The 72,089-nt window shown below is 37.7% G+C and overlaps 1 protein-coding gene, 1 long non-coding RNA gene and 2 pseudogenes across 2 annotated transcripts; 2 read left to right on the top strand and 2 right to left on the bottom strand.

Moving 5' to 3' along the window:
• The first annotated feature begins 29,838 nt into the window (after positions 1–29,838).
• Positions 29,839–30,621, top strand: LOC112322475 (small ribosomal subunit protein eS1-like; annotated as a pseudogene).
• A 6,521-nt stretch (positions 30,622–37,142) lies between these two features.
• Positions 37,143–37,292, bottom strand: LOC112322526 (U4 spliceosomal RNA; annotated as a pseudogene).
• Positions 37,293–38,556: 1,264 nt separating this feature from the next.
• LOC112322466 (small ribosomal subunit protein eS27-like) lies at positions 38,557–38,805 on the bottom strand. The gene has a single exon (XM_024580056.1). The coding sequence runs from the start codon at positions 38,803–38,805 to the stop codon at positions 38,557–38,559; it is 249 nt and encodes an 82-aa protein (XP_024435824.1).
• Positions 38,806–41,615: 2,810 nt separating this feature from the next.
• On the top strand, positions 41,616–67,754 carry LOC128780022 (uncharacterized). Its single transcript, XR_008426024.1, has 3 exons — positions 41,616–41,820; positions 56,523–56,700; positions 59,206–67,754. It is a non-coding gene; the product is annotated as an uncharacterized lncRNA (long non-coding RNA).
• The last annotated feature ends 4,335 nt before the right edge of the window (positions 67,755–72,089 follow it).

The following is a 72,089-nucleotide window of genomic DNA, read 5'->3' as shown; positions in this document are numbered from 1 at the left end:
GAGAAATTTCCTACTGTTGCTTCAGCCTCTTGGAACCCCACTGCGCATGGATAGTTGCCTGACCAGTTAGAAATTCAGTATTCAGGAAATGTAACTTTTATCACCACTCATAGACCAACATAAGATGGCAAATTTGATATGGAGAATGTGCATAAATTATGAGGATTCCTAGTTTTGAGTTGGTCACTTATCAGAAAGAACTCAGTCTAAACATTATTTGGTTGTTCCTGATAAACATGAGGTTGATATATGAAACTCTCCTGTGCAGTCAGAGGATGGGCATAATTTTTCGAAGGGAAAATTAATGCGGAGCCATCCTCCTTAAGTTTTTACTTTTGTGTGTGTCTATTCATTAACAAGTGGAAATAGCTATGAAACAATCAGTATTATAGACATTATGATGTAAATTCCTTAACTCTGAGTACTGGCAGATAGAAAACAAAAATTTCACACAATTCACCTACCAGTTGGAATATTATAGTGTAATAATTTCTATTATAAAAATAGAAATCTGAATGGATGGAGACTGGGAGGAGACCAGTGCAACAGGGCTCAGCTTGGGTTGAGACAAGAATTGGCCACCGTGTTCAATCAGTGGAAAAAAAAGTTTAAAATACAGAATAGGTACATTTACTTTAACAAGATCTGGCCAAGGGCTTTAGTGAGGAGAAATTGAAGGTAAACAACAGAACTCCTCTGTAATTTAGGTGAGACATTTACATATTTTAGTAAACATACTATTAAGAAAAGTCTTTTTATATATGATGAGTTTTATCATTTGTGATACAGAAGTGTAAAAAGTCTTACTTCAGAAGGAGGTCAGTGTCAGTTTGCTGCCAGTTGTCTAGAAATCTCTTATTTTTAACAGTTGGCAGCATAACAAACACCATCCAACAACTTCATTAACCAAATGAAAAATGACTGTGCTCAGAAAGCAAACACTCTCTCCAGAAAACATTTTATGGATTATTATTATTTGTAACTTAAAGTACCACCTAATGAAGAGAAATTTGTACCAAACATTTTCATCAGCAATACAGAAATTCAATTTATTCAACACACTTTATTTGAAAATTTACTGTGTGGCAGACACTGGGCTAAAGTCTGGGGAAAAAATACTTGTCATAGAATTTTGCTGTGAAGAATTAGAAAATCAGATCAGGAATCTTTCACAAAAGCCTGACAATTAGAAGTTATACCAAGCTTCTCCAAAGGCAAGATAAAGTGGATAGTCATGGTTGGATGATAACATCCAAATTAAAAAAAAAATTATTGATTGATTTTAGAGAAAGAGGAAAGGAGAGGGAGAAACAAGCATTTGTTGTTACACTTAGTTATGCATTCATCGTTTAATTCTTGTATGTGCCCTGACAGGGGGTCAAACCTGCCACCTTGGTGTATGGGGACAATGCTCTAGCCAACTGAGAAACATCCAAGTTTTAACTACAAATTCAGAAGCTAAAAGAAAGAGGTACTGCATCTGGTTTCTTTGACAGTTTCTCTGTGGCAAACAAATCATATGATTCACATTACAAGGCAGTACATGGTAACCACAGGGTTCTAAAAGCTAGGTATTGATGGCTTCCGGAAACAGGGCTGTGGTAGGCAGATTAACGACCCCCTAAAGCGACCCCCTAAAGATGTTCACATTCTAAACATTCTAATCCTCAGAACCCGTGAATGTGTTAGTTTACATGGCAAAAAGAACTTTGTAGATGCAAATAAATTAAGACTTGAGTTGAGATGAGATTATCTTGGATTATCCAGGTGGGAAGCAGATGGCAAGGGGGTGGGGGCCAGGGGTGCCTTTGAAGGCAAACTGCTGCTGTCCTTGATGATAAGGAAGGAGTGACAAAACAAGGAGCATGGGGCGACCACTAGAAACACAAAGGAATGTATTCTCCCCTTGAGATTCCAGAAGCAAAACAGTTCTGCCAGTGGATGCCTTGACTTTTTGACTTTAGTTCTCTAAGACCCATTTTGCACTTTTGATCTCCAGAATTGTAAGATAATAAATTTGTATCGTTTTAAGCCCCCACTAAGTTCAAAACTAATTTAATGGCTAACTGAGGAATGTCCATGGGAAATAACAATGAACTCACCTCTGCAGAAATCTGAATGGGTGGAGACTGGCAGACACAGCAGGCAGAAAGGAAGCAGAGGCACAAGTGTCAATAATGCAGTGTGACAATTGTAAAAAACAGACACTAATTCTTTTTTTAACCCCCAATATTTCAGTGTTTATTTCCTAGTAAACAGGGACATTTTCTTACAGAACTACAGTAATTCTCAAAATCAGAAAACTTAACATAATGCAGTGCTATTATCTAATGTAGAATCCATATTCACATTTTGCTAATTTTCACAATAATGACTCTATAGCTAGTTTAATGTTCCAGTTGCATTTAGCTGTCATATTTCTTTATTCTCCTCTAATTCAAAAGTCTCTTAGTCTTTGTTATTCATGACTTTGACATTTTTGAAGCATGAAGACCATTTGTTTATCTCTTGTGAATTTTTTTTACAAAGCTAAGTTTTAGCACCTATTTTCTTTCAGTGGCTTGACAACAGAATATTACTTTAACCTACATGAATTTATATTCTTTAAGAAGAAAAAGTTGTGGGCTGACATAATTTTAAAATTATAATCACATGTCTTCATCTTTTTAAATTTAAGTTTTATTTTTTCAATTACAGTTTACATGTAGTAATATTTTGTATTAATTTCAGGTGTACAGCATGGCCCTAATTCTTTGACAGACCTCGCTTTAAGATGTAGGGTTTATATCTCCTACACTGGGTCACCTTTGGATCCACCTTGACAACACAAGGTGGAAATGCTGACATATGACTTTTGAGGCTAGGTCACAGAAAGTCATAAAGTTTGTAGTGAGAAATATGCCTATTTTAATATTCTTTTCCTACTCTGTGAAATTATAAATATAAATTATAACATCTTTTAAAGAAAATACCAGCAAGAATAAACACATTTCGTCAAAGAAAGAAATTAAGCTTCAATGAGTTTAAGACTACAATTCAAACAAATTATGAGCAATTTTCCTCTGTTTTTTTTTTTTTTTTTTTTTTAAGACAATGTACCAGTCTTTGGGCTCATTTTCTCACCAGGTTTAGCAGACATATTCTGCCACCCTGTGTTTTGCCATTTTTGTGTAACAAAAATTATTTTGAGCGCCACTTCCTTCATTTGCTACACCAAATTAAAAAAAAAACAAAACAGTTTCTTCTCTTAAATCCAGAACCTAAGACTCAGGGCTGGCTCCAGTAATAATGATGATGATAATGATGATGATTTCCATGTGTTCCCTTCTTCCAGCCTTTACATGACCCTTTTTAGACTTTCCTTTTGTACTCTATCACCTTTCAAATATTGATAAAATTAAAGATTCATCCTCTAACAAAACTTATTTGAACAAGAATGTTCTACCTCATCCATTCTTCTCATTTCTTTCTAGCTTAGAGAAACAACAAATTTTCCTGGGGACATTTGGCCATATAAACAGGCAACTCCAGAATTATTTCTGATAAAATGCTTGTTCGACTTTGCTTAATTAAAGAGATGAGCTTTGCTTGGAGCTTCAGTGAGTATAATGGCTTCCTTGTGAAGACATAATAGGTAGTGGCTTTACATTTGAAAAATCACTTGAAACCTCAAATGTAGAGTCAGTTCAAGTGAGAAACCACCACAATGTGTTTTTTACAGGTAGTTTACATCAGTGACTATAAAAGGTATATGATTTAGACAGACTTTTTTTGAATTTCAAAAATTTTATATAATTTCAAGCTTAAGGATCTGTCATATATCTTTTACCCAGATTCACTAATAGTTTACATTTTGCCCCATTTGCTTTACAATAATCTCTGTGTGCATGTATATGAGTGTGTATGTATTTTTTTCTGAACCATTTTATAGTAAGTTGATGATCTCATGTCCTTTTATTCCTAAATTCTTCAAAGTGTATTTCCAAAAAGGAAGACATTCTCTTACATGACAGCTATACTGCTGTCAATGGTGTAGACAGACTTTTAATATCCATTTCCTCTTAAAATTCTGAGTGTCTTTTAAAAGACATCTCAGAACTCATTGCTGTAATCAGGTCAAACCTGTAGGTGCTACATGTTTTTTATACTGGTTAACACTTGAGGGTAGGAAAGTCCTCTCTCTCCTGTTTCATACGTACAGATTTTGTCCTACGTTTCTTTTGTCCCTGAAAGTCCTGGGTCAGGGGTGAAGGGAGGGGTGAGGGCTTCTGAATTCAAGACTAAAAGGAAGCCAAAAATGTATCACATTTTGCCATGTATAATGCGTACTTTTTTGGCCAAATTTTTGAGGGAAAAATAAGGATACACATTATACATGGATAAAATGATTACATACCATGAGTATAACAATGGGTATAATAATCATGTGTATAATGCACACAGAAACATGGGTGCTCATTGCACATGACAAAATACAGTATAAATCCACTCTGGGCATGCTTCGCCACAATTTGGTCTGATTAGGTTTACTAAATCTTTCTAGATTTTTCTGCAAGTATCATCTCAAATGGTCCCAAACTGGATTTAGATTTTTATTGTATCTGCACAAAAAATTGGGAGACTGTCACTTTTGTTTAGTGATGCAGTTTTCACTTTAGGCAAATCTCTCTACAAGATGTATTTATTTATTTATTTATTTATTGACTTTGGAAAAGTATACTTCATGCTTGTCCAAGCTTTTGAGAAGAAGATCTTACTATCACCTTCCACTGAATGTCTTCTTTGTAATTTCTTACATTGTCTCTACTTTCAGCTCAACTCCCTAATATGTTATTTCACTTGCTTTCACATCTATCAGGACATATAAAATTCATTCTAATATCATTTACCTATTTTTTACCTCCTCTTGAATAACCTAGCCATCAAAATTAGTAGAAGTAACTGTTTGTAGTGCCAAGTTTTGGCTATTTAAGAATTTAATGCACTCTATGTCCCCCAAAACCATAATTTTAAACTAATTATTTTAAATGACAAAATATAGTTTTAAATGTTCAATAAAGTAAAATGGACTATTACTGAATAAATTTCATTTCACTTTGTACAAGAAAGATGTAAATTGTGTGGTTAGTTAAAGGCATTTGATAGATAAGAAAAGTGCAATTACAAGCATGGAATAGATAGGAAATTACTGGGTTGGAGCACCTATTTTATTAGTGGAATTATTGAAATTTATAGAACACTAAATTGGTGGTATGCGCCATCCATAGACTGAGATTTATTTCTAAAAACAAAATTAATGAATAATATCACTACATTGTCATGATATTATTTACTTTCATTTTCCAACTGTCTATTGTATGTATTACACTTTATTTTTCTATACTGACTTAGTACCCTACATTCTTGCCAAACTTAATTATTCTACTAGATTTTTTTGTAGATTCCTTAGTAGGTTATTTTTTGTTTTGTTCTTTTTAATTATTTTTATTTATTAATTAGAGAAAGAGAAACATTGATTTGTTGTTTCACTTATTGATGTACTTATTGGTTGCTCTTTGTATGTGCCCTGGCCAGGGATGGAACCCACAACCTTGGCATACAGGGACGCTCTGACCAACCTGGCTACCCAGCCAGGGGCCTAGATTCCTTAATGTTTTCTATGTAAACAATCATCTCATCTGTAAATAACGACAGCTTTATTTTTCACTTCTAATTTTTATGCCTTTTCTCTCTCCTTATTTCATTGGGTAGGAATTCTTAAACAATGTTGAATCAAAGTGATAAGAACAGGTATCTTTCTCTTGCTCCTAATCTTAGGAAGAAAGTGTTAAGTATTTCACCATAAGCATGATATTAGCTGTAGATATCTCATAAATGTTCTTCATCAGGTTGCAGAAGTTTCCTTCTATTTTTAGTTTGCTTAGAAAACCCTTCATCTCACACATGGTTAACAAGTAGCAAAAAAAAAAAAAAAATCAAGACTACCTTGGAAACATTTGGAGCATGTGAGGTTGCTATATCTTTTACCTTTTTAAAAAAGATTTTTTTTAATTTATTTTTAGAGCAAGGAGAAGAGAGGAAGAGTAACATTGGTCGATTGCTTCTCTCTTGCAACTTGGCATGTGCCCTGACCAGGAATCCAAACAGTGACATTTCAGTTTTCCAGATGACATCCAACCCACTGAGTCACACCAGCCAGGGCTCTTTATCTTCTACCTTTGAGTCTTACACAAACCCTTATCCTGTGGAACTAAAGACATATCCTAATGAGAAAGTAATCTACAGTACTGAATGCACTTCCAAGCAAAAAGTTTCCACAGACAGTTAAAATCCCAGAAAAATACCACCAAAGTCCAAAAGGCCTTCCAGCTCTTAGAATCCACTTAATCTCCCTATCAAAGTCCTACCTTTAATCTAGTGAATGAAAGGAGAATGGGAAAAGCAAACAGAATTAGGTTTCTCAGCTGTTCTGGTCTTTTAAATGTGAAGGGCACCGCATGGGTCCATGAACATGTGGTGAGAATGTAGGTAAAGTGGTGAAAAGAGCCTGGACTGGCAATAAGGAGACCTGTGTTCTGTTCTGTATTCCATTCCTTTATAACCATTTGACCTTGGAGAAAGCTCCCTGGCCCCAGTGTCGTCATTTATAAAATACATGGATTGAGTCAACATATGAACTCCAAGTGCCCTCTGATATTCAGGACTACTTGATTCTAGATTAGAACAATGAAATATACAGAAAGACTGATGGTTACAAAATGACGAATCTGCTAGATAACAAATGCAAATACTCTGTGCAACTATTTACTAGATAACTGGAGCCACATTCACCACAAGGTTATCAACCTAGGTTGTGACCTTAGATATGCACTTTTCTGCTCCACATTTATCTCCTCTGCTGGATCACAGCTTCCCAGCTAGTAAGAAATTAATAACATAAGGCTTACAATTCTCCCACAGAAAATAGAAAATGTTCCCCTGCAGCTTTTACAGGGAAGTAGGTAGAAAAATCTCATTATAGTACTGCCCAGGCAGGGGTGAGGTAGCAAGGTAGGGGAAACTGGTATGGGAAAGGGTCCCTCACTATAATGAGGGAAAAAGCAAAGGTAACTCATCTGCCTTAATGGGAGTGCTTAACTTAGCTAATTTCCTGGAGACCCAAGATGTCCCATGAATACAAAATAAAAATAGTTAGCACCAGGCTATTACAGTTAATAATTCCAAATCAAGAGTTTCAAGTTGCATCATTGCTCTGTCGAAACTGACAGACAGGGTCCTGGCTTTCTTGGGACACTGCATATTTTAGGAATTTGCAACTGAATGCATGGATGGTGAAAATATAGGCAAAGGGCCAATTTGCTTACAGAAGGGCACAGAACACACTAGTCTAGCTCTAGGCAGTATGACATAATATTTACAAGAACAGGTCACAGAGTCCAACCATCTGGGATTTGAAGCCTCAGATTGGAAATAGGATTCAGACCCCTCCCTTCCAGCTGGGTGACCTCAAGGAAACTATTTACCCTCTTTGTACTCAATTTTCTCATCCATAAAAATGGCCATATCAATAGTACCTCTTCATAGGGTATTTATGAAGATTAAATGAGATAATGCAGATAAAGCATTAGAAGTGTCTGGCACATAGTAGGCGCTCAATAAAATTAGGTATCATTATTATAAGAGTATTGAGAGGATGCTTAAGGCATACTCCACAAAGGTAAGTGCAAACTACAGCAAAGTTTCACTAAAAACCCATTTAAACAATCCAGGGACTCAAGGCTTAAGGAGTGCCCCATAAGCACAGGACTGCATGCTAGAATGTGAGTGAAAATCCTGTTTTCTTCATTTGTTTCTCCAGTCACCGACTTCCTCTGACCCACCCTTCTCACATGGCTGTGTGTATGATGAAAGGGCTTGAAATTTGGAGTCAGATAGTTGATAAGTCCTAACTCTGATACTTACTATTGTGACCTTGGGCAAATTAGCTAGCATTCCTCAGTTCCTGCACCTGTAAACTGGAGAAAACAATATCTACATTTAGAAAGTGTGAGGATAAAATAAGTTAGGTGGTGAAAGAGCAATACCATATGATCTCACCTAGAAGTGGAACCTAATGAACAAAACAAACAAGCAAGCAAAATACAACCAGAGACATTGAAATAAAGAACACACTTTAGAGAGAGGAGAGGGGAGAGGATAATGGGGGTAAATAGGGGAAGGTCCATCAAGGAACATGTATAAAGGACACATGGACAAAGCCACAGGGGATAGGTTTGAGGGTGGGAGGTGGGGATGGGTGGGGCGTGTGGGCGAGGTAGGGTGAAAATGGAGACAACAGTACTTGAACAACAATAAAAAAGTGTGAGGATGAAAGTGATAAAAAAGAAACCTAGTGCATAATGGGCATTTCATAATAATATTTTTCATAATGGGGTAGAGGGTAAGAGGTTAGGGAAGATGCCTCAACTACATTTTAATGAATGTTTGTTTATACACAATTCTTATTACCCTGTCATCAGAACAGCCTTGTAAAGCAGTTGCCGTATCACACAGGTGGGATTTATTATGTCCTAAATACAGCGCTGTTCACCTTTAGTGCGCTAGGATCTGTAAATACATATTACTTTCTCAGGGCACACAGAATCTTGACATTCAAGCTCTGAGGACTGAGAACTTCTTATAGCTCAGAAAAAGAAAAAAAAAACTTTTTTTAACTTTAGTGTATTTAAAAGTTACCCCGAAGCAGCAATGAGAAAGAGTTACATGCAGCAATGTATATGAAACTCACATAGTGTTCAGCGAGGGGAAAAAAACAGACACTAAAAGAGTACACGCTGTATGATTCCACTTACATAACATTTAGGAAAAGGCAAGACCACTCTATGAATTGAGAGTAGAATTGTGATCACCTTTGTTGGGATACTGCATAGGAGAGAGAATGAGGAAGGCTTCAGGGATTTTGGAAATGTTCTAAACCTTGATCTGGGTTGTAATGCAGGTGAGCACATGTCTCAAAATTATATCAAGCTGTATGCTTAAGATTTATGCAATTTACTGCATGTGTGTTACACCTCATTAAAAAATGTCCTGGGAAGATGCTGCCATTACTATTTCCCTTTAATTTACCAGTGCTGGGAATGAGGAAGAGGAGGGTAGTGTGGGGGGATCTTACGTATGTTTCTGGTTGCAGACCAAAGCCTTCATTTGGATAATTACTTTTAATTTAGCAGAAAAGACCTGATGCAGCAACAACAGTGTGATTCAGCTCCCTGCTTTCCCACAGCACTCTATGAAATGAAGGCCCAGCAGGGGTATATATGTATTTCTTTTCTTCATATATAAAGGGCTTATAAATAGCAATACCAACCTCAGTGCCAGGCATTTCCTGTAGAATTAATAGCCAGCTGGGGTTAACGGTCCTTGATTTGACTTTGGGCCATCAACTCTTCTTGCTGCTCATTAATTCCCAGAAAGTACTCTGTGCCTTGATGGTTATTGCTTAAATACATTAAAATCAAGTTAAGGGTCTGACTTAATGTTTAGCTGTGATAATGTAAAACACAAGGAAGTGCTCCCAACAGAGACACATTCACTGTTATATGTTTTCATTTAACTAATTGTCTAATTTTCTTCTACATTTTTGAATAGCACAATGGAATGATGTACGTGCAAATTTTTGCAGATGTTGTTTCTTGTGTGTGTGTGTGTGTGTGTGTGTTTAATGCTCATAACTAATCAAACAGGACCTGCATAGAAACCTCAATAAAACACTATACTATGGGTTCATCATTTCAGTGAAAGTTTTCTATTTGGATAGAAGTGTTACCGGAGAAAATAGTTTCTTAAAATGTAAGTTAAGTATCCATTCTGCATAAATTTAGCATTCATTCACAAAAACAAGAGTTTGTGGTTGGGGTGGGCCCAAGGGAGGTCTGGAATACAGGGAGCAGCCCTTTAAAATAGTATTTTCTATGTGCCTCTTTGGAGGATAGAAAGAGCCCTTCCTAGAGCTTTCTGCTTACTGCTGCCTAGTACATGAGAATCATCTTAAGGCAATTTGAAGCAGTTCTTAGAATACAAAAGCATACACATTTCTAATTTTCAGAATCCTGTTCTTAATTCAATAAAATTAGTATTTGTTGTAAACTTCTTTGCAAGAAGAAGTAAACTGCCTTTGTGCAAGGCAGGGCAGGGGAGAGATTGTTAACTATGAAGCCCGTGCCTTTGGTAGCTCACCATCAAGGGAGACAGACAGATGGAGATCCAGACCAGAATACAGGGCAGAATATGTTCATTTCTATAATCAAGGGAAATAGCACATACTTTAAGAAAACAATTTATTTGAACAGAGCAAGATTCATAAAGATCACCCACATTATGAGAAGTCGAAGCATTGGAGCATTTCTCAATTTCTTCTATGAATCAGGTTCCAAAGAATGGATGTGACTTGATGTGCAAGGCTCACAAGTAAAGGACACTTTGTTGGAAAACATTTTGAGGGCTAATTGAGTCCCTCGAAATTTATCTGAATGCCTGGGGTTGTGGGGTGAGTTGTCAAAAATTCAAATTTGCTAACCCTACTCAAGAAATTAAATTGGAATATCTGGGGGTGGGGCCCAGGCACCTTGTTTTAAACAAGATCCTCCGGTGATTTTTTAGTTCAGTGAAGTGTGAAATCACTGGGGTCTTTCAAATCTACAACAATTGTGTTGCCCTATACCAATTAAGAAAAATTAAAAATCACAAATAAACCACCATCATCACTACCAACACAGCACCTTGTCTTGGGAGGAGCTAAATCCTTACCTGCCAAAATTGGGGAAAGTAATTTCCCCAATAACTTTCCAAATGGTTGTATAATTTGTGGTTTGTGTTTGGCTTCTTAAAGGCCAGGACTATTTCTAATTTACTCATAACTTCCTGTGGCCTATACAGTGTGTGGCACACCAGCAATATGTTCAATAGTTCTTTGATATTTGATAAGTAGAATCAAGTATCAAATATTTGATGAATTAGTGAAGAAAAGTTCATATTTCAACAGCTAGCACCCTTCTTTTAAAGTTTCCCCATAATCAAAACACTCATTCAAAACAGACATTAACCTGGAAATGGTCTGATTTCTATAAGATTGGGAATTACTGGGACATGTATGCATGTGCAAGATCTCTGGGGTGAATACCATACCTGGCAGTGGTAAAACCTGGTAACTTGACACATAGGATGGAAGAGATTAATGTGCAACATGTATATTAGCAAAATTGAAAACAATTGTCTGTGCAATTAGGAAGGATAAAACTGGGGTTTACATTAATGTGAAATGTGTCTACATGGACAATTAAAAGTGAAATCCTATTATTCTGTTTCTCCCTCTCCTCTTTCTCCTCCTCTTCTTTCTTCTTCTTCTTCTTTTCTCCTTCTCCTTCTCCTTCTTTGACTGGGGATCAAACTCTCAACCTTTTGGTGTATGGCCAACACTCCAACCAACTAAGCCATCCAAACAGGACCACTTCTATTTTCTATGGGTAAATATTTCTTTGGTGAATATTTCACTTGATGTGGGTCTTCCCCATTCGTAGTACACCTTGAGGAGCTTATACCCCTCACCACCAGACTGAGGTATACCCCTTTGGCAAAATAAAATGCTTTAAAAATTTTTATTGTTATTCAGTTACAGTTGTATGCCTTTTCTCCCAACCCATCCACCCCACCCCAGCCGAGCCCATCTCCCTCCTCCACCTCCACCCTCCCCCTTGATTTTGCCCATGAGTCCTTTATAGCAGTTCCTGTAATCCCCTCTCCTCACTGTCCCCTCCCATCTCCCCCCTGGCTATTGTTAGATTGTTCTTAACTTCAATGTCTCTGGCTATATTTTGTTTGCTTTTTTCTTCTGTTGATTATGTTCCAGTTAAAGGTGAGATCATATGGTATTTGTCCCTCACCACCTGGCTTATTTCACTTAGCATAATGCTCTCCAGTTCCATCCATGCTGCTGCAAAGGGTATAAGCTCCTTCTTTCACTCTGCTGCGTAGAATTCCATTGGGTAAATATACCATAGTTTTTGGATCCACTCGTTTTCTGATGGGCACTTCGGTTGCTTCCAGTACTTGGCTATTGTAAATTGTGCTGCTATGAACATTGGGGTGCATAGGTTCTTTTGTATTGGTGTTTCAGGATTCTTAGGGTATAATCCCAGCAGCAGAATTGCTGGGTCAAAGGGCAGTTCCATTTCTAGTTTTCTGAGGAAATTCCATACTGTTTTCCACAGTGGCCTCACCACTCTGCATTCCCACCAAGAGTGCACTAGGGTTCCCTTTTCTCCGCATCCTATCCAACATTTGTTTGTGGATTTGTTTATGTTGGCCACTCTGACTGGTGTGAGATGGTACCTTATTGTGGTTTTCATTTACATCTCTCTCATGGCTAGTGATGCTGAGCATCTTTTCATATGTCCCTGGGCCCTCTGTATGTCTTCCTTGGAGAAGTGTCTGTTCAAGTCCTTTGCCCATTTTTTAATTGGGTTGTTTGTCTTCCTGGAGTGGAGTCGTGTGAGTTCTTTATATATTTTGGAGATCAGGCCCTTGTCTGAGGTATCATTGGCAAATATGTTTTCCCATACTGTTGGTTCTCTTTGTATTTTAATGCTGTTTTCTGGAGCCCTGCAGAAGCTTTTTATTTTGATGAGGTCCCATTTGTTTATTCTTTCCTTCATGTCCCTTGCTTTAGAGGACATGTCTGTGAGGATGTTCCTGCGTGGAATGTCTGAGATTTTCCTGCCAATGTTTTCCTCTAGAACTTTTATGGTGTTACGACTTATATTTAAGTCTTTTATCCACCTTGAATTTGTTTCTGTGTATGGTGTAAGTTGGTGATCGAGTTCCATTGTTTTGCACGTAGCTGTCCAGATCTCCCAACACCATCTGTTGAAGAGGCTCTTTTTGCTCCATTTTATGCTCCTGCCTCCTTTGTCAAATATTAATGGACCGTAAAGACTTGCGTTTATTTCTGGGCTCTCTGTTCTGTTCCATTGGTCTATGTGCCTGTTTTATGCCAGTACCAGGCTGTTTTGATTACACTGGCCTGGTAATACAGTTTGATATCAAGTATTGTGATCCCTCCTGCTTTGTTCTTCTTTCTCAAAATTGCTGCAGCTATTCGGGGTCGTTTATGGTTCCATATAAATTTCTGAAATGTTTGTTCTATATCTGTGAAATATGTCATGGGTACTCTAATAGGGATTGCATTGAATCTATAAATTGCTTTGGGTAATATGGCCATTTTGATGATGTTAATTCTTCCAATCCATGAACATGGTACATGCTTCCATTTGTTTGTGTCTTCCTTAATTTCTTTCTTCAGTGTTGTGTAGTTTTCTGAGTACAGGTCTTTTACCTCCTTGGTTAGGTTAATTCCTAGGTACTTTATTTTCCTTGTTGCTATATCAAATGGGATTTTTTTTTTCCTGATTTCTGTTTCTGCTGTTTCATTGTTGGTATACAGGAATGCCTTTGATTTCTGAGTATTGACTTTGTATCCAGCTGTTTTGCCAAATTCATTTATTAGGTCAAGTAGTTTTTTGGTGGAAAACAAAATGATTTTAATAGTTATTTAAGAAAAACGCAGAAGCAAGGTAAATGCTAAATGAAAAAGAATTTTTAAATAATTTAAAATATTATGTTTTGGTTTATTTATGTACTTCATCTTCTTAAATGTTCAGGAGTTAACTGCCAACATACACTGTGGTAATTTTACCATGAAAACTTGGAGACATATTTATACCAAGACGATAAAGTGCCATTTAACTGGTATAAATGACTCTTCCCCATTTCCCAAGTGTTTTTTTTTTTTTTTTTCCCAGCTGGCCAAGTTATTTTCATCACATTCTTTTTTATCTTAAGTTCACATAACCCCTAAAACCTGAATCTAGGGCAAAAGAGAAGAGAGCAGACCATCGATTCATTGATGTCTCACTGTTGGTTTTGATTTTAGAAGGTCAATGCCCTGTGGGCCAAATTTGTTCAAAGGACAAACACACAATAATGAGATAGTGCTTCCTCCTTTTAAAAAATCCAACCACCGCTATTTTAATACAGCTAAGTAACAGTGGGAAATTGTAGCATATATTTTTAAAAGTAAGCCTTTGTGTAGTTTAGAGTCATTCTATAATTATGTTTCAAATAAATGATGACCTTTAAAAATATGCAATAATAATATTGTTGATACTTTGGATAAATGGCTCCTGTTTCACTTTTAATATGTCACTAACTTTCCATTACTAAAAATTTAATCATGCTTTAAAAAATTCCCAAATAGAAATGAAATAATATTAGTAACTTACAATAGAGCAATGCATTTCTGTTAGGCTTATTTAATAGAGCATTTATATCATGAAAATTCTTTTGAATGTAAAATTATAATCTGGTTCTACTGGCTAAGAAATGAGAAAAAACCCAAATAGCAGATTTTTGGTAAGGTAACAAATATGAAAAGCAGAGTGTTTTTCTTGTAGGCAGGGCAGTACCTTGAGGAAGAAGTTTAAAAATGCATTTTGGAAAGAAGAGGGAACTAAAGGAACTTTGTGTGTGTGTGTCTTTAAAATAAAAACAATTCCTAATAGCCTAAACTTATCCCTTAGTGTTCAGAATATTTAATTATAAAAAGAATCACTCAGAGCTATTACATTTATTGATTAGCTAAATTCATTTTGATGCCATTCTTTACAAGTACATAATGCTTTGGGAGTTTATAGTATACAAAAGATGTCACCTACAGCTCTCACCAATAATAGTTGTATATGTTGCTATATATGTCATCAGGTAGATGATGCTGTGTCTCTATTTTCAGTGTTGATTAACAACCAACTTTATAAGTGTGTGGACATCTGAATGTGTTCTGAATCTCCTATGTCTTCCAAATCTCCCTACCTGCTATATGATCTCTTGTAATCTTTTAGTATTCATGCTGATTACCTAGTTGCCAATTTCACTTGGGAAATGGGGAAGTTATTTTTGTCTCCTTAAGTTGTTCCTTGAAACCATTTTATCACTTGATTTATGACAAGAAGTGGACCACCAGTACATTTATCATAGAAGTTATCAATCCTGTAAAGCTTCAAGCATCATCAACTCCCAGAAGTTGTGTATTCAATTTGAACATCTGTGCCCTATTCTAGGGAGAGGATTCCTACCTTTGGTCAGAGCCTAGGAGATTATAAAAACAAAAGGTTTGGCCCTGGCTGGTGTGGTTCAATGGATTGAACGCCCGCCTGCAAACCAAAGGGTCACTGGTTGGAATCCCAGTCAGGGCATATGCCTGGGTTGCTGACCTGGTCCCCAGTAGGGGGTGTGCAAGAAGCAACCACACATTGATGTTTCTCTCCCTCTCTCTCCCTCCCTTCCCCTCTCTCTATAAATAAATAAATAAATAAAATCTTTAAAAAACAAAACAAAAACGGTTTTCAGATCTATTGCATGATGGAGCCAATTATAGGGCCAAAGGCAGAGTGGGGAAAAAGGATAAACTATGAGTGGCAAAAGAAGCAGGAAGGACAAGAGAAAAACAAGAAAGGAAAGGCAGAAGAAAGGAGAGGCAAAAGAAGGAATTGAAGAAGAGAGGACAAGAAGTTAAGAGCAAAGGAGAATAAAGGTGAATCAGAGAAGAGAGAGAAGAGGGGAAGAAAGAAAAGGAAAAGAAGGCTTATCACACATGTTTCCCTGGGACTCAGGACACCAAGAAATTTCGCCTTCCCTCAGCCAGGTGCCTCTTAACAGGTCCAGCTTTTGTCAGACTATGGCACACAGCCCTTATTCTTTCCTGTTTCAAGCCGTGACTATTGATTCAAGCACAGGTTTTTACTTGGGCAAAGGTCCCATAACAATTAGTTGAGTGGTAGTTCGAAAAGTGCATCAGAAAGATGAGGATTATTTTGCCTCACATTTGGGTACAATCAAATAAGCTAAGCTAAACAAACAGTCTTGAGCAGCAACTTGGGCTCTAATGAACCTGGAAAATTCTACTGACACAGACCTAGTGAGAAAAAAAATCTGCTGTCTAGAGTGAAAAACACATAAGTGAAGAAAGGCAGGTTCTTTACAGGTATCAAAACCTCCAGGTTCTCAAAAAAACCCATTTATTTTAATAATTAAGTTAGGAAGAAAGTATAGATGACCTGGGTTTACATCAAAATAATGTTTAACATCTTTAGGTTTCAGGAATAGACTTTTGGAACAGAACTTGAAAAACTAAGAGATTGGATGATTTAAGATCAAGTACAGAAATTCCCAATAAAAGAACCTCCTTTTCAGAGGTTTACCTTTGCACCCAGAAACACCTGTGACAGAATTCAAATCTGGTCTCAGGAAAACACCCAGGAACCCAAAGAAACTGTTTAATATTTATTTACACATGAGACTAAATTAACATTAATCTGTAAAACAAAACAAAACAGACAAGCAAAACCAAAATAAGAACCAAGAGTGATTATTAAAATTGCAATGAAATCTGGTTCCAAATGGAACCCAAAAGAATTAAGGAATTTCAGTTACTAAAACTCACCCTGCTTGTGGCTATTGGTTAGCCTTGTGTAGAATAAGGCATAAGACATCTGAATACTGCCTCTCTGCATAAATGGAAGATCCCAACCAACATGTAATTTAAGTATTGACAGGAAGGAACCTCCTGGTTACTGACCACGGTAACTTTCCAGGAGTAGGTGCAGACTGAGGGAGCAGAGTTGGAAGCTAGGGGGGAAGAGGACCAACCAAATGGTGGTGTATCAAGAAGTCAATCCCAAGTTTGGGGCAAACTTTTTATTAAAATTTATAATCTCTCTTAATGAAGAGGAGTTTGCCAGATTGTATTTGATGACTCTCTCTTTTCTATCTGTCCTTTCTTTTACTGTTCTGATGAGTCTAAAAAGTCATGGGTTCTCCTACCTAAAAGAGATAGAAACACTTCAAATAAACAACCTAAGGTTACATCTACAAGAATTGGAAGAACAACAACAAACAAAGCCCAGAGCGAGTAGAAGGAAGGAAGTAACCAAGATCAGAGCAGAATTAAATGACATAGAGATTGAAAGAACAATTCAAAGGATCCATAAATCCAGGAGCTACTTCTTTGAAAAGATTAATAAAATTGACAAGACTTTAAGCAGACTCATCAAGAAAAAAAAGAGAGATGACCCAAATAAACAAAATCAGAAATGAAAGAGGGGAGATTACAACTGATACCACACAAATACAAAGGATTGTAAGAAATACCTACGAACAACTACATGCCAAGGAATTTGAAAACCTGGGTGAAATGGAAAAATTCCTAGAAACATATAATTTTCCAAAAATGAATGAAGAAGCAGAAAGCCTGAACAGACTGATAACAGCTGGTAAAATTAAAGCAGTAATCAAAAAACTCCTGGCACACAAAAGCCCCAGACCAGTTGGTTTCACAGGAAAATTTTACAAAATATTTAACGAAGAGCTAACCTCTATCTTTCACAGATTATTCCAAAAAATCCAGGAAGAGGGAAGACTCCCAAACTCATTTTATGAAGCTAGCATCATCCTAATCCCCAAATCAGATGAAGACACAACAAAGAAAGAAAACTACAGGCCAATATTATTAATGAACATAGATGCTAAAATCCTAAACAAAGTACTGGCAAACTGCATCAACCAATACATTAAAAAGATTATACACCATGATCAAGTGGGATTCATCCCAGGGATGCAAGGATGGTACAATACTCGCAAATCAGTAAATGTAATACATCACATAAACAAAAGGAAAGACAAAAATCACATGATCACATTAATAGATGCAGAAAAAGCATTTAATGAGGTACAGCAACCATTTATGATAAAAACACTCAGCAAAGTGAGAGTAGAGGGAATATGCCTTGTATAATAAATGCCATATATGAGAAACCTACAGTCAACATCATACTCAATGGGCAAAAACTAAAAGCGTTCCCAGTAAGATCAGGAACAAGACAAGGATGTCCGCTTTCACCACTGCTATTCAACATAGTACTGGAAGTCCTAGCCACAGCAATCAGTCAAGAAAAATAAAAGGCATCCAAATTGGAAAGGAGGAAGGAAAACTCTCATTGTTTGCAGATGACATGATAGTTTACATAGAAAATCCTATAGACTCCACCAAAAAACTACTCTACTTAATAAGTGAATTTGGAAAACAGCTGGATACAAAGTCAATATTCAGAAATTGAAGGCATTTTTGTACACCAACAATGAAATATCAGAAACAGAAATCAGAAAAAAGTCCCATTTGCTATAGCAACAGGAAAAATAAATTACCTAGGAATAAACCTAACCAAGGAGGTAAAAGATCTATACTCAGGAAACTATACAACACTGAAGAAAGAAATTAAGGAAGACAGAAACAGATAGAAGCATGTACCATGCTCATGGATTGGAAAATTAACATCATCAAAATGGCCATACTACCCAAAGCAATGTATATATTCAATGCAATCTCTATTAAAATACCAGTGACGTATTTCACAGATATAGAACAAACATTTCAAAAATGTATATGGAACCATAAATGTCCCCGAATAACCTCAGCAATCTTGAGAAAGAAGAAGAAATTAGGAGGGGTCACGTAATATCAAACTGTACCTGATATCAAACTGTATTACAAGGCCACTTTAATCAAAACAGTCTGGTACTGTAAATTGTGCTGCTATGAACATTAGGGTGCATAGGTTCTTTTGGATTGGTGTTTCAGGGTTCTTAGGATATAATCCCAGCAGCAGAATTGCTGGGTCAAAGGGCAATTCCATATTTAGTTTTCTGAGGAAATTCCATACTGTTTTCCACAGTGGCCTCACCAGTCTGCATTCCCACCAACTATATACTAGGGTTCCCTTAGTAATCAACAAAAGAAAAAACAAACAAAATATAACCAGAGACATTGAAGTTAAGAACAATCTAACAATGGTCAGGGGGGAGTGGGGAGGGGACTATGGGGAGAGGGGATTACAGGAGCTACTATAAAGGACACAAGGACAAAATCAAGGGGGAGGGTAGAGATGGGGGAAGGAGGTGGGTTTGGCTGGGGTGGGGTGGAGGGATGGGGAGAAAAGGCATACAACTGTAATTGAATAACAATAAATTTTTTTTAAAAAAAACAGTCTGGTACTGGCAAAAGAACAGACACATTGATTAATGGAACACAATAGAGAGTCTAGGCCCTAGCTGGTGCAGCTCAGCGTACTAAGCATGGACCGGCGAACCAAAGGGTCACAGGTTCGATTCCCAGTCAGGGCACATGCCTGGGTTGCAGGCCAGGTCCCCAGTAGGGGATGCATGAGAGGCAGCCACACATTGATGTTTCTCTCCCTCTCTTTCTCCTTCCCTTCCCCCTCTCTAAATATAAATAAATAAATAAAATCTTAGAAAAAAAGAATAGAAAGCCCAGAAATAAACCCAAGCCTCTATGATCAATTAATATTTGACAAAGTGGGCAGAAACATAAAATGGGGTAAAAACAGCCTCTTCAACAAATGGTATTGGGAGATCTGGACAACTACATACAAAAAAGTGAAACTCAACCACCAACTTACATCACACACCAAAATAAACTCAAGATTGATAAAAGACTTAAATATAAGTTGTTACGCCATAAATGTCCTAAAGGAGCACATAGGCAGGAAAATCTCAGATATTCCAGGCAGCAATATTTTCACTGATATGTCCCTTAGAGCAAGGGACATAAAGGAAAGAATATACAAATGAGACTTCACCAAAATATAAATCTTCTGCATGGCTAAAAAAAAATCATTAAATGAAAAGGGAATCAACCATATGGGAAAATATATTTTCAAATGGCACTTCGGACAAGGGTTTGATCTCCAGAATATATAAAGAACTCACATGACTCCATTTCAGGAAGACACACAACCCAATTAAAAAATGGGCAAATGACCTGAACAGACACTTTTCCAAGAAGGACATACAGAGGGCCCAGAGACATATGAAAGGATGCTCAGCATCACTAGCCATCAGAGAGATACAAATTAAATCCACAATGAGATACCACTTCACACGAGTGAGAATGGCCATCATAAACAAATCAACAAACAAGTGCTGGAGAGGTTGTGGAGAAAAGGGAACCCTAGTACACTCTTTGTGGGAATTCAGACTGATACTGCCACTATGGAAAACAGTATGGAATTTCCTCAGAAAACTAAAAATGGAACTGCCCTTTGACCCAGCAATTCCATTGCTGGGATTTTACCCTAAGAATCCTGAAACACCAATTCAAAAGAATCTATGCACCCCAATGTTCATAGCAGCACAATTTACAATAGCCAAGTGTTGGAAGCAACTTAAGTGAGCATCAGTAAATGAGTGGATCAAAAAACTATGGTACATTTTCACAATGGAATACCACACAGCAGAAAGAACAAAGGAGCTCATACCCTTCACAACAGCATGGATGGATCTGGAGAGCATTATGCTAAGTGAAATAAGCCAGGCAGTGAAAGACAAATACCATATGATCTCACCTATAAGTGGAACCTAATCAACAAAAGAAACAAGTATCCAAAATATAACCAGAGACATTGAAATATAAAACAAACTGAGAGTAACCAGAGGAGAGGGGGGCGGTGGATAATGGGGGGAAAAGGAGGATAGTCAAGGAACATGTTTAAAGGACACATGGAGGATGCCAAAGAGGGTAGAATCGAGCGTGTCAGGTAGGGATGGGTAAGGTGGGGGGCAGTGGTGGGTGCAAAATGGAGACAGCCATACTTGAACATTAAAATAAATAAATAAATAAATAAATAAAAATCTGATCATAAATTCTCAAGGCTTTCCAGAGGGTGAAGAGACAGAAACAGAAATAAGGGATTTTTATCCATCTTCTGCATCATTACAACATTATTATTAAAATATAAAGAAGTACATTCATACATACATAAAAATACTTCCTTCATTCTAATTTATTTCTGAACTGACAGAAGGGTAATTTAGACATACTGGTTTTTGAGCAGGGGTTGGAAGCTCTCCCAGAATATCTCCTAGAAAGTGGGTACCACTTACTTGAGGGATAATCTTACTGATGTGGTTAATGTATAGCAACTTGATTCAGCCACAAGGCTGCCCTGACATTTGATTAAATATTATTCTTGGTTGTCTGTGAGTGTGTTTCTGGATGAGATTAACCTTTGAGTCCACAGACTGATTTACTCCCTCCCTAATGTGGGTGGGCTTCATCTAATCAACTGAAGAACTGAATGGAACAAAATACTGGGTAAGAGGCAACTTGGCCTGTCTGACCACTTCAGCTCTGAAATCAGCCTTCTTCTTTCCTCACAGTGGAATTTACACCATTGGCTTTCTTGATTCTCAGGTCTTAAGACTCCAACTGGAAAAATACTACCAGCTCTAGTGGGTCTTTAACTTGCCAACCACAGATCTTGGGACTTCTCAGTTTCCATAATTATGTGAGCCAATTCTTAATGATAAATCAATCTCTTTCAGTCTCTTTCTATCTATATCTATATCTAGTCTCCTATTGGTTCTGTTTCTCTGGAGAACCCTGACTAACACACCTACTTTGGAGCAATCTACATTCAACATTGTGTTATGATACAGAAAAGAATAGGTGTGTGACCCATGAGAAGTTAACAAAATGTCTCACAGTGCACAGACCATGGAGGATAATCAGAAGAGGCACTGACCTGGTCCAGCTCTGGTCACAGCTGTAACCATGAAGCAGTGGGGGTGGGGGAGGGGCAAAACCAATGGGTCCCATGACCTTCGAGTCACCGTTCTGTTTTGGAAGGTGGAAGGCACCTGATACTGGTGTTCCCGGCATTGTGTCGGTTGTTTAGTAATCTTCATGTTTAGAGTACAACCCTCAGGAACAAATCCAGAATGAAGATGGACTCTGAAGCCTAAGGCTATCTGCATGGGGGAGGCCACAAGAATGGTTAAGATGCTAAGTGGAAAACTTCTTCCGATATAGTCTTACTAAGCATTCAGAGAAAAAGCAGTAAGTGATGAAACAAAGAAGGAATGTGGGTAAGAGCTACCCTACTCTAAAGATCAGGGCTCTAAATGGAAAGTAAGAGATAGAGAGAAGACCAAATGCTCAAATACTGCTACTCTTGCCCCCATGATCCTTGGGCCCAGTTATTTTTGCTTCTATTGGGACCAGAAGGTTGGTCCACATAGAACTTGGGCCTTCTTGGATAGATACCTCAGGGGCATTACACATTAATTCTCAGTTCTAATTTATAGGTATTCTATCTCCATGATTTTGTCTTATTTTCACCCTTAGATGCATCAATGAAATTTTATATCAATTGGACAAATCTTCCCTGTGTACAGACAATCAGAGCCCATAATTCTTAACCATTTATTGTAAAGATGAAAGCATTTTTCCCGATCTAAATTCTTGTTAATTTCTTAGGTTAAAAAGGCATCTGTAAATTTTGTCTGATAAATCTTCCATTTATTCTTCTCTTCTCCTTCAATATGCCAATCAAAGTGTCAGCTTGCTTTCTCTGCAGATTCATAACACTTCACCTTCAGTCTCATTAACTGATTTGCCTTTTGTTTCACGTGAAGAAAACTCATCTCAACACTTAAAACCCTGGGAGTTACAATTCAGAACTTCTTCAGCTGTCATTTGGAATTTCAGCTCCCACTGCTTGTTCTTTCTTTCTGCCTTTCAGATAGAAAATTCTCCGTTTTCTTTTAACCACCTTTTGTTGACTCCATCTTGAAATATGAATTAAGATTTATACTCATATTTTAGCTTTTATATGTGTCAACTTTTTAAAAAATAGTTTATTTTTATTCTATTTTTTCCATTAAACTTCTTTCCATTGGACCCTATTTGGATTTTGTGAAAATTAGCATAAAAGTCTAGATAATTTGCTTAAGTATACTCTTCCTTTTCCCCATTAGGGTAATAAACATCATCCCATTAATATTTTATACATTCACAATTGAAAATGTAATCTGTATCTTGGAGTACTGTTGAACACAGACTACCTTAAAGTAGGACTGGCAAATCAAAAGCAGAGTGAGTGCAAATCATTCTGAGAGAATTCATGTATGTAGATGACCTTTGGTGTCATACTTGGTGAGCTCAGTTTAAGTTAATATAGCAATTGTATTACTAAAAACAAAACTATGTTTCTAAAACTTAACACTAGGTTGTGGTTAAGAAGGCAATTTTAGAGTCAGATGGTCTAGTTCAGAATCCTGGCTTTACCATTAACTTACTGTATAATCTAGGGCCAGTTACTTCTCAGGGTCTCAATTTCTTATCTGTAAGACAGGAGAAAAGACAAATACCTCCCAAAGTTCTCTTGAAGATTAATTGAGATGAGGCATGTCAAATACTTAACATATTGCCAGAAAGATGGCACTCACTTATAGGAAGGAAGCTGACTGAATTTGTGTTCTCCCTAAAGCAGATGCTGAGACAAAATTTTGAGTTCAAATACTTTACCTGGGAGACAATCCCAGGAAGCACTGGCAAGAGAGTGCAAGTAATACAGGGAAGGAAAAGCATCCAATAAATGGTGTAGTATCAAGTATGTTATCACTTTGGACAACTGTGGCTCAGTCCCACTGTGGACGTCTGGGAGACTGTCGAGCACACATCTCAGAGCTTTGCCCATGTCTCCTGTCGACTGGGTTTTTTATAGGTGAATTGCTGATGACTGTGCCAAGAGTACTTCCCAGGAGGAGGGAGACACTGGCTCTGCCTTTTAGACCTTGCATTAAATAGCACTAGGTTGAAGATCTTGAAATTCTTACAGTATACATTTAATAAAATTATCTGGGTCCTGTGAGTGAGTCTGTGATCAATCAAGGGGCAGCCATGCTGGTGGATACAGTGTCAAAGTAGGAGGACTAGACACTCCTACTCTGTAGAGAATTAGAGATACTCAAAAGGGTCAGTTTGTAGCCAAGTTGTCAACACTGCATGTCAAATCCATGGAGCAAAGCAAGCCAGAGTAGGGAAATGAGGAAGACAGGGTGAGAGCAAGAAAGTGGGCCAAGGCAGGTAGATCAGTGCAGGTCCTTGCACAGTAAGGTCTAAATGGGACTCACAGCAAGCCAAGCTGACCCAAAAACTTGTGCTTTGTAAAAAATAATGTAAATCCATAGAATTTAGAGGAGTTTTCTTTTAGTCTACAGAAGAAATATGGGGGAAATACTTTTATATGTAAAAACATAAATCTTCTGAATATGGGGGGCATGCCAGGTCTTTGGGAAACCCAACCTGCATTTCAAGGTTCAACTCAACTGTCACTCCTTCAAGAAAGCCTTCTGAAAATACTTGTTGCTCCTTATACATTATCATGCCACCATATGAATCTTTTTTTGTGGTACTTATCTCCAAACCTTGATTATAATTAAATGATCAGCTCTGTCATTAGTCATTTGATGGCCACCTTCCTGACATTTCTGTTATCACCACCTTATCCCACAGCCTTGCATAGGGAAAGCCACAGTTGGTATTAATTATTTGTTGAATGAAAGAGTAAGTTTTTCTGTGTGAGGATTACAAAATATCATGTATGTTATACATAGTGGCCAAATAAATCCAAAACAACCTCTCCTGGATGATTTTTCCAATGTTTTTCTCAACAGTGCCTGCAACTTTATATAATACTTGGAATAGTCACAGATCCTTCTGTTGCCCGGCAGTGCACAGTTCCTTTCTCAGCAATATCCATAGTGGGCAGCTGCCCAGGAAGTCCCCTTGGCTGGTGAATGTAATGCTTAAAAAAAATTCAAATTTGAGACAGTGACTGAGCTCTACCTGTCTTCCCAGGGATCTTGTGCAGGTCAGTTACCACCAGATTCTTGCCTCATGTGAGCCCTCATACTTCCACCACAATCCTTCCAGATAGGCATTGAATCTGATATTTTCCTCTTCTTTACAAGTCTTTAGTCCCAGGTACCTAAGAATCTTGGTTATAACCCCAAGACATCTTCTCTTCTGTGTGGCATGGAGGAGCACTTGTATAAAAGTTATAGGGACATTTTGGGTCATCCGATGATTGCCAAGTGCCTTGTGCAAATTAAATTCTGATACTAATCCTGGGAAAACACTCATTTACTCAGAGTTGTGAAATAGATGCTATAGGATCTCATGGTTTTGCTATACAGGCTGTCCTTGCTTTGCATGGTTTTGATATACACACATTTTAGATACCACAGTTTAATTAATAACAAGAGTCCCCCAACAACTGATTCAGTTACCATGGTATATTAACGCTGAGTAATTGCATAAAATACAGACTTCACTGCTCTTTGGTCCACAAATCACAACATAAATAACAGATGTGCATCACAATCAGTGACCAACACATCATATCTTTGAAAGCCTGTTGGTGATTGGCCACTGTGAATCTGCTATTCAGTTTATACACAGACAGCAAAGCACGTGATTTGATTGTCTTCTTGTTAGCCAGTGATAATGTGACATTTTACAATAGATAACAGACACAGGAAATTGGCCAACAAAGATAAAACTGCAGCAAAGAAACAAAAAGTGGTAATACTGGGAGAAGAATTTGAACTGAAAATACATGGAGTTATAGAAGAAGTATATGAATGTGAAAATATTGACCGTGCCTCATCTTCAAGAGACTCTAGAGATTCAGTCAGAAGAACTCAGTGAAGGGGAATTGACCAAACTTATAAATGAAGAAAGAAGTCGTGCTGAAAAGAATGAAGATGTTCCAGAGGAAGTGACACTGGAAAAAGCTTCACATTTAATGAACTTTTGGAGGTATTTAACAACAATGAAAGTACACAGGACAAAATGTTGGAAGCTGACTCATACTTAGAAAGGAATATGAAGATTTGTCAAGGCATATCAAAGGTCCTTAATCCATGTCAAACTTTTATTATGAGAAAGAGGCAAGCACTGATCAAACTACTCTTAGTTTTGTACAAGGAAAAATATTTTAATTCTCAATGTGTCCAATGTTTTAAATTGCAATTATTAAATAGATATTAATTTTACTATTTTTCATTTTCCTATATATTTATAGTCAATAGTAAGAGAAATTTCTACATTTTTGACAATTTATAAAGGTCACAGAACACTTGCAATTGTTCCCTTTGGTTAAGATTTCTTTGCCAGTTTTGCAAAAGACTACCTATAATTTGTTGTGGTGGAATATGTTAAGATGTTTTGACAAGCCCATTGGTATTATGACAATATTAGGAAACAAAAATTATATGAAGACAAATATTCATTTTGTTTAAATTTTGGAAAAGAATTTATTTTTGTTTCCATTTAATTCTTTGTTTGATGGCTTTATTGAGATAAAATTTATATACAATAAAATCTACACATTTAAAGAAGATATGATTCAATAAATGTATTCACCTAAGGAAGAAACATCCAAATAAAGTTGTAGAACATTTCTATCACTCTTAAATATTCTTACATGCCCTTTACAAATAGATCTATGGTACTGGCCTTTCATTTAAATGGAATCATGAAAAGTATACACTTTTGTGATTAGTTTATTTTGCTAAACCATTTCTCGTTTTTTTAAATCTCATAACCAATTTTATTTTTTGAAGAAAAATAAACATTTTATTTTTTTTATTGCTGTTCAGTTACAGTTGTCTGGCCTTTTCCCCCATTGTTCTCCTCTGCCACATAACCCCCTACTTCCACAGTCAATGTCCCCACATATTGTCTGTGCACATGAGTCCTCTATCCCTGTTCCTTGGCTTGCCCTTTTCCTGTTTTTTCCCATTACCCCCCACCCCCCTCCTCTCTGGTCACTGTCAGTTTCCCTTTAAAGACAAAGAGAGAATCTTAAAGGCAACAAAAGGGAGAAATAGACAGTAACATACAGGGGATATCTGATAAGGCTATCAGCTGATTTCTCAACAGAAACACTACAAGCCAGAAGGTAATGGCAAGAAATATTCCAAGTAGTGAAAATCAAAGGCCTGCAACCAAGACTGCTCTATCCAGCAAGGTTCTAATTTTTTTAATTAATTTATTTATTTTTATTCAGTTACAATTGTCTGCATTTTCTCCCCATCCCTCCACCCCACCCCAGCCAGTCCCACCTCCCTCCCCCACCTCTACCCTCCCCCTTGATTTTGTTCTTGTGTCCTTTATAGTACCTCTTATAGACCCCTCTCCCCACTATCCCCTAAGTCGTAACACCATAAAAGTCCTTGAGGAAAACATTGGCAGGAAGATCTCAGATATTCCACGCAGCAACATCCTCACAGACACGTCCCCTAAAGCAAGGGATATAAAGGAAAGAATAAACAAATGGGACCTCATCAAAATAAAAAGTTTCTGCAGGGCTAAAGAAAACAGCATTAAAATACAAAGAGAACCAACAGTATGGGAAAACATATTTCCCAATGATACCTCAGAAAAGGGCCTGATCTCCCAAATATATAAAGAACTCACAGGACTTCACTCCAGGAAGACAAACAACCCAATTAAAAAATGGGCAAAGGACTTGAACAGACACTTCTCCAAGGAAGACATACAGAGGGCCCAGAGACATATGAAAAGATGCTCAGCATCACTAGCCATCAGAGAGATGCAAATTAAAACCACAATGAGGTACCATCTCACACCAGTCAGAGTGGCCAACATAAACAAATCCACAAACAAATGTTGGAGAGGATGCAGAGAAAAGGGAACCCTAGTGCACTCTTGGTGGGAATGCAGACTGGTGAGGCCACTGTGGAAAACAGTATGGAATTTCCTCAGAAAACTAAAAACGGAAATGCCTTTTGATCCAGCAATTCCGCTGCTCGGATTATACCCTAAGAACCCTGAAACACCAGTCCAAAAGAACCTATGCACCCCAATGTTCATAGCAGCACAATTTACAATAGCCAAGTACTGGAAGCAACTTAAGTGAGCATCAGCAAACGAGTGGATCCAAAAACCATGGTATATTTACACAATGGAATTCTACGCAGCAGAGAGAAAGAAGGAGCTTATACCCTATGCAATGGCATGGATGGAACTGGAGAGCATTATGCTAAGTGAAATAAGCCAGGCAGTGAGGGACAAATACCATATGATCTCACCTTTAACTGGAACATAATCAACAGAAAAAAAAGGAAACAAAATATAACCAGAGACATTGAAATTAAGGCTCTAATTTTTAATGCAAGGTGAAGTAAGGAGTTTCCCAGACAAAAGGCTAAAAGAATACACCTCCACCAAATCAGCACTGCAAGACATTCTTAAGGGGCTGCTATAAGAAGAGGATGGAAAAAGAGTGAGAGAGAGAGGAACACAGGTACAAAAGGAAAAAATTGCAAAGAATAACTACCTATCAATAATAACCTTAAATATAGATAGATTAAATGCTCCAATCAAAAGACATAGGGTAGCAGAATGGATAAGAAAACATGACCTGCATATTTACTGTCTCCAAGAGACCTACCTCAGAACAAAAGACATACACAGACTGAAAGTGAAAGGTTGGAAAAAATATTCCAAGCAATTTCTTAGTCTTAATGAAATTTATTGGAGTGGCATTAATTAATAAAATTATATAGGTTTCAAGTATATAATTCTATGACACATCATTTGTGTATTGCCTTATGTGCCCACCACCCAAAGTCAAATCTTCCATCACCATATATTCGACCCTTTTTGATAGTAGGACAGAATATTTAAATTTGAAGCTCTCCTAGAAAAATAAAGCTATTTTACAATGATAGCAGAATATCAGATATCTGTAGCAAGAGAATGTAACACTGCTGCATTGTTTCAGTGTTTAACACCACCAAATCTGGCTGTCCCCAGAACTCCTGGTTTTCTATTCAGTGCATTATAATTATTAGTGGGGAAGCTTAAAAGCCATCCACTGGCCCACTACTGAATAAAAGGGAGACTTGAACACATTTCATTATTTTATGTATTTCAAAACTTTCAATTGTGTGATTAAACATAGCCCTAGGTATGCCACAAGGATTAACAATAAAATATTTTTATACATTTCTGAATGGCATGTGATGCTAATAACCTGAGTATTAAAATATATGTTATGGGAGCTGCTTGCAGGTCTTATCTCTATATTAATGGTTTCTTCCACCTTGCAGCAACCCTCTCAAAAGTCTCTCTTTATCGTCTTTAAAAATGTATTTTATGTACACTTATTACCTAATGATCCTTATGTATACATTCACATTGGAAGGGGAAATTCCTAGCTCTAACTTCAACTGGCCAATGCCTGCCAAACACAGGAACCTCTCACTAATATAAGCTGAGTCTGCTCTACAAAGTTACTGGAAATTTTTTCTCTCCAATTCAACATTTTCACCTCCCAAAAAGTTGTGAACTTGACTCAAGAAACCCATTTCCTGTTTTTTGTGCAGTCATTGCTTAATGAATATTCATGTGTTCACCAAAAAGTATGATTTAATTCTTTGTGGGGACAGAGTTGTTGGGCTCCGAGGAAAGAGGGAGCAGAGAAGCCTATAATAGTGGCCTTAAGCTCCTGGCCATAGTGAAACTATGTAAGTTGGGTTGTTAAATGGGTTTATGTATCACTTAAAATAATCACAACTTTATATCTTCTGGGACATTGTACACTAGTGTTCAATGAACCCAACCAGATGGCTGCTTGTGAACAAAGTGATGTGGAAGGCACAGCAGAAGCTGGAAAACAAAGGAAGAGATGGCTCCAGAAATGGACACATTGGTATGCTGCATGTGGTATTTCATACAGTATTCACCCATTAACCCCAATCTCAACTATTTCTTATGTTTATTGTTGCAAATTCATAAATGGGAAAAGTGCAACACCTTTTGGCTCTCTGAGTAACACCATGGCAGTCGGCAAGAACAAGTACCTTAGAAAAGCAGCAAAAAATGAGCCAGGAACAAAGTGGTTAACTCATTTTCTAAGAAAGATTGGTATGACGTGAAAGCACCAGCTATGCTCAATATAAGAAATATTGGAAAAACACTAGTCACAAGAACTCAAGGAACCAAAATTGCATCTCATGGTCTCAAGGGTCATTTTTTGAAGTGAGCCTAGTTGCTCTGCAGAATGATGAAGTTGCATTTAGAAAATTCAAGCTAATTACTGAGGATGTTAAAAATGGATTAACTAATTTCCATGGCACGGATCTTACCCATGACAAAATGTGCTCCATGGTCAAAAACTGGCAGACCAGGATTGAAGCTCTTGTTGATGTCAAGACTACCGATGGTTATTTGCTTCATCAATTCCATGTTGATTTTACTAAAAAACGCAACAATCAGATTCAGAAGACCTCCATGCTCAGCATCAAGGTCTGCCAAATCCGGAAGAAGATGATGGAAATCATGACCCGAGAGGTGCAGACAAATGACTGAAAGAAGCAGTCAATAAATTGATCCCAGATCACATTGGGAAAGACATAGAAAAGCCTTGCCAATCTGTTTATCCACTTCATGATGTCTTTGTTAGAAAAGTCAAAATGCTGAAGAAGCCCAAGTTTGAACTGGGAAAACTCATGGGGCTTCATGGTGAAGGTAGCAGTGCTGGAAAAGCTACTGGGGATGAGACAGGCGCTAAAGTTGAAGGAGCTGATGGATATGAGCCCCCAGTCCAAGAATCTGTTTAAATTTAGATATTTAATGGAGACAAATAAAAAATCCTATTCATGAAAAAAAGGAAAGGTACACTAGATAAAATGCACCCTCTCAATATTGCCATTTCAATGGTACTCCTTTAATATAACCAATGCTTCCATACTGGCTTGTATTCTTCCAGTCTTTTTAAATTTTTCATATTTATTTATTTTAAAAATTGTGCCATAATGCATATAACATAAAATTCACCTTCTTAACCATTTTAAATATACAGTTCAGTAATGTCAAATGCATTCACATTATTGTGCAATTTCCACAACTCTTTTTATCTTTCAAAACTGAAACTCTATATTTATTAAACAACTCCCTATTCCCCTCCCACCCCACCCTGGGAACTACCTTATCAGCTATTTTTTTCCTCAACTCTAAAATAGGGATTGTTATGAGAGCTAAATGAGATAATGTATGAGAATTTCTTGGTATAGTGCTTGATACACAGCAAGTGCTCAACAAATGTTAGATATCATTATTTATTATTATGTCATATGATTTTTTAAAGTTTTATTTTTAAGATTCTATTCATTATTTATTTTTAGAGAGAGGGGAAAAGAGGGAGAGAGGGAGAAAAACATCAGCATGTGATTGCCTCTCACATGCCCCCAACTGGGGACCTGGCCTACAACCCAGGCATGTGCCCTGACTGGGAATTGAACCAGCAACCCCTTGGTTTGCAGGCCGGCACTCAGTTCACTGAATCACACCAGCCAGGGCTGTCTTATGATTTTTTTAAACACCGTGAATCAACTTGGGTGAAATCTGGCTTACATAAACACAAATGGAGCCTATAATTAGAGAAAAATAAGCAAAAAATATGCAGTCAACAATAGACCATACATGGAAGAGGAAAGAAGATGGATACTTTTATCTCAGAGATAGGGAGTTGGGATAAGGATCCTATTCAACCTTTACTTAATTGGCATCTATATATGAACCTCACTTTCCTCCTGGTACCTGTGAACAAATAGCTCACAAGACTTAGGCAATTTTCCATTTGTTCTAATTCAGAGGTGGCACATAGCAGTAAGCTTTTGTTTAGCTTAATGTAAAATGTGTTATTAAAAATATGAATTCTCAACATTTATTAACCAGAATATTTCTTATAAAATAAGAACAAACTGACAGTAACCAGAGGGAAGGTGGGAGGGGATAATGGGGGGGAAGGGGGGAAGGGCCACCAAGGAACATGTATAAGGGACACATGGACAAAGCCAAAGTGGGGTAGGATCAAGGGTGGGAGGTGGGGATGGCTGGGGTGGGAGGGAGTGGTAGGGGGAAATGGAGACAACTGTACTTGAACAACAATAGAAAAAAGACTTAAAAAATCTATATTTAAGGTTTCCTTTACTTGCTAAAAAGTATTGCTCATTCTGTTGGGGCAACAGTTGGCAGGAGCTATGTAGATAGCTATAACTCAGCCCACATCACTCAATCATGCTACTACTTAACCTCTGAGGAAGATGACCTGTGACATTAATTGGGCAATTTATTTTTCTCGTATCATCAGACAAACTCATCGCCCCAGTATAAGACCACCACCAATCCCATGAAATGTAGTGTTCTTTTCTAGCTTTGCTAGGAAAGTTGATATCCAGGATATATATAGTGTTATCCCATGTTAGCACTTTCAAGAACAGCAAAAAGTTTGAAATTTTACATTATTTGTAAGTTAACATGTTAGCTTAGCACAGTTTCATGGATGCTTACTGAAGATATGAGACTCCTAGGTCAGAAACAAAGGACACTTTCTTTCCCACATCAATAGCAGTAGCCAGAAAAGCAGCTTTTGAACTGGTTCCCTAAGTCTCAATTCTCATAGAGCAACACCAAGAGGATCAGATGACACACATATGCGAGTTACATTACAGGAGAGGAATTCTGAGCTCAGAGAACTTGATCTTTTATTTTTTTGTTTTGTATTTATTGATTTGAGAGAGAGAGAGAGAGACATCGATTTGTTGTTCCACCTATTTATGCAATCATTGGTTGATTCTTGTATGTGCCCTGGCTGGGGATCAAATCTGTAACCTTGGCATGGGACAATGCTCTAACCAACTGAACTACCCAGCCAGGGCAGGAACTTGATGTTTTATAATGATCAGTAAGCATGATTGACCTTTGCTCTAGAGGGAGAAATTAACTTTTTTATTATGAGATAGTAAACAAACCTGCCCTTTACTCTGAATGGAAACACTATATCTAATTCTAAGGCTGTTGCTATACAAAGATCTTTGAAAAGTTAGTCTGGAACAAAGGCAGTCAGTGTCTCTGCTTATAAGATGTGCACAAAAGAGCTATGGAGAACATGTACCCAGCATCATCTGTCCTGTCAACCTTGCCTTCACTTTAGAACAAGTTCTCGTTCACCCAAGAAGGGAACATTATGTATGAGGTATACTAGATTTCATGTGTTCATTTAGCAACTATTTATTGCAGGCTGATAAAAGATGTGCTGGGCCCTGGAAATACAAACTTGAAAAGGACCCATTCTTCCCTCTCAAGGCACTGTGAGTCAGGCAAGTAAATTACCAATTACAGTACAGTGTAACAAATGCCATTTGTGTGATAAGGAGAAGTAGTTAGCCTGAGAATGTCGAGGAGAGAGGGATGGCTTCGAGGAAGAGGGCTCACTACTCCAGGACCCTGAAAGAAGAGTAAGAGTAAGGGGGAAGGAGAAGTGGGGAGGACCAGCCCAGGGTGTCAGGCAGAGAGGGGGGAAGTAATACTAATAATCAAGGAGAAAGGGTAAGGTCATGAATTTGTAGATCATTATCACAAATTTGGACATACTCAAGGGCAATATGAGAACAATCCCAGAGACATAGAGGCCAGTTAAGAGGCTTTGGCAAGAATCTATCCATGGAATGGTTCTGGCTTAAAATAAGAAAGTGGCAATGGAGATCAAAGACACAGCTGAGTGATATCAAGGAGGTAGGATTGATCAGATTTGGTGGTGAACTGAATGAGGCAGTGAGGGTAATCTAAGATTGTGCCCAGTTTTTGGCTTGGACAGCTGGGTGACTGGTGATAGTATTAACTGAGACAGGAAACAGAGGAGGAGGAACAAATTCTGTGTGAATATAAAGAGTTCAAATTTGGACGATCTGAGTATAAGGTGCCCATAATCCAGGCAGAGATATTCAGTAGGTAGATATGCCATATAAATCTAAAATATTATTTTAGTTGCTAGTTTTATATTAATGCTTTTTATAATTAAAAAATTAGTGATTTAACATATTAAGTTATATGCAAATCAATAATCATCAAATATTATATAATAGGAAGCATATTTTTCTCCATTCATAAGTAATGGAGAAAAGCTCAGCTAAAAATAGTGTGGGCATACATTAAGTATGCAATTCACAGGCTTGAATAAAAACCCCAGGGTACTTAGTGTGCTCTCATCATATTCAAATAAATCTTTTAAGGAAAGGAAATAGCACTCATATTAAGTCAAGGTGTCATTTTCACTGTAATTGCAACTGATATATTGCTAATGCACAATTTGACAATGTGTGATCTTAAAAGACTCCAGTGGTTCACTATATCTCAATTCATGGTTACTAGAGTTTTTGTGTGCATGCATGTAGTGCAGTTTTTCAAAGCTCGCATTTACCATGCAAAAGCCATGATGAAATAACTAATTTTACCCGTGATGTTGTCATTACATTATTGTCAGAAAGAAATAAAATTCCAAATTGTTAATGAACTGAGTAAATTTTAATTTCTATGGTGACCTTGTAAAAATTAACCATTCCCCATTAAATATTGTATATTTATTTAATGATCTAAACCAATGAAGTATTTTATACTAAATCCTACAGCATATATTTGTCAAAAATCAGTGAAAATAGAAATGAATAAGACCAGGCATAAAAAGATATCAATTGTTCCTTCATCCATCACTAATGCTTCCAATCTGTTAAATCATACTTGCCTTTTTCAGGGCCATGCTATGGTTCATATTTCTCACAAACACATCATGGAAGCATTGACCAGTAGTGAACTTCTTTCTACTCATCACTATTCTGTCATATCTTAATTACAACAATTTAGTTACTGGGGAAGGGACACTGTTGTCTTGCTGAAATAGCAAGACAAATCATTCAAATTTGTCAAATGCAAGTTGTAGTTAAGTCAGACAACCACTGTCTCAGCCTTTTTATTTATATGGCTTTTGTTTTCTCTAAATTTCAGCTGAAGTGGGACATGTCTACATTATTTCCACTACAAGCTTTTTTTTTTAAAGTATCACTACAGGAATATTTTGAAATACAGAAATATTTGTTTCCAGGCTGACATTATAGATGGCAGAGTCTTCTCCTCCTGAAGAACGTATTTCAGACAACTGTTTACCTGTCATCTATATTTCTTTAAATTTTCTCTTCTCAATTTTCCCTGAAAACATTAAAAAAGTTGACTCGTTCCTAGTAAATTAAAGTGTGGTCTTTGGAATGCAGTATAATTGAAGAAAAGGGGAGGGAGATGGTCAATTTTCCTCTGCATGTTACTGAGTAATGAAGGATCATTGGTTGAAACTGGTTTTCATTTCAGAACCAACCAACCATTACATTCTTTGACGTTTCTGTGTCCCCGCACTGAAGTTGAATGATTCTGTTAAGGTGAACATTTGGATATCTGGTCTGTTTTGCTGTTTCAACTGAAGCTAGCAAAATTCTGGGGATCATTCCATACAGCACTTATCAGGGTCAAGATAAAGCTTTCACATGAAAACTGTTGGTGTTCCTTTTATGCATGGAAAAATTGGCTCTTGACAGGCCAATTTTCCAGATTCCAGATTCCAGAAACTTAGCTGTCATTATTCTTCTGGTTTCATTTGAGAGCAGCTTAAGTCTGGGGTGCCCCAGAATTTTCATGGCTTGAATTAAATAAGTAGGGGTTATTAGCAGAGATTCCAAGAACACATCGTAAAAACAAAAGAAAATGGAGAACAGCAGAGCAGAATTTGGAGATAATGTCATCATGCAGTCTTGAGGTTCAATGCAGAATGCTAAACTGTACTTCTGGAGTGGCAGAGTGGAGGCGGGCAAAGGAGAAAATTTGGGACAACTGTAATAGAATAAACAATAAAAAAGTGTACTTCAAGAAAGATTAAGTCATATATAATTTAAGGTATTTTCTTCTTCGTGGCAGGATAATAATGAGTAGGGGAGGAGATTAACAATCTCATATTTTTCCTCCTTTCTCTACTTATTCACTGCTGAGGATTCCCTACTACTGTGGTACCTTCATCTCCATGAGGGGTGCCACTCCTTCACTTTATTTCTGTATCCTGGCACCAATAGGATCTAGCAGAAACCCTCTACTCCATGCTAGGTGATGTGTACAGAAGGTAAGTATTGTGGGAATTCAGAAGATAATGGTTGCTGAGCAGAACTAGGTTGATTGAGAAGCTGGAACCTTGGGAACTAATACTAGATGGACTTTAAAGTCAGACTCCCTAGGTTTGAATCTCAACTTTGTCACTCTGCTAACCATGACATGCAGAGCAAATTATTGACTTCTTCATACCTCAGTTTCTTCATCTGTAAATTGGGGTTGAAAGGAGAACCTAACAAATAGGTTTGTAATGGAAATTAAATAGGTTCATATTGATAAAGCATTTGGTGCTTGACACAGTAAGTGCTATCCTAAAGTTAGTTAAATAATAAATCTCCTAAATGCAACTGTATTAAGTTTCTAGGATGAAACTCTTTTTACAAAATATTATTTATTTTTTTATTCATTCATTTATTGATTGATTGATTGATTTTCAGAGAGAGGGGGAGGAGGAAGAAAGAGAGGGAGAGAAAAATGGATGTGAGAGAGAAAAAACTCAAACGCTCCCAGTTGGGGACCTGGTCTACAGCCCAGGCATGTGCCCCAACTGGGAATCAAACAGGTGACCTTTTGGGTCACAGGCTTCCGCTCAATCCCCTGAGCCACAGCAGCTAGGGCCCAGGATGTAACTCTTGACATGTGATATAGTTGTATACAGAATGCACACATTTTTATGCTAGTTTCAAGTCTCATATCAGCGAGTATAATCATTTTATGGTGTTAGAGGATTGTGAAGAAGCCCCCAGAGAAGATGGCACAAAGGTGTAACCAGAAAAGAAAGTCATAATAGAGGGAAGTGAGGCTACTATATATTCCAAAATCTGTACTGACTGTCGTGGTAGCCAATAGCCACATGTGCCTATAGAAATTTAAATTAATTAAAATAAAATAAACTAGCCTTGGCTGGTGTGGATCAGTGGATTGAGGGCCTACCTGTGAATCAAAAGGTTACCAAGTTTGATTCCCAGTCAGGGCATAAGCCTGGGTTGTGGGCCAGGTCCCCAGTAGGGGGCGCACGAGAGGCAACTACACATGGATATTTCTCTTTATTTCTCCCTCCCTCCCCCCTCTCTAAAAATAAATAAATAAATAAAATCTTTTAAAGAATAAAATAAATAAAATAAAATTCTGGTTCCTTAATTGCACTGGCCACATTTCAACTGCCTAATAACCACACATAGCTAATGACTATCGTATTGAACAGTACAGATCTAGGACATTTCAGTGATTATAGAAAGTTTTCGATTAGCAGTAATCATGCCTCACATAGACCTCATTGGCTATGATAGTTATACTGCACAAAGCTTCATTACAGAAAGTTTATTGGACAGTACGGATTTAGATTTTTAAAGATGGACCCATTTAATGTAATTGAACTTTTATTTCAACTAAGGCAATTTCTAAATGTGTGATTTGTCAGACTTTCTACATAAAGAGTCTCACAAATTAAATACATTTTTATAGGGTACACATCCTGATTTGGGGTTTAATAAATCACAGACTCATGAAACTCAAAGTGCTAGGGAAAACTAAAGTCCTGTCCACAAAATAGTCACATGATATCAGCCACTCCTTCCAAGCTGAGAGGGAGTATGCGTGAATGTTTTTTAAGGGTGACTGTCTGGATGATGGGTAGAGATGTCCCTGGGAAAGTTCAGGGTGCATACTTGGCTGGATCTTTCTGGATAGTAAGCAAAGAACTTTCCTGTTGGGGGAAAATAGGCAGAAGTGGAGGTATCACTCAACTTTCCTTCAGTATTTGTCTAGCTCTTCAGTATTATTACAACTGAAGTAGATATAATAAATATAAATAGCAATGAAATATCAACTAGACAATTTGTGATGAGTTGATTTTGTTTTGCCAGCAATTTCTTGGTTGTTGTCTGCTGACACTATATTTATCAGCCTCCTCTTAATGGATTTTGTGTACATTCAGATACTTCTTTCTAAACTATCTCTTTGGTTACCTTCATAAAGTTCAGAACTAAAACAATTCTCCAGGAATTGTTACAGACAATTACCTGGACTGGGCTGATCTCATTTTACTACTGTAGCCATAATTTTAGTACTTATGCTTGGAAAAATCCAATGAACAGTCCTTTCCACCCATTGCATTTACCTTAGTAAGATGGATTTTTGACTAGAACATATTATAATATAAAGGCAATGGCAACAGGAAGGCCATGTTCTATCATAGTGCTTAGAATTTTATCATTATTGATGAAATATTTGAGTTATATAATACCTTATATTTGCGTAGAGTGCATGAATTGCCCAGCACTTTTACACACATCATTTCACTTAATATTCACAATAATCTTATGATTAAGATAATTATCTACATTTTTGTAGATGAAGAGACAGAGGTTTGGCAAAGGAGATAGTATAAGTCACTAGCTTAAAGTCACTGATGAAGGTAGCAGATCTGAGACCTGGACTCTTTATTCCAAGGCCAGTTCTTTATCTATCACCCAAAAGCCATCTCTTGGCTTCATTCTCAGTGTCTATTTTTTTTTAAATAAAAAATGTGTTCATTGGGATGGTTCCCCACTCACCTTGATTCAGGTGCTTTAGTGCTGCTTCCTTCTGAAGGAGCATCCTTTGTCAGCCTTGCTCTTTCCTCTTGTGGGCTGACAGAGGACAGTGAAGCAGGCAACACACCAAACTACTGTTTGTATATGGCTGACGATGGTGGTGATTTTAAAGCATCCTGGGCATTTCACATCATGGTGTGGGAACTGATGGCTCTGCACCAGGTGCTTCTTCTTGTGTTTCCTCTTCTCTTCTGGAGAGGGATGGATATCCTTAGTGAGAGGCATGTTGTCCTGAGGACGTCATCACAGCTGGAAAGCCTTAGTGCATACTTTTCAAATTGCAAATACCCTTAAAAGGACTAAAATATCTAACTTTCATAAGCCATTCATACATTAGTATAAATTAGAAAATCACCTTGATTTTCTCAGTGACCAGAAGTTTAGAAAAAAAAAATTCAGGGTGGGATTTTAAAGGCCATTTTTGCAAATGCAGGGCCCTCAAGGAATGGGGGTGTTATTGATGGGCTGAGGAGAGGTCATTTGAAGCTTGAGGGAAGGGTCTAAGTACCATGCTGCCTGTGACCAGAGACTTCAGAGAATCAGAGTAGCAGGACATTGTGGGGACACCCAATTAGTGGGAGGGAAAGACAAAAGGAAAAGGAAAGAAGAGGGTATGCTTTCCCTCTAGGCATTTTTTCTTTTCTTCAGCTCATAGCTGCTGAAATATTTTGTGGGGTGACATGATTTTAAATATTGAGGGGACAGTGCTGTGGCTGTGAGTAGAGCTTTACCAGGAATGGGGCTTATTGATTTTTCTCATTTCCCCACATTTTATTTTCTCCTGTTACTCAGGGCTTTGTACCTGAGCTTTTTGTCACTTTAGAAGACAACCTGACCCAGCCACACAGTTATACCACTTAAAGGTAAACTGGATTCTCAGACACACAAAAATACTAAGTATTTAAATGTGCCTGAGTGAAATTATAAGGAACATTCCCTGGCATTTCCCCCAGAAATTACCAGATCAACTCTAGAACATTAAGCGATCCAATTCAGCTGTGCATTCCTCTTGAGACAAAGCCTGTGTCTATACAAGGTCTGTACTACTGAATGGGGGGAGGGCAACCTCACAGTGTGCAGAAACCAATAAAGCACTTTGAGTCTGGCAAAACCCCAGCCCATCATGGTTCTACAGATGTTAGTTTTAGTAAAAACAAATAAATCCAGATTCATTTGCCCAGAGAACAGCAATGGAGGGTCACTGTATTCTGTGTTTACTTTTATGTATTCAATATGTTGGTTGCTGAGCCCTCATCCTCCTCCAGCGAGCTCTTCTCACAGCTGTGCTCCCCTCTATCCTCCTGTTGTCACCCACTCTGTGCCTCACAGCCAACTCATCTCACCCTCCCCCGTCCCTTTCCCTCTCTTTGCCTTTCTACCTGAAGGGCTATTAGCCTAACAAAAGCTTCCAGCGGAAAAGGCAGTGAGTACTGTTTTTGCAAAGGCAAAACCAGTCTGCATTGTGAGCAGGAGATCTGGGTGTAGTCTCAGCTCTGTCCCCAGCTAGCAGGGAGACTTGGGATAGGTTACTTTCCTTAGGGGCTCAGGTTTCCTTGTGTGTAAAACAAGGGTCTCTATTTGAAATTATCTATTTGTAGAAACTCTGGAATATTATATAAAATCAAGAAATGAGGCTGAGAGTTGAAGGCATAGTTGTCCTAAAAATCATCTTTTTATAAAGCCTGAAAATAAAAGGGTACAATTTTTAAAATGATAAATCTATTTGCTCATTTAAAACAATGAAAGCAACATACACACACACATTCTAAAAATCAGAATCACCTAACATCTCCTTGATCAGAATGAAATATTCTTAAGAGACCTATCTATCAGGTAACTCTTCCTTGAGAAGGCACCATGCCCAGAGAGGGTGTTAACATCCCAGAGTAACAGGTAAAAGCTTGAATTGCCTAAATATTGAAAACATTCTATGCAAAAAAAGAATTACAAAGATAAAGATTTATGTGTCATATTTATCTTGTGAATAATCAACCTGGTGAAATAGAACAACTTGGAACATGAAATTAGAACATCAGGGTACTAGTCCTGACTCAACATTTTATTTTGTTTATTTTTTAAAGATACTTATTTATTTATTTATTTTATTTATTTCTAGAGAGAGGGGAAGAGAGGGAGAGAAACATGAATGTGTGGTTGCCTCTCACATGGCCCCCACTGGGGACCTGACCTGCAACCCAGGCATGTGCCCTGACTGGGAATCAAACCAGTGACCCTTTAGTTAATAGGCTCACACTCAATCCACTGAGCTACACCAGCCAGGCTGACTCAACATTTTATTGGCTATATTAGTCAAAGTCAATTTGGCGGCTCTCCACTTATTTCCTCCTCCCCCAACACACACACACAAGCACACATGCACACACACCTTTCCTCACTTCTTTGCCCTGACTGTGCCCCTAGGGACTGACTTCGATGGACTGCATCACCCTTACCCCTTGGCTTTTAGTTGGCTTTGGTTAGTGAGACACCAGCAGGAGATAGGAGGGTGGGAGGAGAGAAAGATATTTATTTTGCTCCCTCTTAGGATGTGAATTTAGCAGCTCCTAACTTCCTCTACTTGTAACCACAGCTCATTTCAGGTTTCTCTTCCAAGACTGTAGCTCTTACCTGATTCTGGTAATAATAACATCCTCCCATTGCCCTTGCTAGCCCACAGAAGGTGAGTCCTTAACAGTTCCCCACCATGCATGCCCTGTCACTTCCCTTCAACCTGCCCACATTTGTGTAAACAGACTCTTCATTCAGCTCCCTTCAGTTCCCCTGTTGAGTGCACCATCTGTTTCCTGCCAGACCTGCCTGATACAGAGTCTAGCCAGTAAACAGAACTCTCTTGAGTGTTTAACACAGAGCACTTTAATGCAGGGAGCTGGTTACTCAGGTAAAGGAATTGCTGAGAAGCCAAACAAGCCACTTAGCAACTAGAGATTAGCAACAGCAGGAAAACAGAAAAACAGTGAGCAGGGGAGCAAGCTATGACTCAGGCACTGAGGAACCAGAGTCAACCAGCCTAAGCTGGCACCAGGATGGGTTTGTTCAGCAAGGGAAAAGACAGGACCCCTATAGTAGAAGCTATCTGAGGCAAGAAGGGTGGCCCAGCTGCTTCCTCCTTCCATCCAGTGTCCCACCCATTTCTTCCATTGTCTGGACTCAGCTGATGTGAGAGCCTCCTCAGAAGTTTGGCTTTCATGGGTCAAGCTCCTGCCATTCAAAGCAGAACAGGTAAAGAACAAGGATATTAGACTGAGAACAAATAGGTCCAGAACCAGCACAATGGCTGTGACACCTTGGATCAGTTTCTAAGACACTCTGAACTTTCATGTTCTTGTGTTCAAACAAAAGATATTTAATGCTTTATCTACCTCATGGAAATGCTCTGAACCAAACCCAATAGAGTATGTCGGAATGTTTGTTAAACTTTAAGGTGCTATATAACATGAGGTACCTCTCTGAGTGCTCTGGAGTTTATGGGCCTGTCAGTTTCTAATCCTATCACTTTTTTGTTCTCAGGTGACTGCTTTTAGTGTAATACCTCAACTAAAAAATGCCTTTGCCAGATCAATTCTTTTAAACTGCCTAGGAGTCTGTTTTGCAAAAAAAGGCAATTAAAGCTCAGGCTTGGGAAATGTAATTATTTGTCTGAGAGTCAAGTCTACTGGCTACCAAAATCAAAATGTCCTCAGGGGGGCTCAGCTCCTGTTTTCAGCAGCCAGGTTGTGTTCTTGAGCACATGTGCCTAGCCCAGTGTGGCAAAGGGAGAGAGTGTGCCCCCTTAGTAGTCCCCACACCAGGCAGTGTTTATGGAGGGACTGCAGAGAGGCAGATGGAAAACAGACACATCTCTGCACAGGATTAGCTTTGCTGTCCCCTGGGCTCTCATGAAGCCAGAAGCCAAGCTGGGGAGTCAGCTGCCTGCACACCAGCAGTATTTGTTCAGCACTTGCTTTATGAGGATAGTGGACATTGTCTCAGTACCTGCCTAATCCTTCCTCCTTCAGCCATTCATTTCTACTTTGCTCCTCTTCCCAGGCGGTATCTTTCTTTCCTCCTCTTTTGTTTTAATATGAATCTTTAACAGGGATCTTAGTCCAGGCTTTTGAATCACTGTACTAAATCACCTCGGTACTGGTTCTGAAATCTGGTTGCATTTAGAAACATCTGGGGGGGGGGCTTGAAAATCTTAATGCTTTGGCTATACCCTGGACCAGTATCAGTATCTGGGAGTGAGACCTAGATATTGTTATTTTTTAAAGTTCCCCAGGTGATGCATATGTGCAGCCAAAGCCTCATACAACTGTTTAAGGAGAAGAATTTAACCTAATCACATTGCAAAATTAAAGCCATGTTCTTCTCACTGAAGGAATGTCAGTGGGAAAGCCTTGTTGTAGACAAATAATCTTCCTGAATCACAAGGGGGCTGCCTGAGAGGGAGCTCGTATGGTGATAGTCAGATCTTTCCAGGGTAAGAGGCAATCCAAGACCACTGTGCTTCTGCAGTATTTGCATAACCCCATTATTACCACCCATTCTGGTGCCAAAACTGTATTCTTCTTATAGCTGACCAGGTTTTGAACTAGGAAGAGGAGAAGAAACCCAACTCTCTCTATATCATAAAGATTTTGAGCTGTGAAGGTTCATTGGACTGGCACTATCTAAAATGAGTAAAAAGATGTGGGTCTGAGAGGTTAAGTGACTTCTATGAGGTGCCACAATGCCTTTCTGGTAGAGCTGGCATCTAGAGCTTGCCTTCCTTGCATTCCTGCCATAGTTATATTTCTTTGCCTCCCATCCCCAGGCTTCTGCTAGAACCTGAGCCTCATTAGTGAAATTGTTGAAGGCTTTTAGAATGATGACTTTCAAACTAGGGGCCAGATAAATAAGGCAAGACATTGATAATGATTAGGAAATATTTATATCTTTTGTGCATGAGGACTTCACATGTTGATTTGTTTACTTGACAAATAACCCAGAGCCTGTGATATTACTACATGTGGATGAAAAGTTTAAACACTCATCTATATGCAAACAAGGGAAATAAAAGTTCTACTTGTGAGAAACAAGTAGGCTTACATTAATTTGAATAGGCTTCCTTAGTAAAGTATAGAAAGTCACTTTGGATCATTTTTCAGCACTTGGGGAAGAGAGAGAACTTTCTTTCACTCACTTGGTTGAAAATGATTACGGAAATGTTCTCATTAAGATTACATATATATCTATATATGTGCATACATATATATTCATTTGGTATTTTTTTAAAAGATTTTATTTATTTACATTAGACAGAGGAGAAGAGAGGGAGAAAGAGAGGGAAAGAAACATCAATGTGCGGTTGCCTTTTGCATGCCCCCCAGTGGAGACCTGACCTGGCTCACAACCCAGGCATGTGCCCTGACTGGGAACCAAACCAGTGACCCTTTGGTTTGCAGGCCAGCGCTCAATCCACTGAGCCACAGCAGCCAGGGCTATTTGATGTTTTTGACAGATAACTTGAAGTGATATAATGAGGTTTTATAACTTTCTTATTTTAGGAAGGGCTCGGTTTTAGGAAAAGAGTAAATAATGTTATTTGTGAGACAGAAATGAGCAGATAAAGACATCAAGGTATTGAAAATTTAGGTGCTGACCCAGAGTTTTGAAACTTGATTTCTCTTCAGCACTGTGCCCCTTTGCTTCAATAAGACTCATGGCTCCTGTGGACTCAGGGCCAGAACGTGGATGCAGCAAGGGAGGGCTTACAACACAAAATGTAAGGAGGTGTCACTTTCAGGACTGAGACTGCACTCTTGCAATCCAGAGAGAGAGAGAGAGAGAGAGAGAGAGAGAGAGAGATGAATGATGAGTTTTGCTTTCAAAGAGTGAAATTGATCATTTTGATCCTTTAGGCGGGTGGTTTTAAAGGCTAGGAAGTGATGCCAGTACCATACAGAAACTTCATGTAGGAAGGTGTTGGTTCCCCAAAATGGTGCAGGAATAAAAAGGGAGAGTAGGGTAAAAATACAGCCAAAGTAGTGTAAGTGCGTGTGCATGCACATGCATGCTTACACAACAGGTTTTACTAAGATGCTCTAAAATACTACTTTAAGAAATGCTTATGTAGGCCACTCAACTGACTCAAGAGTCAAGTAATTTTCTCTCTTTGTGTGGGGTGGAGGTGTCTTGCACTGGGTTTCTGTGGCAAGGCAAATAAGGGGAGAAAAGTTCACTTTTCTCAGAGGAGAATCTGGAAAAAAGCATCACTGTTATCAATCTGATACACATTGCTACTGCTCAATGAGCAGCAGGTGACTATTTATAAAGTGGCATTCTGCATCAGCTGCTCAGCATTTAAAGAGTTTTCTGAGAAATCACAGTTCCTTCCAAATTTTATTCAGGTCATTGAAGCTGAGATTTCAGTGATACTTGACATCTTTTCTGGGGTGAAAGTATATAAAATTTCCCAACAGAACCATAATAAAGTCTGGAAATTACTTCTGGCTGGGGTAAAGTTTTCATGAGGGACTTAAAAAGCCTTAAGTGTGTGCTTAGTGGGCTATAAGGGAAGCCATGCGCACCCCCAAAAAATAGAGCGGTACACAATGAAACATTTCATGGCCCACAAACTGTCCATTACTAATTTGGATAACTGGGGCACAGAGTTTATTTTTCCTTACTTTTTATTTCTGTTTTGCTGAAAATCCATCACCTGCTGCGGTTCATCAACTGCACCTTTAGCATTCTTTTTCCAGGTTTTCTCACATTTTTTCTTTCTCAAACCCTTTATTTCTCTGACCCCTTGTCCAAGTTCCTGCTATCTCTTTCTTCTCCTATTATCAACCAATAAATAATTAGACTGACTAAATCTAATAAATATAGATTGACTAAATGTTTACCTATTGACATGGCAGGGAACAAAGAAACATGACACATCATCCCTGATCGAAAGAAATATATAAATTTGAATCTTCTACTATTACGTATAGACTCTCCTTTTTTTCAATAACCAGGAAGCATAACTTTCTGAACATTGCAATTATTAGTAAAAACATCAGCCAGGTTGCCTACGGCAACTCTGAAAGTTAGAAAAGCTGCAAGGGCTGCCTATGATGACAAAAAGTGGAGAAGGACATGGAGGGTCATGGAGGCCATAGGGTTACATTCCCAGAAGGAAGTTGTCAGGTCAGAAACAGAAGCAGAGTCATTCAGAAATGAAGGAACTTTTTCCCTTTGCTCACAACTGAAAGTAGAATAGAAAACTAGAGAGAATTTTTAGAGATAGAATCAGATATTCTGTATGTACTACATGGCATAAAACAGAAGAAAGGAACTTAAATGTATTGAAACCATACTATGTACAAGACACTTAATAGGTGCTTTACCTATTTATATCATTTAATTCTTTTAACAATCCTGTGGGCCAACTACTACTGAAGCCACTTCATATTTGAAGAAATCATCCAAGGTCTTATGGTTAGAAAATGGTGGAGTCAGAATTTGCACTGAGGTATTTCCGAGTGCAGAGACTGCATTTTCTATATTGTCTTGCTGATGACCCAATTTGAGATTGATAGGAATGTGATGTAGGTATTTATGTCTGCTTTTTAAGACAGAAACTGTGCACTTAAATCAACTTGCATATCATCTTTCAGAGAAGTTTTGTGTGCACATGAATGTTTTATTGTTGTTATTATCATTGTTGTTACAATTTTGGAGGAAAATATCTATAGAATTTGAAATCATGTATGACTCATTTTTTGACATACACTGTCACAATGATTTTTTAAAATCAGAATATTGAATGTAAGCTCTGGAAATAAGGTTTTTGTACACATGCATTGTAGAATGATGGGGGAAGGAGAGAGAAAGGGGGAGAGAGAAAGAGAAATGGTGACCTTATTAACCCAGTTCCTTCCATATAAATATTCCACAAACTGCCAGCATCCCACAGGATTCCACCCACATAGCAAACCCTAGTGCAATACTTGGAACAAAGACATTCATCTCAGTAACATTCCATGTGGCTGTTGAAACCACCTTCAGGATAAAAAGCTCTATTAATTAGATATAAAGCTATAAAAGTCTACTAGTTCATATGAAGAGAGTCATTTTTTAAAGATTTTATTTATTTATTTTTAGAGAGAGGAGAAGGGAGGGAGAAAGAGAGGGAGAGAAACATTGATCAGTTGCCTCTCTCATGCACCCCGACTGAGGACCAAACCCTCAACTCAAGCATGTGCCCTGACTGGGAATCGAACTGGCAACCTTTTGCTTTGTGGGACGATGCTCAACCAACTGACCCACACTGCTCAGGGTGAGAATCTTGAATTTAGTGTTGTAGGACCATACATGGATAATGTGTGCATGATTTCACTCAGTGGGAAAAGCCATTTTATAAATCAAGCGTAATGATTTACAAAAATGGCACACACATGCTGCCACCTACTCAAGCTGCATTCATGGCATATACCTGGGAATGATGCCAGCCCTTTTCTGCCAGCCCAGAAGCAATCTTAGTCCTTTTTCATGCTGGGTACCTACTGATTGGAGTGGTCACTTAAAATGAATCCATTTGCCATCCCTGATCTAAAAACATCCTTTGTGAAAAAAAATCATGCAAACATGATTCCAATGTATGCTGCTCTTGTCTTTTAGAACCATGCTAAGCTCTAGCTAACCAATGGAAACTTCTATTAAGACCTCAACCACTCTTGACCTCCTGAAGTGTATACTATTTGGAACTCCTATTGGCATTTACCATATACATGGATTTTTATTTGGTTTCTTAAATATATAGGACAAATTGCAAACCCTTCATCAGCGGGGCCACAACTCATCATACCTTTCTATTCCACTTTCATGTATTGTTGCGCTTTGCTCTTGGAAAGTGCTCAGAAATGTGAATGATGATGTTACAATAATGCTTGATGGTGACCATTTGGGAGTAAGAGTGATGGAAGGAAAAAGATGGCACTTATGACACAACATAGATTCAGTTTGCCATTACAGGAGAACAAGTTAGTGTCCACTCTTACTGTTTATGTGTCAGTAGTATTGCTATGTACAGGATAGGAAAAATGTTTTCAATAGAAGATGTAATTTTATTCTAAGCAAACCACAGTCTTATCCACAGGAATAAGGAGAGAGACAGGCCTAGGACTTGTCTATTGGATGCTTTATGTTTGAAAACAAGAAGGTCACCATGCATTACAGGTCCTCTCCAAGACAGCTAGGCTCATGGAGATCCTTAATGTATTTCTGAGGTATAAAGAGATCTGTGAAGCTGTCCTTTCTTGGTGGCTTGCTCCAAGTTTACCTCTGCTCTATCAGGTGCAGCCAGAAGCCTGAATTAGATATTTTAGCTGTTGGAATCTCTGCCTAGGGTGCAGTATCCTATCTTCTCCATCTCTCCTTAAGGCCTCCTAATCACCCTATGTTGTCTTGGCTACCTGTCTTGATATATGAATCTCACCTGGTAGTACAGAGAGTTTTCCTTTGGGTACTTCCTCAGTTCTTAGCCTGTGCTTAGCAGTTTTAATTAAGGACTTGTTCTACCAGTATCTTGAGCGATACAAAAAGTAATATTTTTTCATATATACATTCTATATCACATACTGTACATATCACATAGTATATATATATGTGGGAGTATTTATTCCAATAACATTCTATGTATAATCTTTATACACAGCAATATTTACTCAAACAATGGCCCTACAGCAATTCTACACCAGATGCAGGGTCATTTCAAAGTGCTTTGAGGGAGAAGAGCCTCTAATAAGTAACTATGAATAAGTGTGGTTCTCCAAATTCTTGCTTACCTCATGTAATATATTTATTTTACTATTTAAACAGAATTTTAAGTACAAAATGCAGAGAAAACATAACAAGTAATCAAGTATGCAGAACACATGAATTTTGTCTTTGTTTCAGATTTTTTTAAATACAAGAAAAAAATCAGAGATAGAGTTAAAGGTTTGTTTGTATTTTTTCCAGTACCATTTATCTTTGTCCTTTCACTGTCTTGAATTTTGTATATTAGTATCTTTCCATTCGGTGTTCTAACGACTTCATCACATATATATTTATTGTGTTTCATGTATATTCATATGGATGTTTATATAAATGGTATCATACCATTTACAAAATTGTACAATTTTCTCTCATTTCAAAATATCTCAGTATTTTTGGAGGAGAGCCAGTTCATTTACAGCAGCTATACAGTACCTCATTATATGAATGTATCCTAATTTGATGAACATTAAGTTGTTACTAGTTTTTGCCATTATACTAATCCTGCAACACACAACAAATGTCTCCTGGAACACAAGTGAAATTTTCTCTTGTATATGTTCCTAAAGTGAAATGGCTAGGTATTTGTATTTTCAACTTCATTTGTGGTGCCAAATTGCACTTACTCTAACTTATACTCTCATTAGTAGTGTTTCAGTTCTATTCTCAATTTGCCAGACATCCATCAACATGATAGTTTCTGACTTTTTATTTTTATGGATGTGGTGGTATGAAGTAGAAGCTAATTTTTGTTTTTGTTTGTATTTTCCTAATTAGTTGCAAGGGTGAACCTCTTTTACATGTTTATTGGCCATTTGTGTGCCCTCTTCTGTGAATTGCCTGTTCACATCATTTACCTTCTTTTTTTCTGATTTATTTGTCTATTTCTAATTTGTTTATAGAAGATCTTTATGTATTCTGGATACCAATCATTTAATGGTTATAAATGCTCTAAATATATTCTCCCAAGCAGTTGTTCCTCAGACAATGATACCTCAGCCAATGATACCTTAGACAAGGGTTTGATCTCCAAAATATATAAAGAACTCACATGACTCCAATCCAGGAAGACAAACAACCCAATTAAAAAATGGGCAAAGGACTTGAACAGACACTTCTCCAAGGAGGACATACAATGGGTCCAGAGACATATGAAGAGATGCTCAGCATTGCTAGATATCAGAGAGAGCCAAATTAAAACCACAAGGAGATACCACTTCACACTGGTCAGAACAAGCATCATAAACAAAGCAACAAATAACAAGTGTTGGAGAGGATGTGGAGAAAAGGGAACCCTAGTGCACTGTTGGTGGGATTGCAGACTGGTGCAGCCACTGTGGAAAACACTATGGAATTTCCTCAGAAAACTAGAAATGGAACTGCCTTTGGACCTGACAATTCCACTGTTGGGTTTATATCCTAAGAACCCTGAAACACCAATCCAAAAGAACCTATGCACCCCAATGTTCATAGCAGCACAATTTACAATAGCCAAGTGCTTAAAGCAACCTAAGTGCCCATCAGCAAATGAGTGGATCAAAAAACTATGGTACATTGACACAATGGAATACTACGCAGCAGAAATAAAGAAGGAGCTTATACCCTTTGTAATAGCATGGATGGAACTGGAGAGCATTATGCTGAGTGAAATTAGCCAGGCAGTGAAAGACAAATACCATATGATTTCACCTTTAAGTGGAACCTAATCAACAAAACAAACAAGCAAGCAAAATATAACCAGAGACATTGAAATTAAGAACAAACTGACAGTAACCAGAGGGGAGATGGGAGGGAAAAGATGAAGGGTTTTCAGGAACAACTATAAAGGACACATGGACAAAACCAAGGGGAGTGGAATCAGGGGAGGGAGGTGGAGATGGCTGGGGTCGGGGGAGTGGTGGGGGGAAAAGGCAGAAAACTGTACTTGAACAACAATAAAATAAAATGAAATGAAAAAACAGAATGAAGAAAAAAGAATTCAGAAAAATGAGGAGAGGCTTAGGAACCTCCGGGACAATATTAAACATTCCACCATCTGAATCATAGGGGTGCCAGAAGGAGAAGAGGAGGAGGAAAAAATCAAAAACTTCTTTGAAAAAATAATGAAGGAGAATTTCCCCAATCTGACAAAGGAAATAGACTTCAAGGAAGTCCAGGAAGCCCAGAGAGTCCCAAAGAATTTGGACCCTAGGAAGCACACACCAAAGCATATAATAATTACATTAGTCAAGATTAAAGAGAAGGAGAGAATTTTAAAAGCAACAAGAGAAAAGGAGACAAGTTACCTACAAAGAAGACTATCAGATGATTTCTCAAAAGAGATCTTGCAGGCAAGAAGGGGCTGGAAAGATGTATTCAAAGTCATGAAAGGCAAGGTCCTACATCCAAGATTACTCTACCCAACAAAGCTATCATTTAGAATGGAAGGGCAGATAAAGTGCTTTCCAGATAAGGTCAAGTTAAAGGAGTTCATCATCACCAAGCCCTTATTATATGAAATGTTAAAGGCACTTATCTAAGAAAAAGAAGATAAAAAATATGAACACTAAAATGACAACAAACTCACAACTATGAGCAACCAAACCCAAACAAAATAAAAGACCAAAAAACAAAAATGAGCTAAGCAAACAACTAGAACAGGAACATATTCACAAAATAGAAATCACATGGAGGGTTATCAGCAGGGAGGGGGAGGGAGGAGGATGGGAGGAAAGGTACAGGGAATAAGAAGCATAAATGGTAGGTACAAAATAGACAGGAGGAGGTTAAGAATAATATGGGAAATGGAGAAGCCAAAGAACTTATATGTACAATCCATGGACATGAACTAATGTGGGGGAAATTCTAGTGCGGGGGTGGGTACAGGACAGGGGGAAATAAAGGGGAGAAAAAAATGGGACAACTGTAATAGCATAATCAATAAAACATATTTTAAAAAGAGTTGTTTTTAATATATCATGTTAACACACCTCTGCTAAATTTTAGCCTATATTTTTTGTTATTTCTTAGTGGTTACTCTAGCAATTAAAGTATTCCTCCTTAACTGAACAATCTATTTCAGTTTAATATTGACTTAAGTCCAGTAAAATAGAGCAATTTTTCTCCAGTGTACCTCTCTTTTCTTTTCCCACCTTTGTTCTATTATTATCGTATGTATCATATGATATATGCTCTATACCTAATAATACATGTTATAATTATTTCTGTAAATAATCACATTTTAAATAATAAAGAAAAGAGAAATATGTGATATACATGTGTAAATAAAACACATAAATACACATAATCTTTTATATATGTGCTCATATTTATTATTTGCAGTGTCCTTCATTCCTTTTTGTGGATTTGAGTTAACATCTTGTGCCATTTCCTTTCAGCCTGAACAACTTCATTAAACATTTATTGTAGGACATATCTGCTAGCAATGAATTCTCTCCATGTTTCTTTATTTGGAAATATCTACTTCACCCTCATCTATTATGGTTTGATGGGTATAAAGTTCAGAGTGGACAGTTTTTTTTCTTTCATCCCTTTGAATGTGTATATTTTCAGCCTTGGTTCTTATGTGAAATTGCCTGTTAATTTTATTGTTGTTCTCTTGTTTACGATCAATGTTTATTTTCTTGCTATTTCAAAATATCCACGTTTTTGTTTTTTTTCTTTTAGCAGTTTGAGTATGATATGTTTAGGTGTTTATCTCTGTGTTTATTTTACTTAGGTTTTGTTGAATCTGTAGATTAATGCTTTTCAGCAAATTTGTGATGGTCTTAAATCTATTTTTTTTCAAATAACTTTTCTGCTGCTTTCTTTTTCTTGTTCTAGAATTTCTTCATGTTTTCTATAAACTTATTACTTGTAGTTGATTAAGCTATGATTAAGCTTCAGTCATCCCCTATTGAGTCTCCACCTTCTAGCAGCAGAGCTGTTAGTTTTCACTGCCAGCCCCATGCTAGTCAAACTAAGTTTTTCCCAATGAAGCTGAGAGCAGGGTATGTAAGCAGATCCAAGAATTAAAGCCACAGATTCCTGCTGTTCTTACCTGAGGCTCAAAAAATTTCTCAAGAATAAATGCTTGTCATATTGTTTTCTATCTTGGCTAATTCCAAAGCTCTTAAATGGTTGTTTTTCACATCTCTGTTCTGTTTTATGCTTGTAATTTCCTCAAAAGATTCACCAATGTCTTCATGCTTTCACATCATAACCTGAAGTATTTCCCTTATTCTCTTTTTAGCGACATTCTTAAGTTTTCTTATAGTCTCTTTTACGCCTTCTGGTACCAAAAATATCAGAAAGATCCGAATCTCATCTCTTGGATTGACTGGAGTCCAGCATGCTCTTAGGCATTTCATTCCCATGAACAGAATTTTCATCTGACTTTCCTCATCTTCATCATGGAGATCAGAAGCTTTGTTCCAACAGAATGAAATGTTCCCTACATAGTGTTTTTCACATGCCAAATTTTCTGCATGATAATGGGTTTATTTATTTATTTATTCAATTAGTAAAAATTTAATTTTACTGGAAGCAACCTAAAATTTGGAACAGTTACATCCAAGAATGGAAATCTGGCAACCCTAGGTATGAAGAGATGCAGATAAATAGTGTGCTTGGATTACATGGAAGTCATATAATTTGGGATTGACTAATTTATAAGAACTTTTCAATAATGAGTGCTAATCAATGTAGGGCTATAAAACCCTTCATTATAAACCTCAATTCACAAGCCAAGAAGGTGTCCACAGTGCCTGGCAAGGGTGTTCCATGAGTCCCAAGCAGTTTAGGTGGATAATATTTATTGTTACCCTTAAGCAAAGTAGAAAAGGACTGGAATCCAAAAAGTCATCCTGAAGCTGGTTGCTGTAGAATAGGAGAGGGCTTTGAAGCTAATTGTAAATTGTGTTATGCTGGGTTTTACCAGAGAAAAATTCTCCCAACTTAAGAGAGGCAATATTGTATGGTAGTTTATAACATATTCTTTGGAATCAAATATATTTAAATGCAGCAGGGAACTAGAAAGATCCCCTGCATAACATCTCTTGCTTATCAGTCTTAGAGATCTGATACTTTTCTGCTAGGCATCTGGTAACCCCATTCACAGAGATCTAGTTTTATTTCCAATTCATGTCTAAGGGAAACTTTAGGTCTGACAAATTAAAAAATTCCAAGGACCACAAAAGGAAAAGGATTCCCTTTTTTGAGGGACTGAGGGTAGTAACCTGTAAGTAACAACAAGACTCTAGGAAATTCCCACTCAACTCCCACAGTCTTGTGGATCTGTACCAAAGTCAGGAGCACGGCTTGTCTGGACTAGGTTGGGGTTGTAAGTCAGGTCAGAGTGAATTAGGATCCATTACAGGATGAGTGATATGGGAGTAGAGAGGATGAGAAAGCTTCCAAGACTGGGGAGGACAATTATTTTGAACATGTTTCTTGAAGGCTTTCTTTAAAACAACAAAAAAATAAAAACAAAACCCCTTTATGTTAGAGCTATAAAGCCTCATTAAAATAGGAGCAGGATGACAACTAGTGGGGGGTGGTGAGAGGGAATAGGGATTGAGCAAAAAGGGAAAAGGACTCATGGACATGGACAACAGTGTGGTGATTGCTGGGAGAAGGGGGTATAAGGGGACTAAATGGTAATGGGAAAATACAATAAAGATTAAATTTTAAAAATTATCTCAAAAACTTTCAATCAGTTTGAACCCTTTGAAATATGTCATGTGGCTGATGTTACTCATTCATAAGAGCACAAGAAGTCTATAATTCAAAAGATTATGTATTAGATATCTAAAATCTTTGAACCTTTTCAGCATTTTGCAAAATGCCATTAATACCACTTGCAGAAGTTCTCTGTCTTTGTGACTTCAGCATTCCAAGGAAATGAAAACATATTGCAAATACTATGTAACTCATGTTTTTGCCTCTTGAGACACCCATTTTCTCATTCTCAAACTGGGATATGTTTTTCAGTAAACCTATTTATTTAATGTGTCTGTATTCTTTATTTCTTTGAAAAATTTGTTAAATCAAGGGTGTATCTTCCAATCTATGTGTTCTTAGAATAGAAGAGAGTGAAAGAGTAAAGAACATGAACTCTGGTTAGACAGAATGACGTTTTAATTCTTGCTTCATCAGTTGCTGGTTCTATGATCACAGACCAGATGCTTAATTTTTTTTTATAATTTAAATTTTTTATTGTTTTCAAGAGATGCTTATTTTTTCTGAGCCTTAGCTGTCTCATTTGCAAAATGAGAATAATAATATCTACTTTGTATGGTTTTGCAAATCAGATGAAATAATACTTATCACATAGGAGTTAATGGTCAATTAATATAAGCTACTATCATGATGTACTCATTTTTCTTTCCTCTTTTGCCCTTGCATGAAAGTATTATCTGGCTTATACCTCAGAAATTGGGCTGAGGGAAAATTTATGAAACCACTAGTGTATAGAGAGGATCTTTTATGTGTTCAGCACCATATTAGGCACTTCAAGGAAAGTTACACAATTGTGGTATGGTCTCTGCCCTCTGGGAGCTTATATAACCTAGCTGAGAACAAAAAATAAACTCATATAAATAAATCAAATAATACTTTTTAATAATTGGTTTTATATAATTTGCATCTAATTCTATAAATCAGGATAAAAATGACTCAGCACTCCTTAAAGGAAGGGACTGTGGGTCATGGGAATAACATGATTCTAGATCTGGATTCAACTTCTGATTTTATTCCTTAAGAGCTATGAAACCTTGGGAAAGTTATCTAACTTCCCTGAACCTTCATTTTCTTGTTGATAAGATGGGGGCAGCAATAGCGATGCTACAGGGTTGCTATGGGAACTAAATGTAAAGTCCTTGGTCTCTAGCTGGTACTTAATAGGTAGTAGCAATTGTCTGATACATCTGTGTTTCCTCTATAGCACAGCACCTAAACTCAGCAATCTGCACAGAAATATGTAATCAGCAAATGTTTACTGAACTAAAAAATTAGCATTTGTTTTATATTTTCTTATTCAGGTTGTTTTATTTTCACTGCTGTAATATGTAGCTTTATGATGATCATCCAGATGAAGTAAATTAGTGGACAATTTGTGGGTTGTTATATTTTCAGAACCCATCTACGATCTGGAAAAGATTCATGAATTTGAATTAACTGAAAGGTCATTGTTTTCACTATTTTACTAATGAATATTCTAGTAGTCAATTCTAGCCGGAAATGATGTAAATTTCCTCCTTGATCTTTACTGTACTGTAACACACATCTTTATGTGTGTTAGCTTATGCCAAATACTCTATATAGGCAAGTGTATTGCTTTCCATATTAAAAGTTCTTGAGAAAAAAAGCAAATTACAAAGTCAATTGGTAAGTTTTCCCCTTAAGGGTATCACTTTCTGGTTATTTTGTCAGGGGACTAATTTATTTAAAAACAATAGGCCTCCCTGTAAACTAAAAAGTATACTAGACCTAATATTGCACTAATTAGACCTGGGCTTTCTCAATTCGTTTCATAAATGTGAGTAAGCTCCTACAATGTGCAAGGAATGGTGCTAGAGATTATGGGGTAAAAATGATATACAAGAGGTATTCTCTACTTTCAAAAGGTTTTGTACCAGAGAGAGGTATAAAAATAACTAAAATATAAAGCAGAATATTATTAGGTGGCTTAAGGGAGGAGGCACAGCATTCTTTAGGAACATGAAAGATGGGGAGATTGATTTCACATGCCGATAAACTGATTTCTGTTGGAGAAACTATGAAAACTCAAGGAGAAATGGGGCCTAATTTTGATTCCTGATACAATCTGAGATCTCCCTAAGCTCTGTTGTCTACTGAAGGTAGTAAGTCAATCTAAATCTTACATCTACCTTTAGGTGGAATTATTTCTACTTCGTGATTTTGCAAACAAAGCTGATCTCTATCTTTGACATAACACTTCCACAAACACTTTCTTTCTTTCTTATGTTTCCATTTTACCTACCTTCTATAGGCTGGCACTCTTTAGGAGACTAGCCCTAAATATACTGGCCTTCTGGATCTCCGACAGAAGTCCAAATCTATTATGTATAGTTTGTATTTTCTAAAAGTATCAAGTTATGAATTGGTTCTCTATTCCTAACAAACTATTTTCACTCATAAAATATCTAATTTATCAATAGAAACATCAAAAAGAAAATGCAGAGATGGCAGCCAAGTAACTGGCAGCTGAACCCACTTGCTTGGCTCCCCTAGCATGGATCTTCAGCTGATCTTCCAACAAGTGACCCGAACAATCAACAGAATCTCAGCTGATATGAATTTTTGAAGCCAAAGAGTAGAGGATGCTTCGCACTGTTGGTAAGAGATTTTATAATTTAAGGGGGAAATGCCCTGTGTGAGGTGCCTGCAGCAAAGGAGAGAACAGATAGAAAATGCAGCTTAGTGGTTCCCTCCCCTCCCGGAGCAGGGCCCTCGTCCCACAGAGGGAAAGCACCAACCCTAACCTGGAGAGACTTGGAAGGATATATAGAGTCTGGGAGACTCAGGCTACACAAACACAGTCAGCAGCACATCCATAGCTGCAGTGCCAACCAGGAGAGTTCCAGAGAGAAACTCTATCTCCTAAATCTACCAGAGTCACTTGCAGGCTGTGGACAACCCTGATGGAGAGAGACTGTGATTTTGCGGGAGGTGGAGCATGCAGAGAACCAGCTCAGGGCTCAGTGTTGCATGGTGGGGGCCACACAGAGGCTCTTTTAAAAGGGGAGCTGAGGCAAGACTGGGTGGGGGCCCCATGCTCATGTGCACATGTATACATGTGCAGCGGCTCTGCCCACAAAGAAACCTGTGAGTAAGCACAGTTCGGTCCCACTGAGTCCAGCTGCACAGGAAGAACAGAATGTGACAGTGAAAGGAGAGTGGGATCTGGCCCAATGCAGCTGGTAAGCAGGGGGCTGTGCAGAGCGGAGTGTTCAGGCCTGAATGTCTTGCAAGAGTAGCAGACTGGGGACTAGATGGCCAGGAGCTGAATGCCTGAGATTCACTGTAGCCGGGCAGGTCCCCTCACAGGCAGGCATACCTAACTCCCACCTGTGGGATTGCAGGCTCTGCAGATCAGTGGGGTCAAGCCCAGGAGACTCCTGTTCCCGCAGCAGGACAAAGAAGGAGAAACTCTAAAAGGGCCCTTTCTGAACTTCTGTCAGACACTAGAAGCTACACTGGTTCCTTGGGCCCTGATTCACTGAAACCATAAGGGCAGAGAGATTAGAGACAGGTGCAACAAGGGATGTTTAGGACCCCGCCCAGCCTCAGCTCTTATACAGAGCTGCCATCAGCACCAAGCAGGAAAGAGCTGCCCCTTTTACACAGATTTGTTCCTCACAGGAAACGGAAAGCTAATTCATCAGAAACCATACATTATTGGAAATAATCTGGGACAGACCAAGACATGTGGCAGAATGGGGGACAAAGAAACACTCCCACCACCTTCTCTGAAGTGCCTCCTGGGAGTGATCCAGGGATTCCACCCCCCCGATTGTACCAGAGGCCCCCTCTGGAGGCAGGTGGGGGTGGGACTGGTAGTGCTCTCAGACATTAGATGAACCACTCCTGGGCCTTGTGCTGATGGAAAGCTAGCAAGGCAGAACAGCGAGGACGAGCCAAGCCTGAAGGAGACAGCCACAGACTGTGGATCGCTTGTAGCCTTGAACAGACTGCCTACAGCTAGACTGGGGCACCATCTGACATTACCAAAATAAGAAGACAGTGATAAATGCTCGACTCTGCTAGGATGAGGTCCACTGTGGTCTTCTTCACTATTTGTATTATTTTTCTCCTGCATAGCTTTTAAAATTTTTCCTTATTTTTCTCGTTTTCAAGTTTGTTCTTATTATATCATGATTTTTTTAATTTTAGTTTATTTCAAATCTCATACTTTACTCCTCTCTTCTCTTACTCCATTTTGCCTTCTTTCTCTTATTTTTGTTTTAAATTTTATTTTTTCCCTTTCTATGTCCTGTTTCTATTCCACACTCTTACTATTTCGCCTCCCTCCAGCCTCACAAAACTACTTTTCTTGCTATCAGTCATCTCGCATTCTTTTTCCCTTTCTAATAATATTCTTATTTCTCTACCTTTACTAATTTTTACTAGTTGGTTGTAATTGCATTTTTGCTGGTTGTTATTGCATTTTTAAATTTTATTCCTAGAGTTTCACTATTTTTGTATTTCAAATCTCAGATTTTACTGATCCCCGCTCCTACTCCATTTTGCCTTCCTCATGCCCTTTTTTTTTTGTTTTAAATTTTATTTTTTACCTGTTTTTGCCTGGTTTTCATTCCTCACTCTTATTATTTGTTCTCCTCTATCCTCTCAAAATCACTTTTCTTTCCTTAGACATCTCATAATCTTTTTTTATTTCCTTTTTTCCTTCTTATTCCCTTCCCACCTTTATTAATCTTTGCTCATTTGTCATTGATATTGCTGTGGTGGAAGCTTTTCTTCAATTTTGTTACTGCTTTTTCACTATTAAAACACTTTTTTAAACCTCATATTATACTATCCCCTTTCCTTGCTCCAACTTGCATTTTCTCTTTCTTTTGTTATTTATGATGTAAATTTTCTTTTCTTTTTTCCTTGGTCTCTGTTCTATACCATATGCTTATTATTTCTCCTCCCTCTGCCCTCTCAAAGTAATTTTTCTTTCTGTTAGTCATCTCATAATCATTTTTCCTTTCTTATAATAGCCTTATCTCTTTTCAACTTTATTAATATTTGTCCATTTTTTGTTGATAATGTAGTTGTAGGTGGGGGTTATTTTTGTGGGTGTAGCGTTTTTTTCCAACAATTTTTTTTTTGTTCTAGAAGCACCTGTGCAACAGCATACAAGATGTGGTGGGTGGTGTGACTCTCAGTCAGCCAGCTAGAGGGAAGAATCCACCAAAACACAATTACGACAGAAGAGCCCATGTAGACATCATAAAGTGCATCCCAAGAGCATACGGCTCAGGAGAGCAAGGAAACAGCACCACTGTGTCCCTCCCATAGGCATCCTATCATATAAGGCCACTCCACAAAGACAGGGAGTCAAAGCAGATCATTCTAATACATAAAAACAAAAAGAGTAACCTAAAATGGGGAGACAAAGAAACCACCTACAATCAAAATGAAAGGAGGAACACCCAGAAAGACTGTTATGTGAAATTGAGGCAAGTAATCTATCAGGCATAGATTTCAAAATAATGGTTATAACAATGCTCAAGGAGCTCAATGAGAACTACAAAGAACTCTGTGGGAGCTACAAGGAACTTAGTGGGGACTACATCAGCATGAAAAAGTACATAAAAACTATAAATAAACCAGGAGGAAATGAGGAATACAATATGTGAAATGAATATACACTAGAAGGAATTAAAATCAGGCTAGATGAAGCAGAGGATCGAATCAGCAAGCTGGAAGACGAGGTAGAAAAAAAACACCCAGACAGAGCAACAAAACCAAAAAGACTCAAAAAGAATGAACATAGTTTAAGGCAGCTGCAGGAAAACATGAAATGTAATATTTATATCACAGCGATAACAGAAGGAGAAGAAAAGGAACAAGGGATAGAAAACCTGTTTGAAAAAGTAATGAGAGAAAACACCCCTAACCTGGAGAGGGGGAAAGCCATGCAAACTCAGGAACACAGAGGGTCCCAAACAAGATGAACACAAAGAGGCCTACACCAAGACACAACATAATTAAAAATGCCAAGTTTTAAAGACAAAGAGAGAATCTTAAAGGCAGCAAGGGAAAAACAAGAAGTAACATACAAAGGAGCTCTGATAAGGCTATAAGCTGACTTATAGTGTTCTGGCTTATAGTGTTTCTCCAGAGAAACACTACAAGCCAGAAGGGAATGGCAAGAAATATTCCAAGTAATGAAAGTCAAAGACCTGTAACCAAGACTACTCTATCCAGCAAGGCTCTTAATTAAAATGGAAGGCCAAATAAGGAGTTTCCCAGACAAAAGAAGGCTAAAAGAATACATCTCCACCAAGTCAGCACTGCAATACATGCTAAAGGGACTGCTTTAAGAAAATGAAGAGAGAGACAGAGAGAGAGACAAAGAGAAAGAGAGGGAAAGAGAGAGGGAAACACAGGTACAAAGAAAATAGCAATGAATAAGTACCTATCAATAATACCCTTAAATGTAAATGGATTAAATGCTGCAATCAAAAGACATAGGGTAGTCATGGCTGATGTAGCTCAGTGGATTGAGCACCAGCCTGCAAACCAAAGGGTCACTGGTTCAATTCTCAGTCAGGGCACATGCCTGGATTGTGGGCCAGGTCAGGTCCCCAGTAGGGGGCATGCAAGAGGCAACCATACATTGATATTTCTCTCCCACTTTTCTCCTTCCCTTCCCCTCTCTCTAAAAATAAATAAATAAAATATTTTAAAAAAGAAATCCTTAAAAAAAAGACATAGGGTAGTTGAATGGATAAGGAAATTGACCCACATATCTGCTGACTACCTCAGAACAAAAGATCTACACAGGCTGAAAGTGAAGGGATTGAAAAAAATATTCCAGTCAAAAGGACATTAAAAAAAAAAAAAGCTGGGGTAGGCATACTTATATCACACAAAATAGACTTCAAAACATAGGCCAAAACAAGAGACAAAGATGGTCACTACATTAATACACAAGGGAGTAGTCCAGCAAGAGAATATAACCCTTGTAAACATATATGCATCCAACACAGGAGAACCTAAATATATAAGTAAAATCTTTGAGGGCTTCAAAAAAGATATGACAGAAACATAGGCATCACAGGGAATTCTAACACTCCACTGTCAACAACAGCTTCCAAACAAAGAACCAACAGGAATATTGTGGCATAGAACAATATTCTAGATCAGGTGTGTCAAACTCATTTTCACCAGGGGCCACATCAGCCTCACGGTTGCCTTAGAAGGGCCAAATGTAATTTCAACTCCTTAACAGTTAAGAATTAGTTACATTTATACAGTCCTAAAATTATTTCATCCCTCTGAAGGCAACTATGAGGCTGATGTGGTCCCCTGGTGAAAATGAATTTCACATCCCTGGTCTAGATCAAATGGACTTTATTAATATATACAGAATATTTCACCCCAAAGTAGCAAAATATGCATTCTTTTTAAATGCACATGGACCATTTTCAAAGATAAACTACATGGTAGGACACAAAACAAGCCTCAATAAATTCCAGAAAAATAAAATTATATCAAGCATCTTCTCAAATCACATGGTTTGAAACTAGAAACCAACCTCAAGGAAAAAAGCTCAAGAACATTCAAATTCATGGACATTGAATAGCATGCTATTAAATAATGAATGGATTAACAATGAGATCAAGGAAGAAATAAAAAATATCTGGGAACAAATGAAAATGAACATATAACAAACTAAAACCTATGAGACACAGTGAAGGCAGTCCTGAAAAGTTCATAGCAATACAGATCTAAGTAAAGAAGATAGAAAGGTCTCAAATAATCAACCTAATCCTATATCTAAAAGAACTAGAGGAACAAAAACAAAGCCCAGAGTGAGCTGAAGGAGGGAAATAATCAAGATCAGAGCAGAATTAAATGACAAAGAGACTAAAAAAAACAGTTCAAAGGATCAATGAATCTAAAACCTGGTTCTTTGAAAAAAATGAACAAAATTGACAAACCTTTCACCAGACTCATCAAAGAGAGAGAGAGAGAGAGAGAGAGAGAGGGAGAGAAAGAATGTAAATACATAAAACCAGGAGTGAAAAAACTTACAACCAATACCACAGAAACACAAAATATTGTAAGAAATTACTATGAACAACTATATGCCAAGAAATTGGACAACCTGGGAAAAATGAGTAAATTTCTAGAAACATACATCTTCCAAAATTGAATCAAGAAGAAGCAGAAAGCCTGAACAGTCTGATAACAACTAGTGGAATTGAAGGAGTAATCAAACAACTCCAGGCACACAAAAGCCATGGACTGGATGGCTTCATAGGCAAATTCTACCAAACATTTAAGGATGAACTAACTCCTATTCTTGTCAAACTATTCCAAAAAGTTCAAGAAGAGGGAAGACTCCCAAACTCTATTTAGGAGGCCAACATTACCCTAATTCCAAAACTTGGTAAAGACACAACAAAGAAAGAAAACTATAGGACAATAACTCTGATGAATATAGACACTGAAATCCTCAATAAAATATTGGCATTTTGATCCAACAATACATTAAAAAGGTCATATACCATGATCAAGTGGGATTCACCCCAGAGATGCAAGGATGGTACAATATTCACAAAGTAATACACTCCATAAATGAAATGAAGGACAAAAATCACATGATCATATTAATATATGCTGAAAAAGCATTTGATAAAATCTAGCACACATTTATGCTAAAAACACTCAGCAAAGTAAGAATAGGGGGAGCATACCTCATATAATAAAGGACATAACGAGAAACCTACAGCCAACATCATACTCAATGGGCAAAAACTGAAAGCTTTCCCCATAAGATCAGGAACAAGAAAAGGGTGTCTGCTTTTACCTCTTCTATTCAACATAATATTGGAAGTCCTAGCCACAGTGATTAGACAAGAAAAGAAATAAAATTCAACCAGATTGGAAAGGGGGAAGGAAAAATTGTCATTATTTGCAGTCGACATGATAGTGTACATAGAAAACCATATAGCCTCTACCAATAAACTACTCAACCTAATAAGTGGAATTGGCAAAGTAGTAGAATACAACGTCAATATTTAGAAATTGATGGCATTCTTTCACACCAACAATGAACTGTCAGAAAGAAAAACTAAGAAAAAATCCCATTTACTATAGCAACAAGAAAGAGAAAGTACCTAGAAATAAATTTAACCAAGGAGGTGAAAGACCTGTATTGGGAAAACTACAGAACACTGAAGAAAGAAATTGAGGAAAATACAGATAAATGGAAACATATACTGTGTTCATGGATTGGAAGAATCAACATCATTAAAAAAATGTCCATACTTCCCAAAGCAATCTATAGATTCAACACAACTAATGAAATATCAACGGCATATTTCACAGATATAGAAAAATATTTCAAAAATTTATATGGAACCAAAAAAGAGCCCTAATAACCTCAGCAGTCTTGAGAAAGAAGAACAAAGTCAGAGGGACCACAACACCTGATATCAAACTATATAACAAGGCCACGGTAATCAAAACAGGCTGGTATTGGCATAAGAACAGACACATAGATCAATGGAACAGAATAGAGAGCCCAGGAATAAACACATGTCTTTATGGTCAATTAATGTTTGACAAATGGGGCAGGAGCATAAAATGGATTAAAAAACCTCTTTAATAAGTGGTGTTGGGCAAACTGTACTGGTACCTGCAAAAAATAATGAAATTAGACCACCTACTTACACCATACAGCAGAATAAACTCAAAATGGGTAAAAGACTTAAATATAAGATATAACACCATGAAAGTCTTGAAGGAAAACATAGGCAGTAAAATTTCCAGTATCTCACATAGCAATATTTTTGATGATACATTTCCTGGGACAAGGGAAATAAAGGTAAAAATAAACAAATTGTACTACATCAATTTAAAAAACTTCTGCATGACCAAAGATACCATCATCAAAATGAAAAAGAAACTGATCATATGGTAGAACATATTTGCCAATGATACATTGGATAAGGGTTTGATCTCCAAAATGTATAAAGAACTAATGCAACTCAACACAGGGAAGACAAACAATCCAATTAAAAAATAGGTAAATGGCCTGAACAGACACTTCTCCAAGGAGGACATACAGAGGGTCCAAAAATATGTGAAAAGATGCTCAGCATCACTAGCCATCAGAGAGATGCAAATTAAAACCACAATGAGGTACCACTTCACACTGGTCAGAATGGCCATCATAAACAAATCAACAAACAAGTGCTGGCAAGCTTGTGGAGAAAAGGGAACACTAGTACATTGTTGGCAGAAATACAGACTGGTGCAGTCAGTATAGAAATCACTATGGGATTTCCTCAAAAAATTAAAAATGAAACTGCCTTTACACTCAGCGACTCTACTGCTGGGAATACACCCTGAGAATCCCGCATCACCAATTCAAAAGTACTTAAGCACTTCTATGTTCATAGTGGTGCTATTATCTACAATAGTCAAGTGCTACAAACAACCTAACTGCCCATCGGCAAATGAGTGGATCAAAAAACTGTGGTACATTTACACAATGGAATACTATACAGCAGAAACAAAGAACTCCTACCTTTTGCAACAGCATGGATGGATCTGGAGAGCATTATGCTAAGTGAAATAAGCCAGGCAGTGAAAGACAAATACCATATGATTTCACCCATGAGAGGAATTTAATGAATAAAATAAACTAATGATCAAAATAGAATCAGAGGCATGGAAACATGGAACAGACTATCAGCAACCAGAGGGTAGAGGTGAGGGGGATAATGGCAGAAAGAGGGGAAGGGACTAGTCAAGAAATATGTATGAATGACCCATGAACATGGACAATGGTGTGGAGATCGACTGCTGGTTGGTGGGCTGGGTGGAGAAGGGCAAAAGGGGAAAATTTGGGACAATTGTAATATAATAACAATAAATAATTAAAAGAAAAATAAGATACAAAGACATGTTACTTTAAAATATAAATATGAAATATGTAAAACCAACCACTTATAAGGTTCTGGCCAAGATGGAGGCATAGATAGAAACCCTTCGCTTCCTAGCACAACCAAAAGGAGGTTAGCAAATCAGAACTTTAACTATTTGCAGTTGTCTCAATTTTTCCCCTTTTGCCCTTCTCCCTTGTACATTTTGCCCATAACTTTTTACAAAATACTTCTTTTATTGCACATTCAGAGAATTTTATATATATATCTTGTGTGCGTGTCCTTAAACTTCCAATCTTATTTTGTTTCTTGGAGATTGTTGAACGCAGCTTGTCTAGGAAGGGGAATGGGACTAGATTCTAAAATTTATTTGGGACCATGGGAGTGATAGTTGGGGAGAAAACTTTGCACACGACAGATTTCTAGATACTTTTTGCTGCTAGTTTTATGTAATATTTATTGAACATTTTGACAAATACTTATTTTTGTAAGCCTAAAAGTGATTCTTTGAAAGTTTAAAGAAACTTGACCAAAAGACAGTACAAAAACACTGGCACTTGAATGTTGAATGTCACCGTATGCGTGAAATTATATATTTCGGGGTAGTGTGAGCTTTTAATGTTAAGTCATATTAAACTCTTAAGTCAAATTAAGCAGACCCGGCATTGGCAGTGTAGCCATAATTTTCTGATGTTAGTAAAAACAAAATTGGCGACTTGAAATTAAATCATGCCAAGGTTTTGATACACTTGTCTTAAGATATTAATGAAACACTTCAAAACACTGATATGAAGTGTCCAGATTCTCAGATGTTTGTTGCGTGAGTTTTGTTTAGTTGTGTGTGTTTTTTTTTTCAGTGAATGTCTGGCACATTGCAATCCTCAAACATGTGGTTATCTTTGTTGTATTGGCATAACCAGTGACTTGTAGATTCAACAATAGCATTTGAGCAAGTTTTATCAGTAAGCAATATTTTCAGTTATAAATAAGGTTTCAAAAATATAAGAAAGAATTTAAACTTGCCAAATGTAAGGATTGAACCTCAAGTCACTGTAGCTTTAGTAATTGCTTATTGTTTTAGTTTAGATGCTAGCACTACATGTGCTGTGCATACTCTGATTTTATCAAAATAAAAAGTTGAACTGCAAAAAAAAAAAAAAAGGAGGTTACCAACCAATCTAAAATCAATAAACAACCAGAAGTGCCAGAAAATCAAACTGCATGGAACTCTGACAACCAAGGAATTAAAGAAACAATCAACCACACCAACCAGACCGGTAAGATGGGCGGATGGAGAGAACCTGCAGCAAGGCAGCAGACCATGTGGGTGGGGCTGGCTGAGAGAATTCCCAGCCAAGTGTTGGACCCTTTGGGAGGGGCTGACTGAAAGGGAAACTGAGACTCAGAGCTGACTGTGGACTACAGCAGGGGTTGCCACAGTGGGAGAAACTCCCAGTTGCACATGAGAGTTCATTGGAAAGTGGGGCTATGGCTGAGCTTGAGCTGCATTGTTCCCTCTCTGGCCCCTCCCCCACAGACAGCACCACAGCCCAGCAAGGAGGGTTGCCCTGCCCTGGTGAATACCTAAGGCCCCATCCCCTTACAACTTAATAGGTGTGCTGAGACAAAGAAATATGGCCCAAATGAAAGAATAAGGCAAAACTTCAGAAAGAGAGCTAAGCGATGAGGAGATAGCCAACCTATCTGATGGAGAGTTTAAAGCCCTGGTAATCAAAGTGCTCACAGAACTGATTGAGCTTGGTCACAAAATGAAAGATATCCAAAGTGAAATAAAGCAAAATATTCAAGGAACCAACAGTGACAGCAAGGAAACCAGGACTCAAAGCAACGATTTGTAACAAAAGGAAGAAACAAACATCCAACTGAAACAGAATGAAGAAACAAGAATTAAAAAAAAAAGAGAGAGAGAAGAGAGGCTTAGGAACCTCTGGGACAACTTGAAAGTTCCAATACCTGAATTATAGGGGTGCCAGAAGGAGAAGAACAACAGCAAGAAATTGAAAACTTATTTGAACAAAAAATGAAGGAAAACTTCTCCAATCTGGCGAAGGAAATAGACTTCCAGAAAGTCCAGGAAGCTCAGAGAGTCCCAAAGAAGTTGGACCCAAAGAGGAACACCAAGGCACATAATCATTAAGTTACCAAAGATTAAAGATAAAGAGAGAATCCTAAAAGCAGCAAGAGGAAAGGAGAGAGTTACCTACAAAGGAGATCCCATAAGGCTATCAGCTGATTTCTCAAAAGAAACCTTACAGGCAAGAAGGGGCTGGAAAGAAGTATTCCAAGTCATGAAAGGCAAGGACCTACACCCAAGATTACTCTACCCAGCAAAGCTGTCATTGAGAATGGAAGGGCAGATAAAGTGCTTCCCAGATAAGGTCAAGTTAAAGGAGTTCATCATCACCAAGCCATTATTATATGAAACATTAAAGACACTTATCTAAGAAAAAGGAGATTAAAAACACATGAACAATAAAATGACAACAAATTCATGACTATCAACAAATGAACCTAAAAGAAAAGAAAAACAAAAACTAAGCAAACAACCGGAACAGGAACAGAATCAGAGAAATGGACATCGCATGAAGGTTTTTCAGTCGGGAGTGGGAGGGGAGGAATGAGGTAAAAGGTACAGAGAAGAAGAAGCATAATTGGTAGGCATTAAATAGACAGAGAGATATCAAAAATGGTATAGGAAACAGAGATGTCAAAGAATTTATATGTACAAACCATGGTCATGAATTAAGGTAGGCAGGAATGCTGGAGGGTTGGGGGATTCAGGGGAGAGGGGGGAAAGTGAGGGAAAACTGTAATAGCATAACGATTAAAATATGCTTTAAAAATAAATAGAACCAATGACTTATAAAAGCTACATTTTAAATGCTCCTTTAAAGAATTTGTCTGGGAGATAGGTAAGTTAAGATTTCTGAAAATAAATATTTAATGAATTTTGGATTAAAGACCTCTTATTTTTGTTTATTTCTTGGTAAATTTCCTTCTAGTAAGCATAAGCATTCATAATTAAGGTCATCTCTCTCGATTTTTTTTCCTGCTGATTTGTTGTGGATAAATGCTTCTAAAAATCTCTGAAAGGCAAACGATAGTGGGAGGCAGTTTCCATGGTGACTTCAGAATTTCTATTGTTGTTTTTAGGCATCATAAATATGGGGGTTGCTTTTGCTTGTTACTGAGCAGATTTTAACTGTAAGACATGTCACAGGGCAGAAGGTAAGGAGAGTGTTGCCAGCCCAATGGTTTGGGCTTCCTGTAATGTACATTTAGAATATTTGTGTCTTTCATGTCTCTGAATCTAACTACATTATTTAATGGTGAATCTGATTGGGGTGGACATGTAAACTCAGATGAGCACACCAGGGAAATATGCAGGCAGCAGCATACAGAATGGATTTGGGGGAGGGGTTTTCATAACAGTTGAGTGAAAGTTGATTAATGTATCGTTTTTTAACTTTTCAATTTTTCAAAAGATTGTATTTATTTTTAGAGGGGGGAAGGGAGGGAGAAAGAGAGGGAGAGAAACATCAATGTGTGGTTGCCTCTTGTGTGCCCCCTACTGGGGACCCGGCCTGCAACCCAGGGATGTGCCCTGACTGGGAATCGAACTGGTGACCCTTTGTTTCACAGTCCAGAGCTCAATCCACTGAGCCACACTAGCCAGGGCTGATTAACATATCTTAATAAAATAAAAAATACATTGCTTGTTTTCCTGCAAACTCATTCTCTCTCTAAGCAAAACTATTTTAATGTTTTGTGTAAGAGGAGAAAGAGGAAGCCATTATTTCCTTCAAAGTCAAATTCAAATTTATTTCCCTTTACCACCATAATGTACATATTTATAGGACATGGATATTAAGAGAATTAGAGCATGCACATTATATAATATCTATAATAATTAATTTACATTAGGACAGGTATTTTCAGATAATATATCCTTATAGAATTTAAATCTCTATTTTTTCCTTCAAGTGTTGTCTTACACTTGTATAGTAAAGAATTTACCTTGCCCAAAGAGAAGCCTGGCTTTTGTCTTGTGCTCCCAGGAAGTAACCTCTAAGTCCCTAGAATGTCTGGCCTCATAAAACTCTTTGTTTATCTAAGAGCTTTGGGGTCACATCAGATAGGCTAACAATGTGATTTAGGGTTGGGTCTTTGGCACATGCAGTATCAACTTGACTTATAAAGGGGTTGGAGACTGAGGTCAGCCCCTTAGGTGAAAAACCATATCTACTTGACTGAGGTCCAATAAAAAATCTGGACATGAAGGCTTGAGTGAGCTTCCCTGGTTAGTAATAGTCTCTGTATTGCCACATAATGTTATCTGGAAAATTAGCACTGTCTACAACTCTACTGGGAGAGGGCAGCAGAAGCTCCACATGTAGAATTTTCCTGTACTCTGCTTCTTGTTTCTCTTTCCTTGGCTGATTTTAATCTATGTCCTTACACTGTAATAAACTGTTAAGTATAACAGGGTCTGGTGAATTCTGTGAGTCCTAGTAGCTAATTATGAAAGTCGAGGGTGGTCTCAAGGACCCTTGAACTTGCAATTATCAGAAGTGAGGGTAGTTTTGGGTACTGTTCCCTAGCTTTGCACAACTTTAGTTAAATTAGGACACTAAAACAACAAATGAACAAACAAGAAAAACAAACAAGCAAAAACTCATAGACACAGACAACAGTATGGTGGGAGGAGGTAGAAGAAGGTAAAGGGGGGAAAGTGGTGACAGAAGGAGACTTGATTTTGGGTGGTGGGCACACAATGCAATATACAGATGATGTATCATAGATAGAATTGTACCCTCAAAACCTATATAATATTACTAACTAATGTCACCCTCAATAAATTTAACTAAAAATAAACAAGCAAAAAAAGATGAACTACTTAACAAAAGCTGCTGGAACAGTTGAAAAAAATTAAGACACAAAAACATGGAGTTGGTGAACTAATCCACCCCCCATCACAAGTTGGGTTCCCCAGGAAACAGATTTTGAGACTCTGAGATCTATATGCAAGAGGTTTATTGGGGGAATGCTCTAGGAGTAACCCCTGTGAGGGAACAAGGAAAGCAAGATTGGACAGAGGGAAGAGTTGAACTGTGATGTATTCACAACAGGAGGTCTCAGATGATCTCATGGGAAGCTCTGGAGCTGGGATGGCCTTTCAGAGTTGTCATGAACCAGGGCAAATGGAATGGACCTTTATATGAACCCTCATCACCAACTGTAATACCAACTAATCATTAGATGTAGATTACACCTTGAGAGGGTGTGTAACCTTTGGGGAGGCAGCAATAATCAGCTGAGGGAAGTTCCTGGAGAGAGAGTCAACCATGAGTAATCAGCAATCAACACTCCTAGCAGATGGGGAAATTAGTGCCTTAGACATAAAGAAAAAATCCAGATGTGGCACCAGATTATCCACTACACCTCCCTTTTTAGTTTTCTTTGGGTTCTACTGATTGTCAGGTCCAGGGAAAGCTTAACTTGCACATTTTTAGTTAAATTAGGACACTAAAACATAGAGTTGGTTAAATCCCACCCCCATATGTCACAGTTTGCCTCAATTAGAGAGATGAAGATCATAAAATATAATGTATGTGAGTGTCTTACTTGGAAAACCTCATGTAAGATTACATGTCCCTACAAAATAAAATTCTTGAGAAGAGACTTTGAATTTACCTTTTTACCGTAGTAGAGAAGAAAGAGATGATGGACGTCTGTAGGAGAAAGGACAGAAAAATGTAAAGTTAGTGTGAAACACAAATTCCAGTTAAGGTACAATAACTAATGAATACAGGACATTGCTAAAATTGTCATATGTGTTTATGGACAGAAATAATCTTGAATTTTAGAAAAGTCCAAGTATAGGAGATACTGTCAGTGCCGTACTCATATCCCCTGTGCCTATCCTGGAGATTACCCCTATAGAGTTCCCTCCATATAGTTTCCTGTGTCTCTGCCTGAGGGTGTTCTCTGACCACTTTGACTAGCACTTGAGGCAGTCCAGACAAACCACAGTGATAATGCCTCAGGAGTGCCTTGCACTTGATATTGGGCCAAAGTTGGAGGATACGTACCCCAGCTTCCTTAATCCTCAGAGAGATATTTCTGAAGTATATCCTAAACTGCATTGTTCAATACACTAGCCATTAGCCACATGTGGCTATTGAGCATTTAAGCTGATTTGAGATGGGCTGGAAGTATATGAAATATGTATTAGATAGTAAAGGCTTAATATGATACAAGAATATAAAATATCTCATTGATATTTTCTATGTTGACTATATGTTGAAATGATATTTTTGATATATTGTGATAAATGAACTATATTCTTCTCACCTATTCCTTTTTAGGTTTTTAGGGTGTGACTATTCATGAACATTTTAACAATGTTATTCTTCCTATCCATAAGCACAGTATGTGCTTCCATTTATTTATATCTTCTTCAGTTTCTTGCTTCAGTGTCTTATAATTTTCTGAGTACAGGTCTTTTACCTCCCCTTGGGTACTGGAAATATCAGGGGATCACTTTGTAAAGTATATGACTGTCTAACCACTATACTGTATGGCTGAAACTAACATAAAATAATATTGAAAGTAAACTCTAATTGAAAAAATATTTAAACATAAGAAAGTAAAAAAAATGGTGGCAATTCAAATTTTTAAATTACATATGTGGCTTGCATTTAATTATTTTATTTTTATTGCACAGTACTTTTTAAATAGTCTCTCAGAAAATTCTCAGAAATATTGAAGCCCACTTGCCCATAGTGTAACCATCTCATTCACAAATCCTTTGTTGGTTTCTATCTTTTGTATCTTCCTCATTCTCTCTTCATGCTTCCTGAGATCACTTCCTAAATAAACTACCTGTGCCCAAAACCTGTTTCAGAGTCTGCTTTTGGTAGGAGCATCAGTAGGGGGTGAGCTACAGGGGAAAATGAAGTGAGCTACTATTTCATGATCTGACTCCAGAAGATCTTGGTGCTACTAGAGTTAAGATTTCTTCCTCCTCCCCTTATCAAAAATTGTTATTGACTCCCTAATGCACATAGGATA

This window comes from Desmodus rotundus, chromosome X, assembly GCF_022682495.2.
Source record: "Desmodus rotundus isolate HL8 chromosome X, HLdesRot8A.1, whole genome shotgun sequence".
NCBI lineage: Eukaryota > Metazoa > Chordata > Mammalia > Chiroptera > Phyllostomidae > Desmodus > Desmodus rotundus.
Note: the sequence above shows the minus strand (reverse complement) of the source record. Positions and strands in the feature narration are given on the sequence as shown.

Bases quoted from the DNA above. Each gene is read 5' to 3' on its own strand.
- LOC112322466 (XM_024580056.1), bottom strand. From the start codon at position 38,805: ATGCCTCTCACTAAGGATATCCATCCCTCTCCAGAAGAGAAGAGGAAA.